A 72089-nucleotide genomic window follows, 5' to 3' on the forward strand; every position below is an offset into this window, starting at 1 on the left:
TTCAAAGTCACGTGCAAGCACTTTCTTTAATCTGCAAATCTCAACTAAGTCATCACCAGTCAAAATTATATCATCTACATATACAATTAACACGGCTAATTTCCCTTCAATAGAATGTTTGTAAAACATTGTATGATCTGCCTGACTTTGGGAGTAGCCGTGTCCCTTTATAACATTACCAAAGCGTTCAAACCATGCTCTAGGAGACTGTTTGAGCCCATACAAAGACTTATGTAGTTTACACACTTTACTGCTGCCATGATTTCCCTTAAAACCTGGTAGTAAATCCATAAAGACTTCTTCTTCTAGCTCCTCATTCAGAAAAGCATTTTTAACATCTAACTGGTATAGATTCCAATCAAAATGTACAGCCAATGAGATAAGGACCCGGATGGAATTTATCTTTGCAACGGGGGCAAAGGTTTCTTGATAATCAATTCCATAGGTTTGAGTGAACCCTTTTGCTACAAGCCTTGCCTTATATCTCTCAACACTCCCATCAACATTACATTTAAGTGTAAACACCCACTTACAACCCACAGTTTTCTTTTCTTTTGGTAAATCCACAATCTCCCACGTACCATTCTTCTTTAGAGCATTCATTTCCTCTAAAACTGCTAACTTCCAATCTGGGTGGTCTAGGGCTTCTTTTATGGTTTTAGGAATTGGTATTTGAGAGATTTTTGTGGTAAAAGCTCTTTGTTTATTGGACAACTTTTCATAGGAAACATATCTAGCAATGGGGTGCTTAGTACAGGTTCGGGTTGCTTTCCTATGTGCTATGGGTAAGTCAAGATCAAGAAAAAAAGTGCTGGAATGTTTAGGAGAAGAAATGTTACCTGAATTTTCTGAGGAATCAGTGCTTGGAGGCGACGATTGAGGCTGTACCGAGTTTATGGGAGGGTCTTTACTGCTGTGATGATACTTTCGAGTATAAACACGAAGCTCTAGTGGTGGAATTTTATCTTGTAGTATTTCTCCCCCTGTCTCTGGTACATTAACACTTGGTTCCTGTAGTTCAAGGTTTCCTAGGTTTTCATTAGAAATATCAGTTTTTTGAGTTTGAGTTGAAGTGCCCAGATCAGGTAAAAACAGATTAGGTATAGGTGTAGAAGTATGCCAAAAATGATCTTCACTATTTTCTTTCTCCTCCTGAAGAGAATTTTGGCCAAAAAAAGGTTGATTTTCGAGAAATATAACATCCATACTGACATGGAATTTCTTTGTTTGAGGATTGAAACATTTGTAACCTTTTTTATTAGGAGCATAGCCCAAGAAAACACATTTTTCAGATCTAGGATCCAATTTAGATCTAAAATGGTTAGGAACATGAACAAATACAGTGCACCCAAAGACTCTTAACTGAATATTGGAGGTAATCCTACTAAAAGGATATATAAGTGTGAAGTATTCTAAAGGTGATTGATACTTTAAAACACAGGTAGGCATCCTATTAATCAAATAACATGCTGTTAAAACAGCATCACCCCACAAATATTTAGGAACATGCATAGAGAGCATGATAGCCCGACTAACTTCAAGTAAATGGCGGTTTTTTCGTTCTGCAATTCCATTTTGTTGTGGAGTATCACGACAAGTGGATGTGTGAATTATACCCTTTTCCTTACAAAACACCTCTAGATAATTATTAAAATATTCAGTACCATTATCTGTATGGAGTAGGCTTATTTTTGTTTGAAATTGATTTTCAACCATGTTATAAAAATCTTTGAATAACCCCTCAACTTCAGATTTTTCTCTCATTAAATAAACCCAACAAAGCCGAGTATGATCATCTATGAATGTTACAAACCATTTTTTTCCAGTTAAAGTGTTGATTTTTGAAGGTCCCCAAACATCACTATGAATTAAATAAAAAGGTTTTGAGGCACGATAAGTATGTGCTTTATATGAAACTCGATGACTTTTAGATAAAAAACAACTTTCACACTGAAAAGCAGTACAATCAACATTTTTAAATAAATCTGGAAACAAATATTTCAAATAAGGAAAGCTAGGGTGTCCTAGTCTAAGGTGCCAAAGCATTATTTGATCCCTAGCAGAGTTTGAACTAATACTACTGCTCAAACCTTGAGCTTGTTTATTCCTTGATAAGTAGTCATCAAAATAGTAAAGACCTTCTCGCAAACTAGCACTGCCAATCATCGTCCCCAAGTCCCTGTCCTGAAATTCACAATGGGAGTCAAAAAAGACAGCACAACAATTAGAATCTTTGGTTAATTTACTGACAGATAACAGATTGCAAGAAAGTTTAGGGACATGTAGCACATTTTTAAGCTCAATGGTTCCAGAGATTTTTATTGATCCTTTTCCAGCTATGGAAGATAAGCTTCCATCAGCAACTCTTACCTTTTTGTTACCAGGGCAAGGATAATAGGAATCAAATAAACTAGAAATGCTAGTCATATGATCAGAAGCACCCGAATCAATAATCCATGGTGCAGTAGTTGAGTGGCTAAATAGAGCATTAATAATACTACCTGTTTGGGCTAGTGAACCTCTAGGAGTACTAGGTGGAGGATTAGAAGTCAGCAGCTTTATGAGATGGTCAATTTGCTCCTTGCTGAGATTTTTTTCCAGATTCTCCACTTCATTGGCAGACGCACGGCTATGCTTGCTGTTTTTCCAGTCTGCAGGCTTTCCGTGGAGTTTCCAGCAAGCCTCCCGAGTATGGCGTGGTTTATTACAGTAATCACACCATACTCGAGATTTTTGTTGCTGTTGAGTGATGGAGCGGGTAGCATTAGCATCTGCTGTAATAAGGGCAGATTTTTCCACAGAGACAATGGAGTTCTTTTTTCCCAACATAACACCTCGACGACTTTCTTCTCTCCTTACTTTAGAGAAAACATCCTCAAGAGTAGGAAGTGGCTTTCTCCCAATAATTCTTCCTCTTACCTCATCAAATTCAACATTGAGCCCAGCCAGGAACTTGAAGATTCGCTCATTATTGACAGTTTGTTTGTGGTGTTTAAAATCTTCCATGCTCTCCCACTCGTAGTCGTTGAATAAGTCCAGATCTTGCCACAATCTCTTTAGAGTATTGAAGTATTTTGTTATACTATAATCTCCTTGACGGATATCTCCAAGAGCAAGCTGCAACTCATAGATCTGGGACTGATTTCCATAGTCAGAGTACATCTGACTCACATTATCCCAGAGTTCTTTTGCAGTAGAGTAGCACATATAATTTGCCCCAATGTCTTCATCCATGGAGTTGACTAACCATGCCATAATCATGGAGTTTTCAGCATCCCAAACACCATAAGAGGGATCAGATATTTCAGGAGCCTTAACATCTCCAGTAAGATAACCAATCTTCCCTCTTCCCCTAATATACATTCTAACCGACTGAGACCATCTTTGAAAATTTCCTTCATTCAGCCGGATAGTTGTAATCTGGACAGAATGAGATTCAGAATGGGAAATTTTTGGTTCTAGTCTTTTTGAGGTGACTGTGGTTTCAGAAGATTGGTCAGACATGGTAGGGAAGAGATCAGAAAGAAAGGGAGCCTAGCTCTGATACCATGTGAAAATAGGTAGAGAAAAAGTTTATGGAATAATTCTCTATTTCATTTCTTCATGAGACTGTACACAGTCTTAATATAGGGATACAAGAGACTAAGAAAGGAAAGAAAAAATTAAAGCAGAATATTACACACTGATTTCTAGGAAGCAATAACTCTATATTTACACCAAATATACACCAAATATACACCTAAATATATAAGGAAAACCAAATCAATTTGATTTGGTCAACCTTTCAACACTATACTAGGTGACAAAAGACATTAAGTTAACAAGCACTATAGCACTTATGGTGCCCAGATTCAACAATGATTCATTGCATTGAAAATCATAAAGTTTATTTTTAGCAAGCAACTCTCACTTTTCAACATATATAGGTGCACCGATTCAAGCAAGCAGGAGAAGCATATAAGTGAAGCTTGCATGTGACCTTAATGAAGCAATCAGCTGGCTGCTTTTAATTTACTAAGCCACTTGTGGCTTTAGTTTGTGGCTTAAGCTAGCAATTTGTCCATCATATTATAGATTTACAGTTTTTGGCAGGAACTTTACTGAATAGGTCTAATTAACAACATCAAACATTGTGCTATACTTCAATCGAATAAACATAAACAATATACATTAACATTCCCTTGTTTTGCATTGTCGAAAGAAATATGTGGAAATTATAAATTCAGCAATACAAAATTAATAGTCATTGGCTAAAACATACGAAGTCATAATTACACAGCCTAACAAATTAACTAGAAAACCATATTAAGAAAACACAAGATGGTCTAACAAACTAGAAAATCATATGAAAAACACAAGAGAGCATTAATTTGGCCAAGGTATATGACTCAGACTCTCAATTTAGAGCTTCATAGTAATTGATTACCTATTGTTCTTTATTTTCTCCAATTGATTTCCACCTTAGTACAAGATGACTCTAAAAATTTCATTTGCTTGAACTCATTCATTCGAATCTTATGCGACATCAACCTATAACTTACAAATCAAATAGGTCTATGCAAATATTCACTTCAATAATTAACAGCAAATTATTTATTGCTTTAAAGAGCAAAAATAGAAACTTTTCTGATCTATAAGCATCTATCCCAAGAGCAAGCAACTTTTCTAAATTGTTTTCAACTAAACAAACTACAAAATTTATGATCTATAGCCTCACAGACAAGCAAGTTTGTCATAAATAAAGGGTAACTCTGTATATAAACAAATAATTAATTACTCAAGAGACATGTTGAAATAGTGCATAATATCCAAAGTTATTGCATAACCAAGTTTGAGTCAAGGTTCGCTTACAGGAAACCAAAGTTAGAATATTATAATAATAATTTAGAGTAGTTCAACAAACTAGTGTAATCAATTCAATAATCTTCTCAAGGCAGCAATCAAGATGTACTAAAAGCACAAAATCAAAACCAAAATTGAACTTATAATTCGTAGACTATGCCATATGCCATCTTAATACAAATAAAATAAACAAATAAGGAAATCAAGCTCTCAGTCATAGAACATAAATAATAACCTCATGGTAGTTGCATTTAACTTCCTTGTAGTTGATTGGAATGCTTGCATTACTACAAATTGTTTGATTGTGTTCAAAACAAACTAGGAGCATTACAGAGTAAAAATAAAATACAATTGCTAACCTTAAGGATCTTCACTTTGAAATTGACCACATTGAGGTTTTATTAAAAATACGAATAAAATTGCTAAAAAAAATCAACTAAAGTGGCAAAGAAGTAACTAAATTTCTTGCTTCTAACAAGATAACCAGAACCTTTTAGGTCTGTCAACAAAACACATGAATGTTAAATTAAGTACGACAATTTAATCCAACATAAATTGACATAAAGCAAAAGAGAGAGAGAGAGAGAGAGAGAGAGAACAATTATATTGATATACTTACCCTATAGCAAGAATTAGTTACAAAAGAAACTTAACCATGTCCAGTAACTTTAACTTTCTTCAAGCAACTCCTTTTCATATCTTAATTAACTTCTGTGTTTGATTGTCTTCAAGGTTAAGCTTTAACTAAAATTGAAAGTGTGTTAATCAAATATTTGAGAAAATACCCAAGGCAAATGCACAAATCCAGAGAACATGAAACAAAATTTCATAATAATACACCAAAACCTAAAATTTGGGACTGCATTAAATTTAACGAGTAAAAATAGAGAAGTTATGAGGAAAATACTTTCATTTGAGAAAGAATTATGAAACTGCAAGGAATTAAAAGATCAAAGACAAAATGTTATAGACGATTTGCATAAATTAAGAGAAAATTAGGATTTTTTATAAGTCTCGTGTTGATTATAGAAGGAAATGAAAGGAAAATTGAGAAAAAAAAAAGCTAAAGTACTTTCACTTACCTCTTCGAAATCAGATGGTTCCACGATCTTAGTGAAGGTGTGGGGTCAGTGAGATTAATTTGCGATAATTTGTTTATGAAGGACAAAAAAGAAGAACAAAATGAGTCTAGAAGATTGAATTACAAACAACCATTTATGCACCATTCGCATGTACAACCTTTCCTTGTGCGGCTGACGACCATGAACGAAGTCGAGGCAGCGACGACAGAGATGACAACAGTGGGAACAAGGAAGCAAATTGAGAACGGCTAGAAGCTACAGCATCGACACACTTGAACCAAAGTGACAGCCGCAGTAGCTTGGGAGTGGGAGTTTCTTAGCTTAGGGTTAGAGAAACTAGACCGTGGGCATGGGCGTGGGCGTAGTTTAGCGGCGGCGGGCGCAGCGGTGTGGACGTGGTGTGTTTGTGTAAGTGTATGTATTGTTCTCTCTCACCCACGATAGAGATTAGAGAAGAAGAAGTCACGAATGAGAAAGGGGAATTAGGGATTGCGTTCTGGGTTTTTTGTCTCTGATATTTCTTTTCTTTTATATCTTTGTTCTTTGTTCTTTAAACTTCCAAATATATTTATAAGTTAATTTTGTGGGTTTAAGTGGTTTGTGGAGTTTTAGAAGTCGCAAGTTCGAGTTGGAATTAAAACAAACAATAATAACAATTTTTTTTTTACCTTTGATACTTCAGTATCAGTGATTTTTTATATTTAATTTACTGATACTACTAGTATCAGTAATTTGTAATACTTATTTGTCAAAAGCGGAAAATGGTGCATATGTACGCAATTGTTGACACTTTTTATAAAGTGTCACTGAACAAGTGTTAGTAAAAGTCATTTTTGTAGTAGTGTAAGTCTATTTCTCCAATGGCTATTAAGCTTGTTCATAGTCATAAAATCTACTATCATATAAATATAAATGTGCTTATTGTCTAAATCTTCTCTAACCTGACTAAGTATTCCTATTACTATTATACCATATAAATCTCTACCTGCTAGACTAATTAATGTTAATTATTCTCTCTACTACCGCTAATTTAGTTTTATATGTGTAAATATATAAACTAGGGGTGGGCAAAACCGGGTTCGGGTCAACTCGATTGGGTTTTCGGTTGTTCGGGTTAGACAAGAATCAATCCGAACTTAACTCGAATTAGTAACCCGACCCGATCCGACTCGAATATAATTCGAATCGGGTCAATAATTCGGGTTGAGTTCGGGTTGGATTTAAAATGGGACGGATTGAGTTCGGATCAAATCGGGTCAATTTGGGTCAAATTCGGTTAATGCAATTTTGAGCTTTTTTTTTCCTATTTTTGTAGTTTTTATGATAGTTTTAAGACATTTTTCTTAATTGTAGTCATTTTTACTAATTTTCAATTGAAACAAAGAAAAGAAAATGCTATTAAATCAAATGAATAAAGTTAAAATGCTAGAATATGATTATTTGCCAATTGGCTTGGAGGGTAGGATTATGACTATTATTTACTCAACCAACAAAGTCCAAACTTAATAAAAATTAATACAAACTTACAAAGTCCAAAGCACAATTTCGAAATATTAGTCTTTGAAAGTTTGAAACACAAACTCACAAACTCACAAAATTTAAACATAATTAAATTGTTTAGAAACACAAATCACAAAGTTCAAAGTTCAAATATTAAAACTAAATAGGCTTTCTTGGTTCCTCCATGGCTCCATGCAAGCACTTTGACAACTTATAAATTCAAAATTTTGAACTCCAAGTTCAAGTGCCGATTGCCTAGAGAAAGATTGAAGAAATGTACAATAAATATTTTCTTTAAGCCACGTTGCAAATGAACAACTCAATTCATATAAAAAATTGAGCAAATAAACCAAATTTATAAGATTACACATCAATCACAAACACAAATAAATAAATCCAATTCATATCTTTAAATGAGCTAAAGGGGTGTTACAATCTTTCTAATTTCTATTATATCATTATAAATTTATAATTACAAATAAATATATATGTTTACCAAATTTTTCAACACACACACACACTTGATTATATATATAATTAAGTCAATCATGCTTATTTTATGGCATTCATCACCAAATCAAGTTAATAATAATAATAGACAATAATAACATTCTATCAACTTCAACTTGTCTAACTAAAACAATTACAAATTAGACCTAAAATTTAAAACTATAACAACTATAATTATAGTTTAAATTACAACCAAATACTAATAGTACTATAATATCAAATTATGAATAATAATATATATTAAAAGTTACCTTTTAAACATCCATAACACCAATGTTGGCGCTCATCGCTTCCCCTGTTAAAGCTTGCGATCTTATAAGCTTTATAAAAAACAATTAGTAACTCAAGTACATGACTGCATGTAGATGTTCTATATAAAGTTATAATGCATTTTAAATATATTATGTATATACTGTATGATAAAAAATTAAAAATATTATTTTCTTATAATTCCATATGAAACATTTGCTCCTAAATATCTTCTTAGAGGTTGTAGACGGGATTGGCAAAAAGTTTAGACTGCAGCCAATTTTCAGTGCATATCAACGCATCAACCATAGCCGGGGTTAAAGAACTCTTATACTCATCAATAATACGATGCCCGGTGCTAAATGCAGACTCAGATGCCATTGTGGAAACAAGCACAACGAGGACATCTCTTGCAATTTTCTCCATAATTGGATACCTTGATCCATCCACCTTTCACCAAAGCAAAACATTAAGTTTAAGATTGCTGGGATCTTCAACTGGGTCCTTCAAGTACCTTTCCACCTCAGATACTACTTTTCTACTCTCATTCTGAACAGAAACCTTCCTGGCATATCCAAGGAAAGGGCAAGCAACTCAAAAAACGTCATCATAAAACTCATTCAACAAGTCCTTCACTGCTTTGGTCATTTGTTCAACCATTAAATTATCATTGCAAAAAATGATCTAAAAAATATGTTTAGCAAAATCCATTTTCGCTCATGGATTAAGAATAGAGGCAACAATCAACATTTTGTTTATCTTTCTTATGGACTCCCAATACTTATTAAAATTTTCTCTCATACTATAAGCCATAGAGGACACCAAAGAATCTGTACTTTCTTGCAGTGCAGTCAATGAACTCTCAATTAAGTCAATAATATTATAACAAAGATTAGAAGTCACACTCAAAGAGGCAGAAAATAACAATGTGGCGTCATAAAATACTTTCAAAAACTTCACAATTCGTTCAGCACTCTCCCAATCCTCCGGTCCAAGTGGGCCCACCCTTCTAACATTATTTTCTTTCTCAGCAAAGTATGCCTCATAAGGTTTATCCACTTCTACCATTCTATCAAATGCCGTTTGAAATTTCAGCGCAATCATCAACATCAAATAAGTGGAATTCCACCTGGTAGGACAATCGAAAACAACAATTTCTTTTGGACAATTCACCTGCTCAGCACATTGTTTAAATGTTCGCAGCCTCGTGCTGGAGGATCTCACGTACTTCACAACATTCCGAATAACAGTAACACTAGCATGCAACTCTCCCAATCCTGAAATAACAATCAAATTCAAAATATGTGCACAACAACGCACATGCATATATTGTCCCGCCAACACAAGTGCATCATCATTCCTCCAAGCAAGCAACTGCATAGTGATATAACCAACAGTAATATCATTTGCAGTGGTATTATCAACAGTTATTGCAAACAATCTCTATCCCCCAATCCTATAAGCAAGCCACAATCTTTTTACCAATCGACTTCCCTCTATGATCTTCGATTGCGCTAAAACTAATAATCCTCCTATTCAAACATCAATTACTATCAATAAAATGAGTTGTAATCACCAGGTAGCTCATGTTTTGAACAGAAGTCCATAAATCGGTTGTAAGAGACACCCGCTGCTTGTTGTTGCAAATCAAACTCTTCAACATTGCCTTTTTCCTCAAAAAATAACTCCATAACATCTCTATCAATAGTTCTTCGAGATGGCATAACGAACTGCGGGATAGCTACACTGCAGAAATGCCTAAATCCTTTGTTGTATACAAAACTGAGCGGCAACTCACCCATAATAATCATTTTAGTCACTGTCCTTCGACACGGGTCTTGACTCCATCCTTTACCCAAAACCAAATTACTTGCATTTTCTTCGCCGCCCTCAGCTGTCAAATTTTGTTGACTTCCACTTTGTTGTGCCCGAAATGTCTTGTATGATTCGCATGTCTTTATATGCCTTGTCATATTTGTAATCCCATCAAGCCTTGAATGACATTGATATTGTCTACCACAATAGTTGCACTTTCATTTGTTTGGAGTATCTTCAAGTAAAGTGAAATGATTCCACACTTCCGATCTTTTTTTCATTGGCGGTCTTCTTCGCTTTGCCTTTTCTTTTCCTCTTTGAGTTCATTTCATTTCATTTGTACACTTTGTTCTTCATCGTCACTCATCGAATTCGATCTTGAATGTCCAAGCATCTGAATATACAAAATAATAATTAATAATCATTAATTCAAAAATCAAAACATAGAAATATTATTAACATAATCTAATTAGTAATTTCAATTCAAATTGTTCATACTCCATAAATAAAAAGCAAGAAATTCATGATTAATTAATTAATTTATAATATCCAATTATACATTCCCCATAATAATATGATATTATTTGCCTATCCATGTCTTAATTCTTATTATAAATCCTTTAATTTCAAGCCCAAATTACTTGTACTTAACGACTTAACGGATGATTAACATACAATAAAATATTAATTGAATTAGTTAATTTTTTTAAGGTTGAATTGAAGGCTTGAAGTGCACATAACCATATAACACATTATAATTATAAAATATATATAACACTAACATAAAACTTAATTTTAATATTTAATCTACCTAATGTCCTAATTTTTTATTCATAAAAAAATTAATTATTAACTGTTATTAACAATTATTAACAATGATCAATTAACACTATTTCAGTTATTAATAATTGACAAATTTTTGTTATTTATTAACAATTAATAAAAATTTATTCATAACAAAATCATAAATACACTAATTTTCTTGATTTTATTACTAACATTTAAAAACACATAATTACAACAATCAAATAATAACCATTAACCAATTACATAATAAATATTAAATAACTAATAATTAAGCATATATAACTATTAAACTATATATATATACCATGAAAGATTGAATTTGAAATTATGAAACTTCAAATCTTCAAAAACGGGTTTGGGTCACAAAGCCGCAACACAAAGGAGAAAGCTCGGGTTGGGTTGAGTTGGGTTGGAGGCTTCAGCCACGGCAGCAGATGGCAGCAGCTCACGCACAGATCACGACAGCAGATGGCAGCAGATCGCGACAATAGATGGCCTGTTGGGTGTCGGTTTCGGCAGCATATTGAAGAGGGTTCATAGTCAGACTTCAGGCCTTTGGTTTCTGCAGCACTCACAGCAGATTGGTTATGTTCCGTGTGTTGTTTGTGTGTTTCACAGTGTGTGACTGTGTGTGAATTGTTGTGAGTACTTGTGAGTTGTGAGCTGTGAGGGTTTACCCTTTGCCGTCTGCGTCTGGTGTGCAATGTGCGTGTGTATTGTGTAATGTGTAAAGTGTAAACTGTAAAGTAAAGCGTAAAGTGTAATGTGTAAGTGAGTTTTTTTTTTTGGAAGACCCGATCGGATATTCGGATTGGGTCGGGTTTAACTCGACTTGTTCACAACCCGATCGAGTTGACACTTCCTCATCCGATTGGGCTGCAATGGAAACCCGATCCGACCCGAACCCCACCTTTTTCGGGTCAGGTATTTGCCCACCCCTAATATAAACTATTATATATTTTTGACACTAATCCTTCATTATATAATCGATTAATCTTTTCTTTATAATTTGTTCAAAGCCTCTTTCTAATAATTTATCAAGATCTTATTCATCTATTGTATCTTCAATTCTTTTTATAATTTCTTTACCTTTACTAGAAAACGATAATGATCATCTAATTCTTTCTACTATAATTAATGATCATCTAATTCTTTCTCTAATTTCCTAGGTTTTAAGGCCCGTCCATTCAAATTTAATTTTTCAACTCTATTTGTTAATATATCTAATTCCTTGTCTAAATTATCCAATGAGTTACTGAGCTCTAAATGTGATACCGTTTCTTTATTTTCTTCTAAAAGTTTGAAAGCTACTATCTAGTTTAATGATTCTATTGTCTGAGTCTTCTAATTTGTTACTAACTTTGACTAATAATTTTATAATAGTGTTTGCCTGAACTTGCTTTATATTATTTTTGCCTAAACTTGCTTTATATTATTACTTTCTTTACTAAATTCTTTATAACTATATCCTATTGGATTAATATTCGGTAAATCTCTTTCTAATTCTGCTAATGATCCTATTAATTGCTTTTCTAAACTCATTGACTTACTGTTAATTTTATTGAGTCTAATTGTATTTGTAATTCTCTTTGTGTAAATTTAATATTTTCAATTTCAACTTTTAAATTTTCTACAAAATTTTTAATTTCTAATTCTATTGGATTATGCATTTTTGTATCTAATAACTGGATTAGTTCTAATATTTCTTTCTTGCTATAGAATCTTTTAATCTCGTCATTAAAACTAGCTGATAATTCTTTAATATAATCTAAATTTCTTCTTAATGTATTGATATTGCTAGTTTCAAAAGAATTTTCCTAGTCCTACTACTGGTTCTTTTAGTTTTTCTAAATTGACTTCCAGGTGTTGTCCTAAATTAATTAATAAATCTACTATGAAGTTTTGTTGACTATTACTAGTATATGTAATATATTTAATTGATTTTCTAGGTGTTCTACATTACGACTAATTTTTATTCTCTATCAAATTCAATTTTAGTTTTCTATGATTGCTAATTTTTAAATCTAAATATTCTAATCTCTGAAAATTCATAAACTAATGTTTTAAATCTTTTGGTCTATTTCTAATTTTTAAAGCTAAATTTTCATAATTATCTAATAATTTTATCTCTCTACTATATATACCATCTATAATAGATAACCTTGAAAAAGAATAATTCCTAAAAGTTATGTTTCTTTCTATTGTATGAGCTAAAAGAGATGTGTAGTCTATTGAAAGCTTTATATTTCCTAATATTTCTTTTGATAGATTGTCTAATTATGAATGTTTTCTACTAATTCTTGCAATTTCAGTTTCTACAATAGTTAAAAGTACATTCTAATACTTTTATATAGGGATTGTTTTGTAACCAAGTATCATAATCTTTTTCTAAAACAACGAATAGATTTTTATAAAATTTATCAATTGTGAAAATATATCATACTTGTAACTATTTATATAAAAAATATTTAAAACAAGAACAAAAGAGATGCTCTGGTAGCAAAGAAGAGAAAAGCGAAATTGATTTCTTTATGTAAAGACCCTACCAAATGTTTACATTTGAAAGTTGAAACGACTGCCTTAGGCAAATTTCTCAAAGAAAAACACAACAAAATAACATAGTAAGAGACCAGTGTTTCCACTTTACCCCGGACTTGGCCACGTGCACTAACTCATCCAGAGAGAATGAAAACAACGGCCATCCAACCAAAAATACCAAGCAGCAAGCTGTGTGCCCCCAGAGACTTTAACCTAACCAATGACTACAGAATGGGTTAGGGTTACACTTGAAAGTAGCACAGAAAAATTCGAACATCAAGCAGAACTGGATCGGCAGCGAGGATATATTTTATGAAAGATTTTCTTCTCATCATCAATGGGGATTTCATCTGATAAACAGGAGCAGCAGCAGCAGCAGCAGCACCTGCATCAATATATTTCCCAACAAAGGCAGGGGTCATAATCAGACCTACGGGGGTCAGAATACAGCCTTCATGTTCACATCCCAGCAGTGATTATCAAAGATTTGCAGCAAGTCGTGCCTCCTGCTCACCATCAAAAGGAAAAATCTTGGGAGAAAAAATTAACGAGCGAAAGCAAACCCAAGTTAACAGAGATGTTTGTTACTTATAGGAAACGAATGTACATACAATTTCTTGTTTAAACTATTTTTAAGGATCCTTTCAAAAGAAAATATTTTCTAGACTTTAAAAATTAAAACAAAAATAAAAATAAAAACGTGAGGATGAAGACCTGAACGGTGTACTAATAACCATTACTATCTCTTTATCAGGTTTGTCAGTAATATTTGATGCGACAAAAGTCTCACGAAAAGTAAAAAAGAAAAACAGAAAATAAGATCCGAAAAGGAAAAAAACTTGCAACAATACGACAAGAATGAACTTAATTGAAAGTGTAATACGGCAACAATAGAGCTCTAAAGAAAAGCTAGCCACAAAAAGCAGTATCTGCAACCTAGCATAAACATACACAGGGCTTCATTTAATGCTAGCTTAGTACAGAAGAACAAACAAAAAGCAAAAAAAGTAAATAAATAAATAAGATAAAATCAATGCGTCTTGACTACTCCTGAATGCCTACGCACAAGGCTGATAGTTTATGTGGACGTTTCGAGCCAATGTCAGTCACAGGTGAGAATCTATTGAGTTGCAGCATAATTTTGGTTCGGAGGAGCAAGCTTCTGTAATGGGGGCAAGAAATCATGAAAACCCAAGGTGAAACGTATCTGTCATCCTTCATTAGCAACAACTGGGTTTGACTGCCTTAAGCTCTCACAACCAGGGCAGTTGTGCAAACTTTCATGAATGTAAATATCACACTCTAGGCAAAAGTGTTTTTTGCATTTTGGGCAAGCAACACAAAGGCCAGCTTTGTTTCCTGCATTAAAAAGAAACAGATAATGAGAACAAGAAAGGAGTTGGCAGTGCATGCCTACAAGAGCTCAAGTTCTTTATTTCTCAAATTTTCTTTCCTTTTTCTCATTTTCACCTAGAAGACGGTAAAAGCAGCTAGGTTTAAGCTGATATAAGAACCCTTATACTGCTTCTAAATAAACAGGTATGCACAACTCACCAAAAAACACAAATGGCTAACTAGTCAAACAAACTTTTCGCAGAGCAAAGAACAAAACAGCTACACAATAAATAAGCATAAAATACACCAGCCAAGAAAAGTTTCTTCAAAATTCTGTATTTTGACATCAAACCAGGAATGAGGTATCAGCATCTAACATCCGTCTTTGTAGGATAGACTCTTGTCCTCTTGAGCTTATTCATGATTGATAGTTTCTCGTTTATTTGTTGTGTGCTTATTTGAAGTGGTAAGGTTTGATCTATGACCTTCATTACCTCCAGCCCTTTAATGATAGTTTCTCTCTTTCTCTCGCTCTTAATGGGAAACTGAACCTTAACTGTTTGGGCTAATAGTAACATTTCTACGCTGGTGGCCTAGAAAGGAAGGTGATGACAAATCTATTCTCTGATATTGGTTTCAAAATATGACAGGCAGCCATTTACATAAGGTGCTTTCATTCATTGCCTCTCACAATCTGTAAATAATATTTATGGTAGTCTGTAAAAGAATATTATTTATGGTAGTCCGTGAAAGAATATTTATGGTAGTCTGGAGTCAGAGCACCATATAACTAAATCTTTGTCTCACTTCTATATAGTTAATCTACCATCACCATATTTCATGCACTTACGTAAGTACATTATAAAGTTTCCTGTAAGATAAGTGGGCAGACATGTTTTGGCTGCCCCATTACATCTTGCCTCAAGGTACCAAACTGTCTGGGGCTCTCGGCTCAACTTGTGATGACACTGAAATATTATGTTTCATTGGAAGTCCACCACATGTGAGAAAACAGTTACATGCTTCCTCTATTGTGCTGTTTCCAATTCCCTTATTCATTGACTAGCCCTTGCTCAGCTCTTTCCTTGCACCACTTTAGTAGTAATGGAAACTTGACCATAAAAAATAACAAATATAATTCACCTCCATGTATAATTTATCAAGAATGGTGTATTAAAGTATTATTGAAAAATAATAAACAAAAAGCCGCTTGGGACTTGCAAAGCTTTCCACGTAATCACTTACCGGAAGCGAGAAGACTTTGTTGGCAACCAAAACAAGTTGATCGCGATATGTTATGTAGATCATTTAGACGTGATGGGGTGGCCTCATCGAATGGTGCAATTGGAAAGAGATGATGGTATGACCTTGCCAAATGAGGCGAAGAAACAAGTTGCAATCCACAAATACAACATTCAGTGGGTAGCTCACAAACACGAGCTTTGCATCTTGGACAGGTGTATCCCACACCAATCTTAACTTCTTTATGACATGAACATATTGAAATAGAGCCCTCCCCTGCTCTTTGTGGGAAACCCATCTTGATCAAACTGGCAATTGCAAATTCAGCTATAGCTGGAGGTGGGGGTGCATGCTCCAGTATCAACTCCTTGAAGTGGGACTGCAGAGTCACATGAGAATATAAAACAAAATATAATCACAAGAATACTTTTCTTTTACCTGTTAACAGGTAAGAAGTGTCGTTACATCAAGGAAAATAGAAGGACATAATAGAAATTAGACCACATCTCTCTTTCTCATTATGTAGGAGACAAGAGTCCCTAAATGGTAATTCCTTGCAAATATGACATAATTTATGCCAAATAGTCAAATTTCTAAGTGGATAAAAAATTAAAGCATTAAAAATCCATTTAGTCTCTTAACACCAATTAGAATGTTGAGCTCACCTCATCCAATGCGACAGAGTAGGTTCCACCAGTTTCTTGGCAGAGATGTTTGCATATGAACATTTCCGCAGAGAGACCAATAACCGAACACCTAATTTTAGACTCCTTGCATTTCTGAATGGTCTCCATTATATCTCCCGGATCACAAGTACTGAGAGCAGAATATAAGATTAGAACTTCACGATGACCATATGATGGAATTTGATTGAGAAGCCCGTGTACAAGATCTAAGGCGTTCTGTATCGAGGAATCACCTGAGCATCCCAACTTACCCATCAAAGCTTTTATATGAGACTCGGGGCTTCCACCGAGATCAGTTAAACAATTAGCAACCCCATCCTTCACGGTCACCAAACCAATTTGACTAAGGGGATTCTGGTCAAAAAACTCCCTGACAAAAGCCTCAACTTGTTTTGCAACAACAACCATTCTACTTGGCCGAAAATCCATCTCTGCAGCTGCCTAAATACATAATAGAAGCCAAGCACCCAACCCAAAAAAAAAAAAAAAAAAGGAGTTAAAATTCTTACAAAGAATAAGAACAAACAAAAGCTCACATCATGTCTTCCATTAAACACTGAATCTTTACCCTTTCGCAAAAAACCCACAATTGTAAAAAATTCAAACTTTAATCCATTATACATCTCAAAATTTTAGCTTGAATGAAATTATACATACATACATACATATGTGTATGTGTGTGTGTGTGTGTGTGTAAAGCATACCCGAGAGAGATCGATGACAATGTAGAGATAACGAATAAGACCCTTTTGGATGCGAGCAGTGGCGACTGTTAAAGAACGACCACGGAGGCGACGGCGATATTGTGCATGGTAAATGGCAGAGTTGTCAATGGGTCGAAGAAACCCTGACTCGTCTTCTTGTAAAGCTTCCCATGATCTGTCATCTGCGTAGCTTCTTTCCCACGCTTCAAGCCCCCCATTTAAGTTTTCCTCTTCATCGTCTTCTTCCTCTGCTTCTCCATTCAATCGACTTCTCTCTGAATTCTTCATTTTTCTTTTCTTTTTGTTTTTCTTTTAATTCACTGAATACAACCAAATATTGCAATTATCGTTCGGTAGGTGTCTGTGTCTCTATCTCAGTGCAGCATGTTAATATATAATGTAGGGAATGAGTTTCAATTCGAAGCTTTGTTTTGATTTCTTTTTTAAATAAGAAAAAATCTAAATTATTTTTCCCAAAGAAAATGGTAAATAAAAATAATAAATTCCGAAAAATAAAAACTTATTTACTAGCTACTCGAGCAGCTCGAATGGACGAGTGAATATACTTTGTCCTACAGTACCTTGAGTTTGAGTAAGAGTTATGATGGAGTGCAGCATTGTATTCAAACCTTGAAAAAATTTACAAAATGCATACACTCTTTTTAAGATTTAGAACAATCAATAATGCAGTTTGCAAAAAATACTTAGTTGGCTTTAAGCTGATTATTATAATAAGCCACAACCACCTAAAACTGTCCTAATGTAAAACTTTTATGTACGGTTTATTGAAAAGTAATACCTTTCGCTGATTTCAGATCCAACAGTCATGCAGTCTTCAATGTCATAATAGATATTTATGTAGTGTCATAATAATACTATTTACGTAGAAATAACAAAAATCTAGGTTAAACTAGATTATCTGATTATTAAATTGATTGGTATGTTTTAGATTAATTTGCGATTTAATGAGTCCATGAATTAATCAGAAACACTATGCAGATCAACAATAACAACTTAACAACTTGTAAAGTACTGGCAAATCTTTACAATTTTTTCTAAATAAATATTACTTCAACACAGAAATATACAAAAACATTTGCTAAAAACATTCATAATTTTAAAATAGCGACCATAGTAACAGATTCTCAATCAATGAAACTAATAACTCAGATAAGATTCAACCACAAAAAAAAAAAAAGGAACAATAACAACGTATTCACATCGATCTACGCAACATCTTCGCAACATTACTACAAATTTTGGTTGAACTACACTAGAATAAACACAAAACAACAACATCTAGATCATACTGTAATTAAATACATCTTATAAACCAATCATGAACCATGAATACATTGATCTAAGGAACCAAATTGCTACATATTTATAATATTAGACTGAGCGTAGCTAAAATAAATACAAATCGAAGGAGTTTAGATCATATTATACATTCAATAAACTTATGAATCATCATGAACTATATGTGGATCAAAACAGCAATAGAATACATACCATATATGATAGCATATGAATCAATCGAATTTCTAAGGAAACAAACAGATCAGATCGTCAAAACGCCTAAAAAGGAAATACAGACCATCAGAAGTTATTAATCAGATATGATTTCAAATCAGCAAATACAGTCAATCAAACAAACATGCAAAGTATGAGATGCAAAATGATAGGTCAAGCTGAGGAATAGATTTTTTTTTATAAGAAACTCAAAAATGTACTAATGAATAAGATGTAAAAACAGATAGTGGACCAGCTGTCCACTCAGAAAACCAAGACTAGCACTATTTGTGCTATACAAAAGTAGACCCAAACACCCGATATAAGGCTAGAATCAGTTATAATTCCCTATCTCAAAACACCGTCCAATTTAGATGTATGAAGAAAAAGGATGAATCTTGAAGCTCCTTAAAGACAGCTGAGGAATATATCGCTTACTTTCGAAGAAAGAATTAAAACCTAGCCGCAAAGCAAGGAAGAAGGGATGGAGTGCAAAGAGGGATGAGAGAAAGGGTATGCTTGGTATTTCATAGAGGCTAGTCACATGATCAACTAGACCTAGATTTGATACTTTCACCATTTCTTCATTTGTCAATTTACCTAAATACCCTTATATTAATTTACTGAGTAAATAAAAATTCGCCGAAAATCCATTACTATATTATGCAAAAGCCACGCTGTAACTGCATAGTCACTGGTGGCAAGGACCAAAAGCGGTAGTAGAACTCAAATGTGCAAACATAATTCAAATAGAGTGTCATAGAGTGACAAATCTATTGATGCTAATTTTACATTGAATGAAGACCATATAAATGTCTTACACTGGGATGTTACAGGAAAGAAATTTATAAAGCAAGAAAACAATCATCTCCAAGTGAGTCTCAATTGTTGTATATATAAAGATATTTGGGACTGTCAAAAAATGCTCTCACACGGGACTTCAATTAGGTCACAGGTTGGGATAAAAGATACTACCCTTAAATTCATACCACCACTCTAAAATGTTTGAGCAAGTAAATTTTTCCAAATCTATCCAACATAAAGAATTTAACTCATAACTGATAGTTTCTATTCTCATAGCTCTGTTCTCAGGAGTGTTAAAAATCATAAGGAGATAAGAATCTGAAATCTTGTAGCTGATAAATAACCATTCACCCCCACTGCTAAACTACAAAAGCTCCCTGAGGTCTAAAGATGACAGTGGTCACCCATATCTAGCATCCAGCATCTCACTCATATATATCATCCTTCTCATTTATTTTTTCCACAAGAAACACAGTTTCTAAAACCATAAAAACTACATTCCACATTATCCTCATAATTTCTTTTTTATTTTATTTTAAATTTGACATCCTTTTATTCTTCAACACAGAACAAAAAGACAATTACTGTACCAAAGAAACCCAAAAAGACCGTTAAGCTGAAAAATAAAGAAGTTCTCTCAAAGACGAAAAATCTTCAAAGTAGGGGTGGGCAAATCGAGTTTCAGTTCGGGCGGTTCGGGTTTCGATTGGGTTGCAACCCGTTTGGGTGGGAGTATTCAACCCAATTGGGTTCAAAAAGCGAACCCAAACCAGACCGAACCAAGCGTTTTGGATCAGTCCGGTTTGAAAATTCGGGTCTGTATTTTGGTTTGGGTACAATTCAAGTTACAACAATTCAATTTCCAGAAATTCACCAAGCAGCCACCTAAAATTCCAAAAACTCAAATCCCAGCCCAGATCAATGAATGAAAAACAAATATCAACTACCAAGCATCCTCAGCATTTCAACAAGTCTTTTTAAAGTTAACAAAAAAAAAAAAACAAGTACTCAGTTAAATAAAGCTATTGAGTTACATCTCCAAATAACAAACATGATTGATAATCCATGTCCATCATCACATTTCCAAAGGACAAACATATAAGATTAATAAATCCATCTCCATCACCATCAACACTCAAGACAACAGTTCCAAATAAGCAACAATTAAGAATTAACCACCAACACTCAAGCACAACGGCCAAAAAATGAAGAAGCAAATGAAAGACATTCTGAATGTGTTTGATTGAGATCAAGATTTAATTAAGCACTATTAGTCGAGAAAATACCACATAGTTTTGATGGGGCAGTGCGCAAACTCCATTAATGGCCAATTGGGCAGAGTGAAGATTAGTGATAATTAAGGACCACAACACGATTTAATTAAGCTCTACGCAAGGGCTAATTATAACCTTTGTTGACTTTTTTACACTCTCTAATCTCTAGATGAGCTTAATCGAGATGTAATTTTAGACAGTTATACTTCTTCTTGTTCATAGCTACGACATGAACTATCATTTATTTTCAATTTCAAGTGCCTGACTGCCTGTAATGCCCGATTGTTTATTTTTCAATTTCAGTCTCTAGACGTCCTTCCCATGCTCGATTGAATCGCAAAATAAAAGCAGCCATTATACAAATATACATATGTATTTAATTATCAATCGAAATACAAAAATACGGCCATGTCCCATCATCACCATTTGGAATCACAAACATATGTATAACCTTATGTCCTTACCTTGTGTCGCTGACGATGGCAAACGAAGAAGGAAGCAGCGACGGCAGCAACTGGATTGGAAGCAAACAGCACAAGGTGACAGCAACTGGAAGCCTCGAACTAGGAAGCAAACAGGCTCAAGGAACGTGAGTGAGTGTGTCTCTGCTCCGTGCTGTGGTTGTGGAGCGCGAAGAAAACAAGTCCTCTCAAAAATGAAAAAATCTTCAAAATATCCCAAACACCAAAACCACCAAAAAAAATGAGTGAAATTTTTTAAAATGTTTCATAACATTCTAAAACCGTAGATACAAACTAAACCCTAAAAAATAAACGTATTATAAACAACGATTAAAATACCCATGCAGAAGAAATAAATAAATAAATAAGCATTGAATAGCCAAAAAAAATGACAACAAAGGCTGAATGCTTAAGCCTTGCTCACCCTTTAGGCTGAAAAAGTACTTTCTGACCCACTGAGTCAGTGAATCGTTCTCTCCTCTCGAGATCCCTGGTGCTCTCACAGTCGCAGGCTCGCAGTGAAGGGAAAAGACACGTGTGCATTGTGTTGCGAGTCTCGTGGTTTAAAAACTAAAATCCAACAGCCGCAGGGCACCTCAACAGTGTATTTATTTTACTTTTTCAGAGATATTACCCATATATTGGCAAATAATATATATATATATATTTTTTGGGTCCAATTTAGTACATAGGTTTTTTCATTTTTAGGTTTGAACCGGTTCTATTTAAGTTATGCCTTAGAACGAAAGACACTTCCGAATCAGCTTCGTCCAACAACTAACAATGAAGCACAATCTTTCAAATTAATTATCAACAAGCTTATAAATTGAGTGGGCGTTACTGATTCGTGAAGCACCACTTCCCATCCGACTTGCATGTGTTAAGCATGCCGCAAACTAAATAATTATAGAAGAGTTGATTGGGTAGTACTTGGTGTTCATTAATATTGTTAAGCACCAATTCGTCGCTTCCATCTATTTATTAAGTATTTCAACAATTTTTTTTTTTTAATTACATGAGACAATTTTTTTTTTAGTTACAATATCTTATATAGTACTGTCTAAATTTTTATATATCACAACTCAAATTTTTACGCACTGTGATGTTCAAAATATGTCAACTTTTACCTTTTTTAAAAAAATATTGTCTTCACTCAAATTTTAAGAAAGAATTAAACTCTCACAATATTTTTGTGCGGGTTCACACCACTACTATCATACTTGTAAGAAAGTGACTCTAACTACTCAACCTTATTTAAAAAATATTTAAATTGACTAAAAAAGTACAATAACTTTTATTTGTACAGTTAAATTTGGTTCAAGTGATTGAGATGATGATCATATTGATTGGGTTGGTTATAAGGTTTAAGTAAACTCAATACTGTTATAAACAAAGTTTAGGCGTCAACTTAGTAATCTAAATTATGTTGCAATTGCGAAAATTTACTAAATAAACGGTTGAATAAATAGTAAATGACATAATAATATCGTTGAGTAAGGTAGTTTTTTTTTTTTTTTGGGATATGAAATTTGAATGGGTTTGAATTTGACAGAAGTCTGAATAAGTTCAAAAAATATATCTGAATGATATATTTGTTTTTCTTTTTTTTCAATATTTGAATCTAAGTGTTAAGTTGTTTGTTTTTCAAAAATAAAACATTTGAAATATAATATTTTGACATATATAATCTCATATATATTGACAATACTTATATTTTATTGGTTAAACACAAAAAAAAAAATTGATAATGTTTACCTTATCAAAGCATGAAAATAAAATATATATCTAACACATGTTTTTTTTTTTAACATTAATATATGACACTTAAAATGTTATTGTTAGTATATTATATTGATATTTTTTTCTTGTTAATTACATAAGCGAATCAAGAAATGTTTAATAATTTGAATTAAAATTAGTGTATTGAATAAAATTCAAAATCTATCATAAAAATAGTAAATATAAATACAAAGAGATAGACCTATTATTAAGCACTCTCCTAAAGTTTTATTACGTTTAAACTTCTCATTCATAAAAAAAAAAAAAAAAAAAGAGTTGAACACACACATATAACCAAAAAAAGGGGATAAATAAAAATTAATAAAAAAATAATTTATATAATAAGAAGTAAATTTATTTAATAAGGTTATTAATGAGAGAGAATATTAAAATTCTATTCACTTATTTTACCATTAAGATAAAAGTCATATTCTTATAATATTTGAATTTTTCCATTTAGAACTAAACATCTTATAATCAGACATAAGCGATAAAAAACAAACATATTAAAATCTATAAATGTCTGAAAATAAGTAAAATTTAAACTTCAGATAAAAAAAAAACTGTAAGTCAGTGTGGATAATAAAGACCCATCTTCCTTATTTGCTAATTGTTTTGTTCTTTTTTATGAACTACTTTAATTTGCCTCTCACTTATAACGGCAACCTTCAATTTATTTCCAAAAATGTGAAAATATCAATTTATTTCTATCTATTGTTAAGGATATTAAAAAACAAAATTATCAATACACCCCTGTTTACCATTATATTTTAAATGAAAATGAGGATAAATTGAGATTTTCCACCCCTTTTACCATTATACTTTAAACGAAAATGAGTATAAATTGAGATTTTCTTAATTTTTGAGGATTATTAGAATGAAACGAAGTTTACCCAACATGCATTGAAGTTTACCCAACTTTTAATTGGTAATAGATGGAACTTTCCGCATGGCCAAAGCAACAAATGCTTCATTGCTTAATGATATAGTTTGAGCTAAACACGAACAATAGGAAATAAGCAATCACTACGATCATAAATACTTATACATTCATCAAATGCTAGAAGTGGAATTGAAAGTATTGAAAGGGTTGGCGCAATAGGTCTTTGTAAAGAAATCTTTTTCATTTCATTTTATGATAAAAGAGAAAACAAGCCATTAGGCTACAAAGGGAGAGCTCGATTATACATGCGTATACAGTGATACCGTCGACAGTATCAGACACAACGATTTGGGTTTGTTTTTAGTGTACTAAAGAGGCGTGTTAGACTAATCAGATTGTATTCCATATGTGATTCTGTATACAAATTCTGTATGGTAAACCCTATCACCGGTTAGGCTGACATAAAGTTGATTACAAAAATGAATCTCGGATTAAGCGTGCTAATACCCGGGAAGATAATCGACTGATCACCTCAGGAAAGATTGTGGAGATGCCTGGCAACACGGGAAGCAGCTCTCGAAGTGCCTGAGCAACATCTACACCCTGAGGAGGGCCACCGTAGAAAGAGAGTGAATGAAATGAAATGAAAATTATATAGCCGTCATAAGTGAGGAAAATAAGTAGCTGTGCAATTAATAATATTAATTTCATTTCATGTTACTTGTTGCCATCATGAAATTAACGCTATGACACTACAGAAAAAGACAAAAGACAGAGTGAGTGAGTTGAGAACCAACAAAGAGAAGATTATTCCCTCAACCTCCTTCAATACATCCTTTCCAAAGAAAACACTATAGATGGAGAGAGTGCGGTCATAATAAGCTTTCTCCAAATCAATGAAGAAGAGATCATTCTTGAATTTCGTTCATTAGAAAACCAAGGAACTGATCCAACAAACCTCCCAGTGTGGAGCTAAAATGACTATGCTATAAGGTACCCTTGTTATCTTCAAAATTTTAAACAGTTCTATAATTTTAGGCTCACTCAGAAATTTTATCTCCACCAAAAGAACTGGATTAAACGAAACAATTCAGCAGATAGATTCCACTAGGAATTTTAACAAGAGAACTGCCTGAAAAAAGAAACTCCTGAAGAGGTTGTCCCACCATCATGCATAACTTTAACAGGAAGCTAAGTCATAGAATGAAAAAGTTTATATGCATACTAAATTATAAACAGATGTAACTCTATTATTCAAGACTGAAAGAGAAGCCTACTCTCCACTGTATTATTTAGTGCAAACTTTAAAGTACCTGATTTGATGTCCTTGATACTGAACTTCCCGCAGTTAAGAACGCAACAATTTTTTGTACATTGTTCAATATAACTTTGTCCTCCTCAGTTACGGTGGGTAGAAGTGCAGCAGGCTTAAAGGGTCCAAAAGAAGGAACCATGCTAAAAACTGGGGCAACATTTCCAACTCCCAGAACAGCCATTATTTGTACCAACTGTTCCCTTGTAACTGCATCAATGCCCTTTACAATCTGATTCAATTGCCAAATGCAACAATTAGATATTTGAATGAACAATCATGAAGCACAAAAATGTGAATGTTTAAGAGGGAAGAAGACGCATGGTAGCATGAAAAATCAGGGTTGGATCTTGAATTACCTCATCCAGAAGAAATTCTCGAAAAAGGCTCCCTTTATCAGACAACAGAAAGGCTAAAGCTGCCCTCGTTTGAATTTGCTGTGTTGGTTGAGATCCACTTGACGAAAGTACAGGAAAGATATAACCTGTTTGGCTTTGCAAAATACCAAGCTCGGCCATATGCCCATTTAAGCCCTCTCCACCACCACTTTTGGCTGCAGTTATGAAATTTTCAAAGGCTTGCATGATATCAATGAATCTCTCAGCATCAAAAACACCAGACTTCCCATATATTGTGTATCGCAAGGCATTCCTCAAACGAGGAGCTTCATCAGTCAAAAGTCTCTGATGGTATTGGGAATATAAGAAAACATATCAAACTTCAGTTTGAACCATGTGCAATGTTCTTTAAAAGACTAAATCATTGTAACGCAAAAAGCCGGACAGTCAAACTGTAAATGGCCAACTGACATCATGGTCGTGGAATAGTTTTCACAAAATCATGCAGCCTAACTAATGGGATGCAAAAGTTATATAATTGACCTTCAGCATTCATACACTTCCAGGGTTCTAGATAGACTAATGTTTCATAATGGTCTAAAGCCTCAACATAATAATTAACTAAAATTGCCGAAACTTGTCAGACGAAGAATTTGGGACTTCAGTATATTTAATCTTTTAGTTGCAATGATTAAAGTATTGAGAACTTCGTAAACAATATCTCCGCTTAAGCTTTTTCTTACCCCAGTGAGATGAATAAAAACTCGTTGAATTCAAAAGTCAAGTTTCTGTCCAACTCTCAGTCTGGGCATTGAAATAATGACTTGTGATCACCATTTTAAAATCTATTAACATCTTTTGCCAAGTATATACTTGTCATTTTAAAAGCCAAAGTATGCAGTATTCACTAAAACCCATTAATTGAAGAGTTGACACGTGCATATCTGTGTAATTATTATTCACAAAAATGTCTAAAAATTTTCGTACACATCCACTAATATTCATACCTGGGCTATATATGGATAGGCTTCATCCACAATGGCAAAATCAGAATTCCCTACCAAAGCAATGCCTTCTAGAACTCCTACTGCCCTAATTATGAGAGCAAAATAAGGCGGTATCCTAAAGGGATAATCAAATGTTATTTGGGCCAAATCTGCTGCCAGCTCCTGAAAGTTAAAGTTTTTGGCTCCTCCACCTTCAAGTGCCTGATCAAATACCTTAGCCAAGACTGGCAAGATGGGCTCCAAATTAACCCCCTCAGGAATGAAATCAAGTTTGACAAAATCTTTGACTATAGCTTCATAGTCCCGATGAATAAGGTGAGCGATTGCTTCGATCATTCCATATTTCTGATCATCAGTCAATTTTGTGACCAGACCTGTCACATCAAAAGTGTACCTTAGCATATAGTATTTTGGCTCTTGATGTCCTGCAGAGAGTATCCTATTGTGCAATTTGTCATTTGCTTGAAACTACAAGCCAATATAGTATCAAGAAGCCAACTGAAGATTTTTCATTATTACTGAAATATAAACAACAAAGACCTGTACATTTGCAATTTGATTCCTGCAATCTGGACACCTAAGATTTGATAATGAGTTCATAAACATTGTACAGTATGGATGCCTACTCACAGTCACACGTTGGAAAGCAAAGTATATCCTATTATAATCATGTTCATGGACATTGTATATTATTATGCAAAATTGCATCAAATTCATCAGGTTACGGTTGTTGTATTTCAACAAAATATGCTTCTCTTGTTTATCATATATGCGCCAACTTTTACTAGTCCTATTATCTCCATTAGATTATACTTTGGAATTATTTGTTTCAGCTTGGGTTTCCTGACATCAACATTCAATCATGTTCATGCCATTTCAAAGGAATGAAAGAAAGACCTAAACCAATTATTTGATGGTAAATCCTGAGTATTCTTTTTGCACTTTGTAACCAACAGTCAAGGAACTATTGGATTGCAAAAAGACTGGAACCAAAGTACTAATCGTGGAAACCACTATAAATACACTTTTATATTAGAAAATACAGAGCTGAATGTTGACATTACATTTAGATAACAGCAATAATCAATTTGTTCATAGAACTGAAGAACCTGTTAGAAAAATAGAAGGAACTTAATCTGTGACAATAGTTACTTGACACTTTTATGACTTATGAGAAGCAAAGACATGAAAAAAAAAAAATTGCGTGGCTCAAACGGAAGAAAGATGAAGTGCTTCTTTATAAAATTTCAAAAACAAAAAATAAAACATAAAAATAACACAAGTAAACTATTAGATTAAGAATATAAAAAGATGATCTTTCACAATAAACACTTATGGAGTAGACTGTTACCGAAGTCAAGTATAGCCAGCTTGCCATCTGGGGTGCGAATTAAATTTCCAGGATGTGGGTCAGCATGGAAAAATCCAGTGTCAAGCAACTGTAATAAAAGTTTTAAGAAAGAGAAAGAGAGAGAGAGAGAGAGAGAGAGAGAGAAGATAATTAGGAGTCTTCCAATCTAAACTAATTAATTACATTTTGGAAAAAAATAATAATAAAACTAACAATAATGATGATCAAAATAACAAAAAAAGACACCCAAAAAAAAAAAGGAGGAAGCTCAGTGCTTCCTGAACACCCACCTCATTGGTAGCATAGCATATGCAAGATGCAATTATATGTTGTAAAACATGAAATGAATCAAAGAAGTGATCATAGAAGACAGTCATTGTTTATATTTCCAAACATATGGTATGGCCACCACTACAATATTGTGAACAGTAATTGTTATTTCCTCAGCATGTATCATTAATCTCTCTAATTGTTGTTGTTGTTGTACGAAGACTGGACTTCCAATTGAACAGTGAATACCCATGAAAAATTTCAATGATGGACAAAGATTATCACAGATACCTGTTGACGTATGGGAAGAAATCAGGAAACTACTGAGAAATCTATGTGCATGTCATCTTAGCAATTGAATTGAAACAGAAAAAAGAGAACAAAACAAACATAAAAAATAGGGAAAAAAAATTAAATAAGTACAAAAGAATCTATCCTCAGTAAGCTAGCATAGACATGCCAGCGCAATTCACACATGCAGATATTACCTGCTTCAGGTAGCATATGACCCCAACATTAACCAGCTCTCCAACATCACTTTCCGTACTTTGTGACAACTTTTCTCCTTCAATCCACCCTGTAGTAAGAACCTTTCTTGAAGTATACTTTTCATAGGTCTTCGGTATAACCACCTGGTATATGGAGCTTTTAGTAACAATCTTCCATTATATTTTTGTTATCACAGTCCAGTCTATGCAGACAAAACACAGAGGTATATTAGAAGCATGTGCTATCATAAAAATATTTTCAATTCCAGTTCTAGATATATGCATTCCATCTCCACATTGAGGTACAAGTGATACTCCATGGTTGAGAATAAACAGTTGTGGGATCAACCACAGTATTCAAGCTTTAGTTGTAATGCATAGACAGTTTTCATTTCTCTGATTGTACTTTTATGGCTTTCAAGAACATACAACGGATATGTCAATTTCTGATGACCAATTCAGCCCTTTACAATATTCTTGAGTTCAAAAGCTGGAAAAGCAGCATGATATTCACTGTGTAGTCTAGTAGGCTGACTCATAAGCCAGTACCAACTCCACTTGCTTGACATTTAAACAGAAACTTGGTAGGGTGCGAATGTAATGGTTCAGATTTCAAAATGAATGTTTTAAAAATATTTTGGACCAAGGGAGAACATCACACAAGTGAAGTCACCTTCCATTCCAAGCATTGGGTCCCAATTTTTTTGATGTACACACCAAATCTAAATTGAGATTATAGACGTGTAAAGCCAAGAAATTTGTATTAACCAGAGCCCTGCAATTAAGTAAAGGAAGTTTGTTGCAGGAGAGCAGGGAGTCATTCAACAAGACACCCTTTTCAGATCAGAGTTAATTATAGGAAATTGAAGACTTTGTGGCCACATGTATTTATAACTGTTGCTTCACTCATAATTTTATACACTAAATTGCATCTTCCAGATCTTTTTGTTATAAAATTATCAGAACAAGGTTAAAGATGAAAACCAAATAGCAGTCAAAACTCAAAAGCCAAACAACAGTCTTCAAGACATAATAAAGCTACACCAGTGAAAGTCATCAAATTCACCTGTGGAAGATCCGTTTTCATCATTTCTGCAAACAGTGTCCCATTTTCACCCTCATTAACATAATCTAACTCCTCAAAAAAACGAGCAGCCCATTCATCAACCAATCCAACAACATCTATGGAGACCTTAAAGAGAAAATAAAGGAGTAAGAAGGAAGTGATGCAAAATATCATTACTGCCACTGTAGAATAAGCATGCCCTCTTGAAAAAGAAAGGCTAAATTCTACTATTTTCACACACACACAAACACACACAATAAAAAAAAAAAAAAACCTGAGGAAACTTCCGCAGAGCCAGTCCCAGGTTGCGTATAATGAACAAATCGACTGTCACTGTCTCAAGAACAAAAGGTCTCTGCACTTTGACAGCCACCAAATCCCCATTTTCTTTCAGCCGGCCCTTATATACTTGTCCTAGTGATGCTGATATAAACCACACGAGTAAATATTTTACGCCATAGACTTTCTGAAATTACTAAACAAAGGCACCCTTTCTTCATTCAGAGAACTGAAAATCTGATCATATTGTGATTAATTATAACTGAGCCTACCTGCAGCAATTGGAGAAGAAGAGAGTTCTGAATAGATTTCTTGCCAAGGCTGACCAAGCTCCTCCTTAATAAGAGCCATTGCTACATCATCAGGAAATGAAGGAACCTTCACATCATCAACCACAGATATCAATTATATGTAGCAGCAAAAGCTAATGGATGCTGACATGATCAAGCAAGAAGGCACTTTACCATTCTATTTTCTGTCTTTCCATAAATTGTTTGCAATGCTTTTTTTTTTAAAAAAAAAATTCATTATATTGTTGAGGGCTTTAAGAGTTCTTAAGTATCTTAAATGCATTATGATACAATAAACACAGTCACTTAAGGAGCAATAAATGAGGACTGACAAAATTATATTAAAAAAATATTCTAGTATAGGTCAGGGAAAATGTAATGATTCCTATTTAAAGAAAGGGAAACGAAAGAAACATACAGAAATGCCAAGTACTTTACCTTGTCACAAAGCTTTTGCAGCTCAACCATTGCAACAGGTGACAATATATCTGGTCGAATACTCAGAGCTTGCCCAAGTTTTATATATGCTGGACCCAAGGAGGTAACAATGTCTCTTAATTCAATTGCTCTAGCAACTTCATTCTGATTCAGAGAAAACAAATTAGATTGCAAATAATAGGTGCACTTAACCAATTGAACATGAACCACATTCAAAATGCACATGCATGCTTCATAGGAAAATGCTAACTCAAATTTTCAATAACAAAAAAATTACTGATAATAGCCCACATCCTCTATCTGCAGAGAGAATTTCGAAAGTAGGAACTTGGAACAATTAGCATATCACTAACACACAGTATCAGGAAATTCAAACTACAAGAGCTGGTATACCCCAACACTAACATACACAATTTCTTGGGGCAAATGTAATTCAGAATACAAGAACGAAACTAGCTCATTAAGACTTTACCTCTTTGATCTTCTTGGTAACAATATCCCAAGCAATACGTGAGAGAAAACCCCCGGCTACAGAGAGTAACTGGACAATCCGTGTAGCAACAGCGCGTGGACGCTTGCCCCAATATGCAGTAATGCTTGCAGGGTCATATACCAAGGGCAAAAACTCGCTGCTTTCATCAACCTGTGAAGGGGAAAAATTACATTAAAAAAAAAAAATCACAACCATTACCAAGGTTTTGCAAAGACAGTAAATATAATAAAATGTGGTGTTCATAAGGTTACCTCGACAAGGCGAAGTTTAACACTGTCATCAGCAAACTGAGAATCCCTCAAATTCTGGCCCCTCAATCCTTTCATTAAAATTGACAGCTGTTCATTTTCTTCCATTTGTGCCCTCACTCTTTTAATCTCCTGTGAAACCTCACCCATCCTCTGCAGTTCACAATAAATAAAACACAATCAATAACCTAATATTATTGTAATATATATATATTTTTGGCAATTTAGATGAAATAAAAGTGATTTGAAAATCTACCATGGAAGCTCCGTTGACCGGTTTCAAAGGAGGCGATGATCTTGAGCTTCCATTGACAGTTTTGGACGGCGAGGAGGAACTGGCCGGTCCGGTTCCGGTCTGCTTCGGTTTCGGTTCAGAGGCGACCGCGAACACCTTTCTGGTCCGCCTGCGGACCGAAACTCTGTTCTTCCGGAACGAGCTGGCGGGAAACCGGGCGGGCTCGATTCCGCAGTAGACGAGCCGGGGTGACGCGTCCATTAGCGGAACCGTATAGTGAAAAGACTGCGAATCAAAGAGTGATCTCACTGAGTTGAGTGTGAGCTCTGTGGCAGAGAGAATCAGAATCAGTGGACCAGTAATTTTCAAGACTTGGAATTTCTGTTGAAGATTCGTTTAACTTCTCGTTACGTTCAGAGTTGTTTTGTTTGTTTTTGTGTGCAGCACTAGTGGCTGGTCATTATAGGAACACGTGGCACAAGGCGGAGCGTTTGAAGTTTTTAGCGGGTGAAATAATGATTGTTACTTTTTTTATATTTACTTTTTCGTTTTATTAATTTAGTTATTTTTTATCTGCTGGATTAGTGGACTAGGCGCATGTGCAACCACTGGTTCATGTTTTTAATGAATTTATCGTGGAGAAGGCGAATGGTGTGAGTCAGGGCGACCGGTCACAGTCACAGGTGGAGGACAACGTGGTTCGGATTTTCGGGCAGTGATGTATGGAAAAACCGGGCAAGGGCACCGGGGCAGCACTGTGCGCTGGCTGGGACGAGTTGTAGCCGTCCAAAATTTGAAATTTTTTTTTTTAATTTTATTCATATAAATATCGTTAATACTAATTTTACAGCTTTATTATTGTTATGTTTGCAAGCCTGTCACACTAATAATTTATCAATTTTTCATTTCATATAAAATTTAGAATATAAATTTAATACAAAACCTATTAACTCACCGTATTCAGGAAAAAGCATTTTTATTTCTCACCTTTGATTTTTCTTTTTTTTTTTAATTAAAAATCTTGTCCCACATCATTTTAAATTAAATGATTCAAATAATTATAAGAGTATAAAAATAAAAATTGTAATCAAATCTCAAATTTATTTTTTAACCCCTTACTTCTCAAGATTTAAACTTAGATGACCAGTAAAATAAAATTGTATGAAAACCACTTGGCAATACACTTAGAATTCACTTTACTTAATTAATTATTTTTACATAATTACAACACAAATAAATTGAACAAGAAACTATAATCAATTTCTAATCTATTTAAATTTCTACCATCTTCCCTTAGAAAAAAAGATTTCTAGCATACTTCATATTTAGTAATATACAACATTAGTTAAAAAAAAAAATTACCCACTAAAAATGAAAACTCAGCTTCACTCCTAAAACCAAGTTTGAAGTTTGGATCTTTTACGCGGTAATTAGAGTATCACCAAAAAAACTCTTCTAATTTAACTTTTTAAATTTTATTTCCTTACCTATGTGGCAAATAGAAGAGTAAAAAAATAAGTTATCTACCAAAATATTTTTCAAATAAATATAAGTTTATGTTATTTTAATCAACATTTTTTCTTTATCAAAATGATGGCGATTAAAACACTTTTCTCTCTTTAAGATAATGAGATAAAAATAATATAATATTAAATTAAAAACTTTAAAATACTCTGCAAATAATATTTTTCAAAAAAGATAATGCTTATCTCTCTTCAATATTAAAGAGAGAGAAAAACAATCTCATTTGAGGACCCATCTACGTTGCAGATTCTGTAAGTAACAACCTGTGAGTTTGACATGATGATATATGTGTGCGTGGCACGTGGACGTCAGATGGAATGGGAGATTATATATGAAACTTGCCATTCTGGTTTTTTTCCAGTGACAAAATGAAATCCTCCCAGTTGCTGACCGATAACCCGTCACTCAATTTGGACCATGGGTGCTATTTTCAAATATATTAGGTTGATGGGTCATGTTTTGACAGTCCAAATATTTGCGGTTTGATATTGCAAATATGTGGGTGGTTCCAGGATTTCAATTTTGTATTTGCACTTTGATATAGCAAGAGAGCCGACGTTGCATCTCCTGCAACAGCATGGTTTGAAAATACCCATCCAATTTTTTTTGCCATCGAAACGATGTGTGGTCCAATTTCAACAATCGATGCTGCCTAGAAGGTAGGCTCCTCGATCCTCACATCCGATCGACAATGGTTGGTCGTCGATATTGATGTCCAGTTAGGCGCTGGTCAGGTTCGTAAGATAAAGATTAAATACTAGGGTTTTGAAATTTAGGTATAGGCATCTCGGTACAAAGGAAATATTGAATTAATATTTTTTTTCAGTTAGATATGTTTTTACCGAATAGAATTGTATTCTTTTGGGACTAGGTTTGGATAATTAATTAGTTTGATTAATTAGAATCATAGTCCCAACGCTTGCCTGTATACACTAATTAATCCTTTTGATGGTCAATTTCACTGTTCACATGAACCTCCTGACTACTGTTGTCTGACCATATCATTTTCTCTGCTACTGCAATCTTGAAAGATTGCTTACTCATCTTTGATTTGTATTTTCAAAAAATTTATAGAGCATGGTACTTAGGGGACGTATAGAAAGTTAACGTTATTGACATTTAACGTTATTGGCATTTGGTTAATAGATCATAGTCTTGTATTTGTTTGTTTAAGTTAAGTTAGCGTTAATGTAAATCAACCATATGGTTTAGAAGTTGGAAGCCAATACTTTGGTAAACAGACAAATCGGTAAATTAAGTTTATGACAATTATTGTGGTAGACAAATCGTGTCGTTTTATGTGTTGTTCGACGGCAGGATTTGGGGGGGGGGGGGAAAGATAACAAGTCTGTTTTATTCATACTTGTGCATTTTGATTGGGGTTTTCTTGAAGATCGAGAGAATTAAATACACTAATGGAACGAATTAATATAATTTAAATTTAATTAGGCCTACTATTTTTTTTTTCATGTTTGTCTCATGTTCTTGTAATTTACAGTGAATATTGTTAAATTTGTGGTCGAGTAGAGTACGTTGTTGAAGTTTTTACAAAGATGCATAGAAAGAACAAGTATGCATAAACTTTTATAAAGGCTGGTAGTTAAGGTCTGTTGGCGGTTTTCGTTTCATCTACCCGTATAAATACAACTGCTATCTGTCATAACAAATTAGGTTTGTTATTACGAATCTACTATTATTTATTTTAGAACAATTATGTTGTTTTGCTGATGCATTGTGAACAAAGTGGTTTTCCCTTGTAGTAGCCTGTACTTTGTAAATACTTCAACTATGAGGTAATGATCAGCTAGACGAGTGCAGTAAATTGTAGGTTCCTGAGTTATGATATAAAATTTTTGTTTATGTGAAGGTGAATGTGAATGTGAATTAACTAAAAAGTATTATTGTTTTTGGTAATTATTTACTAATGGCACTCATTTTCATCTTCGTTGAGGTTGTAATTTTAAAGTAATATGGATTGACAAAGATGTCGGATAATAGAAATTGATTTGAGTCTAAGGGTTCAACACATGCGACGAAAAAATGCGTAAAGGTTAAAGGACGAAATTGTAAGGGAGGACAAATGAAAATAGTAATTGTTGGATTGGTTAAAATGAGAGTTATTGTGGGCCGAATGAGTTACGAAATGAAAATATTTGGGTCGTTGAAAGGTGAATGCTGAGTTATATTAAGAGTGGAGTGCTAGGAAAATGATTGTTAAAAGGCGAACATGAAACAACGTGGCAATGAAGATCCGTGGTGTTATAATGCATTGATTCCTATCAAACCTAAGATTTTACACACTGTGACTCTCAGCAAATGGGGGGAAATGGAGTAATTATATAGTTGTGCAAAGTGAAGAAAAAGACAAACGAAAAACGATGTAAATCTTAGACATTCACACGTGGTTTAATTTTCTTCCATTTAAAAAATGCTAGTCACAAAATAATGTAATGACCCAACTCCAAGAGGATAATGAAGAAAGAAAAATTACAGGGAAAAAGTGTATGAAGTTACTAATTTAAGTTAAATCATCCTGCACATTTCATCATCCATTTTATTGAGAAGCATTGAATGGAAGTAAGAAATGAATCAGAAAAAGCAAACGCTTTTCACAGTTTATAATAACTGGCCGGTCATACACAAGTGCTTAAAGTTGAGTGATGAAGTTATTTGTGGCTAGTATTGGTCAAAACATTATTCATTTATAAGTATGTAACAATCTGTTGGATTGGAACTGGTGTGGACTTGAAATTCCATTTAACTCCTTACGGTTCTTAACTGTAATGGATTAGGGCATGAGTTTCAATTATATTTATCATTTCTTATGAGGGCATCTCCCATTAACAAAAGCTACTATCTTGCTTTTAAATGGATTCTTATTTTAAAAAATGGGTACTTCTCTTACTGGACAATTAAAGTTAGCAAATATTAGGTGAACAATATTACGTATTTCGCTGACATCATCTTATTTGCTCACCACTCCTGGCATTTTTGGCGTACAATGCTAGTCACAAAAATAATGTTAGTCAATACAATAATTCAATGACCTAACTCCAAGAGGATAATGAAGAAAGAAAAATTGCAGGGAAAAAGTGTATGAAGTTACTAATTTGAGTTAAGTAATCTTGCACATTTCATCATCCATTTTGTTGAGAAGCACCGAATGGAAGTAAGAAATGAATCAGAAAAAGTAAACGTTTTTCACAGTTTATAATGACTGGCCGGTCATACACACGTGCTTAAAGCTGAGTGATGAAGTTATTTGTGGCTAGCATTGGTCAAAGCATTATTCATTTATAAGCATGTAACAATCTGTTGGAGTGGAACTGGTGTCAACTTGAAATTTCATTTAACTCCTTACGATTCTTAACTGTAATGGATTAGGACATGAGTTTCAATGATATTTATCATTTCTTATGAGGGCATTTGCCACTAACAAAAGTCAATATGTTACTTTTAAATAGATCATTATTTGAATAAATGGGTACTTTCCTTGCTGGCTGGTTAAAGTGAGCAAATATTAGGTGAGCAACATTACATATTACGCCGACATCATCTTACTTGCTCGCCACTCCTGGCATCTTTGGTGTACAATACTAGTCACAAAAATAATGCTAGCTACAAAAATAATACAATGACCCAACTCCAAAAGGATAATGAAGGAAAAAAAATTACAGTATGAAGTTGCCAATTTGAGTTAAGTCATTCCGTACATGTCATCATCTATTTTGTTGGGAAGCACCAAATGAACGTAAGAAATGCACCGGAAAAACCAAACGTTTTTCACAGTTTATAATGATTGGCCGGTTATACACACATGTTTAAAGTTGAGTGATGAAATTATTTGCGACTAGCATTGGTCAAAGCATTATTCAATTATAAGTATGTAACAATCTGTTGGATTAGAACTGGTGTGAACTTGAAATTTCATTTAACTTCTTACGGTTCTTAACTGTAATGGATTAGGGCTTGAGTTTCAATGACATTTATCATTTCTTATGAGGGCATCTGCCACTAACAAAAGCTAATAACTTAGTTTTAAATGGATCATTATTTGAAAAAATGGGTACTTCCCTTACTGGTCAATTAAAGTGAGCAATATTACGTATTTCCCCGACACATCTTATTTGCTCACCACTCCTAGCATCTTTGGTGTACAATGCTAGTATAAAAAATAATGCTAATTACAAAAATAATACAATGACCAAACTCCAAAAGAATAATGAAGGAAAACAATTGCAGTATGAAGTTGCCAATTTGAGTTAAGTCATTTTATACATGTCATCATCCATTTTGTTGGGAAGCACTAAATGGAAGTAAGAAATGTACCAGAAAAACCAAACGATTTTCACAGTTTATAATGATTGGCCGATTATACACACGTGCTTAAAGTTGAGTGATGAAGTTATTTGCGGCTAGCATTGGTCAAATCATTATTCAATTATAAGTATGTAACAATCTGTTAGATTGAAATTGGTGTGAAATTGAAATTTCATTTAACTTCTTATGGTTCTTAATTGTAATGGATTAAGGTTTGAGTTTCAATGATATTTATCATTTCTTAAGAGGGCATCTCCCACTAACAAAAGTTAATATTTTAGTTTTAAATGGATCATTTTTAAAAAAAATGGATACTTCCCTTACTGGTCAGTTAAAGTGAGCAAATATTAGGTGAGTAATATTACATATTTCCCCGAGATCTTAGACATTCACACGTGGTTTAATTTTCTTCCATTTAAAAAATGCTAGTCACAAAATAATGTAATGACCCAACTCCAAGAGGATAATGAAGAAAGAAAAATTACAGGGAAAAAGTGTATGAAGTTACTAATTTAAGTTAAATCATCCTGCACATTTCATCATCCATTTTATTGAGAAGCATTGAATGGAAGTAAGAAATGAATCAGAAAAAGCAAACGCTTTTCACAGTTTATAATAACTGGCCGGTCATACACAAGTGCTTAAAGTTGAGTGATGAAGTTATTTGTGGCTAGTATTGGTCAAAACATTATTCATTTATAAGTATGTAACAATCTGTTGGATTGGAACTGGTGTGGACTTGAAATTCCATTTAACTCCTTACGGTTCTTAACTGTAATGGATTAGGGCATGAGTTTCAATTATATTTATCATTTCTTATGAGGGCATCTCCCATTAACAAAAGCTACTATCTTGCTTTTAAATGGATTCTTATTTTAAAAAATGGGTACTTCTCTTACTGGACAATTAAAGTTAGCAAATATTAGGTGAACAATATTACGTATTTCGCTGACATCATCTTATTTGCTCACCACTCCTGGCATTTTTGGCGTACAATGCTAGTCACAAAAATAATGTTAGTCAATACAATAATTCAATGACCCAACTCCAAGAGAATAATGACTGAACAAAAAATTAAAGACGATAAGTGTATGATGTTACCAATTTGAGTTAAGTCACTTGCACACGTCATCATCTATTTTGTTTGGAAGCACCGAATGGAAGTGAAAAATGAACACGAAAAACCAAACGTTTTTCAAAGTTTATAATGACTGGCCGGTCATACACACGTGCTTAAAGCTGAGTGATAAAGTTATTTTTGGCTAGCATTGGTCAAAGCATTATTCATTGATAAGCATGTAACAATATGTTGGTGTGAAACTGATGTGAACTTGAAATTCCATTTAACTCCATACGGTTCTTAGCTGTAATGGATTAGGGCATGAATTTTAATGATATTTATCATTTTTTATGAGGGCATCTGCCACTAACAAAAGTCAATCAGTTACTTTTAAATGGATTCTTATTTAAAGAAACGGGTACTTCCCTTGCTGGCCAATTAAAGTTAACAAATATTAGGTGAGCAATATTACTTATTTCGCTGACATCATCTTACTTGCTCACCACTCCTGGCATATTTAGCGTACAATGCTAGTCACAAAAATAATGTTAGTCAACACAATAATTCAATGACCCAACTTCAAGAGAATAATGAAGAAAAAAAATTACAGGGAAAAAGTGTATAAAGCTACTAATTTGAGTTAAGTCATCATGCACATGTCATCATCCATTTTGTTGGGAAACACCGAATGGAAGTAAGAAATGAACAGGAAACACCAAACGTTTTTCACAGTTTATATTGACTGGCCGGTTATACACACATTCTTAAAGTTGAGTGATGAAGTTATTTTTTGCTAGCATTAGTCAAAGCATTATTCATTTATAAGCATGTAACAATATGTTTGAGTGGAACTGGTGTGAATTTAAAATTTCATTTAATTCTTTATGGTTCTTAATTGTAATAGATTAAGGCATGAGTTTTAATGATATTTATCATTTCTTATGAGGGCATCTGCCACTAACAAAAGTCAATCTGTTACTTTTAAAAGGATCCTTATTTAAAGAAACGGGTACTTCCCTTATTGGATAGTTAAAGTTAGTAAATATTAGGTGAGCAATATTATGTATTTCGCAGACATCATCTTACTTGCTCACCACTCCTCGCTTATTTAGCGTACAACACTAGTCACAAAAATAATGTTAGTCAACATAATAATGCAATGATTCAACTCCAAGAGAATAATAACTGAAAAAAATTAAAGACGAATAGTGTATTAAGTTACCAATTTGAGTTAAATCATCCTGCACACGTCATCATCTATTTTGTTGGGAAGCACCGAATGGAAGTGAGATATGAATCGGAAAAACCAAATGTTTTTCACAGTTTATAATGACTGGCCGGTTATACACAAGTGCTTAAAGTTGAGTGATAAAGTTATTTGTGGCTAGCATTGGTCAAAACATTACTCATTTATAAGAATATAACAATCTGTTGGAGTGGAACTGGTGTGAACTTCAAATTCCATTTAACTCCTTACGGTTCTTAACTGTAATGGATTAGTGCTTTTATTTCAATCATATTTATCATTTCTTATTAGTGCATCTGCCACTAACAAAAGTCAATCTGTTACTTTTAAATGAATCCTTATTTAAAGAAACGGGCACTTCCCTTATTGGATAGTTAAAGTTAGCCAATATTAGGTGGGCAATATTACGTATTTCGCTGACATTATCTTACTTGCTCACCACTCCTAGCATACTTAGCGTACAACGCTAGTCACAAAAATAATCTTAGTCAACATAATAATGTAATGACCCAACTCCAAGAGAATAATGACTGAAGAAAAATTGAAGACGAATAGAGTATGAAGTTACCAATTTGAGTTAAGTCATCATGCACACGTCATCATCTATTTTGTTGGGAAACACTGAATGAAAGTGAGATATGAATAGGAAAAACCAAACGTTTTTCACAGTTTATAATGACTGGCCAGTTATACACACGTGCTTAAAGCTGAGTGATGAAGTTATTTGTGGCTAGCATTGGTCAAAGCATTACTCATTTATAAGCTTATAACAATCTGTTAGAGTGGAATTGGTGTGAACTTGAAATTTCATTTAACTCCTTACGGTTCTTAACTGTAGTGGATTAGAACATGAGTTTCAATGATATTTACCATTTCTTATTAGTGCATCTGCCACTAACAAAAGTCAATCTGTTACTTTTAAAAGGATCCTTATTTAAAGAAACGTGTACTTCCCTTGCTGGATAGTTAAAGTTAGCAAATATTATGTGAGCAATATTATGTATTTCGCCGACATCATCTTACTTGCTCACCACTCCTCGCTTATCTAGCGTACAACGCTAGTAACAAAAATAATGTTAGTCAACATAATAATGCAATGATCCAACTCCAAGAGAATATTGACTGAAGAAAAATTGAAGACGAAAAGTGTATGAAGTTACCAATATGAGTTAAGTCGTCTTGCACATGTCATCATATATTTTGTTGGGAAGCACCAAATGGAAATGAGATATGAACAGGAAAAACCAAACGTTTTTCACAGTTTATAATGACTGGCCGGTTATACACATGTGCTTAAAGTTGAGTGATGAAGTTATTTGTGGCTAGCATTGGTCAAAGCATTACTCATTTATAAGCATGTAACAATCTGTTGGAGTGGAACTAGTGTGAACTTCAAATTCCATTTAACTCCTTACTGTTCTTCACTGTAATAAATTAGTGCATGAGTTTCAATGATATTTATCATTTCTGATGAAAGCATCTGCCACTAACAAAACTCAATCTATTACTTTTAAATGGATCCTTATTTAAAGAAGCGGGTAATTCCCTTGCTGGCCGGTTAAACTTAGCAAATATTAGGTGAGCAATATTACGTACTTCGCCAACATAATCTTACTTGCTCCCCACTTCTGGCATTTTTAGCGCACAACGCTAGTCACCAAAATAATGTTAGTCAACATAATAATGCAATGATCAACCTCCAAGAGAATAATGACTGAAGAAAAATTGAAGATGAAAAGTGTATAAAGTTACAAATTTGAGTTAAGTCATCATTCACACGTCATCATGCACACGTCATCATCTGCCACTAACAAAAGTCAATCTGTTACTTTTAAATGGATCCTTATTTAAAGAAATGGGTACTTCTCTTACTGGCCGGTTAAAGTTAGCAAATATTATGTGAGAAATATTACGTATTTCGCCGACATCATCTTACTTACTCACCACTCCTGGCATCTTTAGCGTACACGCTAGTCACAAAAATAATATTAGTCATCATAATAATTCAATGACCCAACTCCAAGAGAATAATTACTGAAGAAAAATTGAAGATGAAAAGTGTATGACTGGCCGGTTATACACACGTGCTTAAAGCTGAGTGATGAAGTTATTTGTAGATAACATTGGTCAAAGCATTATTCATTTATAAGCATGTAACAATCTGTTAGAGTGGAATGGGTGTGAACTTAAAATTCCATTTAACTCCTTACGACTCTTAACTGTAATAGATTAGGGCATGAGTTTCAATGATATTTATCATTTCTCGTTAGGGCATCTCCCACTAACAAAAGTCAATTTGTTACTTTTAAATGGATCATTATTTAAAGAAACGGGTACATCTCTTACTAGCCGGTTAAAGTGAGTATATATTAGGTAAGCAATATTACTTATTTGGTCGTCATCATTTTACTTGATCACCACTCCTGGCATCTTTGGTGTACAATGATAGCGTCAAAAATAATGTTAGTCAACATAATAATGCAATGACCCAACTCCAAGAGGATAATAAAGAACGAAAAATTACAGGGAAAAAATGTATGAAGTTACTAATTTGAGTTAACTCATCTTGAATATTTCATCATCTGCCACTAACAAAAGACAATCTGTTACTTTTATATGGATCCTTATTTAAAGAAACGGGTACTTCCCTTACTGGGCTGTTAAAGTTAGCAAATATTAGGTGAACAATATTACGTATTTCACCGATATCATCTTACTTGCTCACAACTCATGGCATCTTTAGCGTACACGCTAATCACAAAAATAATATTAGTCAACATAATAATTCAATGACCCAACTCCAAAAGAATAATGACTGAAGAAAAATTGAAGTCGAAAATTGTATGAAGTTGCCATTACCAATATGAGTTAAGTCGTCCTACACACGTCATAATCTATTTTGTTGGGAAGCACCAAATGGAAGTGAGATATGAACAGGAAAAACCAAACGTTTTTCACAGTTTATAATGACTGGCCGGTTATACACACGTGCTTAAAGCTGAGTGATGAAGTTATTTGTGGATAACATTGGTCAAAGCATTATTCATTTATAAGCATGTAACAATCTGTTAGAGTGGAACTGGTGTGAACTTGAAATTCCATTTAACTCCTTACGACTCTTAACTGTAATAAATTAGGGCATGAGTTTCAATGATCTTTATCATTTCTCATGGGGGCATCTCCCACTAACAAAAGTCAATTTGTTACTTTTAAATGGATCATTATTTAAAGAAACGGGTACATCCCTTACTGGTCGGTTAAAGTGAGTAAATATTAGGTGAACAAAATTACCTATTTGGTCGTCATCATCTTACTTGTTCACCACTCCTGGCATCTTTGGCGTACAATGATAGCGTCAAAAATAATGTTAGTCAACATAATAATGCAATGACCCAACTCCAAGAGGATAATGAAGAACGAAAAATTACAAGGAAAAAATGTATGAAGTTACTAATTTGAGTTAAGTCATCCTGAATATGTCATCATCTGCCACTAGCAAAAGACAATCTGTTAATTTTATATGGATCCTTATTTAAAGAAACGGGTACTTCCCTTACTGGGCGGTTAAAGTTAGTAAATATTAGGTGAACAATATTACGTATTTCGCCGATATCATCTTACTTGCTCACCACTTATGGCATCTTTAGCGTACAATGCTAGTCACAAAAATAATGTTAGTCAACATAATAATTCAATGACCCAACTCCAAGAGAATAATTACTGAAGAAAAATTGAAGACGAAAAGTGTATGAAGTTACCATTACCAATATGAGTTAAGTCGTCCTACACACGTCATAATCTATTTTATTGGGAAGCACCGAATGGAAGTGAGACATGAACAGGAAAAACCAAACGTTTTTCACAGTTTATAATGACTGGCCGGTTATACACACGTGCTTAAAGCTGAGTGATGAAGTTATTTGTGGATAACATTGGTCAAAGCATTATTCATTTATAAGCATGTAACAATTTGTTAGAGTGGAACTGGTGTGAACTTGAAATTCCATTTAACTCCTTACGGCTCTTAACTGTAATAAATTAGGGCATGAGTTTCAATGATCTTTATCATTTCTCATGGGGGCATCTCCCATTAACAAAAGTCAATTTGTTACTTTTAAATGGATCATTATTTAAAGAAACGGGTACATCCCTTACTGGCCGGTTAAAGTGAGTAAATATTAGGTGAACAAAATTACCTATTTGGTCGTCATCATCTTACTTGTTCACCACTCCTGGCATCTTTGGCGTACAATGATAGCGTCAAAAATAATGTTAGTCAACATAATAATGCAATGACCCAACTCAAAGAGAATAATGAAAAACGAAAAATTACAAGGAAAAAATGTATGAAGTTACTAATTTGAGTTAAGTCATCCTGAATATGTTATCATCTGCCACTAACAAAAGACAATCTGTTACTTTTATATGGATCCTTATTTAAAGAAACAGGTACTTCCCTTACTGGGCGGTTAAAGTTAGCAACTATTAGGTGAACAATATTACGTATTTCGCCGATATCATCTTACTTGCTCACCACTCCTGGCATCTTTAGCGTACAACGCTAATCACAAAAATAATGTTAGTCAACATAATAATGCAATGACCCAACTCCAAGAGAATAATGACTGAAGAAAAATTGAAGACGAAAAGTGTATGAAGTTACCAATTTGAGTTAAGTCATCATGCACACGTCATCATCTATTTTGATGGGAAGCACCGAATGGAAGTAAGAAATGAACAGGAAAAACCAAACTTTTTTCACAGTTTATAATGACTGGCCGGTTATACACACGTGCTTAAAGTTGAGTAATGAAGTTATTTGTGGCTAATATTTGTCAAAGCATTATTCATTTATAAGTATGTAACAATTTATTGGATTGTAACTGGTGTGAACTTAAAATTCTATTTAACTCCTTACTGTGGTTAACTGTAATGGATTAGGGCATGAATTTCAATGATATTTATAATTTCTTATGAAGGCATCTCTCACTAACAAAAGCTACTCTCTTGATTTTAAATGGATTCTTATTTAAAAAAATGGGTACTTCCCTTGTTGGATAGTTAAAGTTAGTAAATATTAGGTGAACAATATTACATATTTCACCGACATCATCTTACTTGCTCACCACTCCTGACATCTTGGCGTACAACGCTAGTTACAAAAATAATGTTAGTCAACATAATAATGCAATGACCCAACTCTAAGAGAATAATGACTGAAGAAAAATTGAAGGTGAAAAGTGTATGAAGTTACAAATTTTAGTTAAGTCATCCTGCACATGTCATCATCCATTTTGTTGGGAAACACCGAATGGAAGTAAGAAATGAACAGGAAAAACCAAACGCTTTTCACAGTTTATAATGATTGGCCGGTTATACACACGTTCTTAAAGCTGAGTGATGAAGTTATTTGTGGATAGCATTGGTCAAAGCATTATTCATTTATAAGCATGTAACAATCTGTTGGAGTGGAACTGGTGTGAACTTAAAATTTTATTTAACTCCTTACGGTTCTTAACTATAATGCATTAGGGCATGAGTTTCAGTGATATTTATCATTTCTTATGAGGGCATTTCCCATTAACAAAAGCTACTCTCTTGCTTTTAAATGAGTTCTTATTTAAAAAAATGTGTACTTCCTTTACTAGTCAGTTAAAGTTAGCAAATATTAGGTGAACAATATTATGTATTTTGCCGACATCATCTCACTTGCTCACCATTCCTAGCATCTTTGGCGTGCAACGCTAGTCACAAAAATAATGTTAGTTAACATAATAATGCAATGACCCAACTATAAGAGAATAATAAATGAAGAAAAAATTAAAGGCGAAAAGTGTATGAAGTTACCAATTTGAGTTAAGTCATCCTACAAATGTTATCATCCATTTTGTTGGGAAGCACCAAATGGAAGTAAGAAATGAACAGGAAAAACCAAACATTTTTCACAATTTATAATGACTGGCCGGTCATACACACGTGCTTAAAGCTGAGTGATGAAGTTATTTGTGGCTAGCATTGGTCAAAGCATTAATCATTTATAAGTATGTAACAATATGTTGGATTGGAACTAGTGTGAACTTGAAATTCTATTTAACTCTTTACGATTCTTAACTGTAATGGATTAGGGCATGAGTTTCAATGATATTTATCATTTCTTATCAAGGCATCTCCCACTAACAAAAGTCAATCCGCTACTTTTAAATGGATTCTTATTTAAAGAAACGGGTACTTCCCTTGCTGGCTATCTGAAACTCATAGTTTGATTAAATATTAATATGCTATCATGTTTATCTGATATATAAAAACTCTATCACAAATCTATCATGGCTTTATGATGTATGAAAATTATGTCACGTGTCTATCATATTCTTGTAATAAATGACTAATTTTCTAATATCTATCACAAAAATTCTGTCATGGTAGCTCATTTTGCTAGTAGTGAGAAATACTGCAAGCCTTCTTTTTATTAAAACATACATTATAATTCATAAATTTCATAAAATGACATAAATTCATAGTAATTTAGTATATCAAAAGCATAGTTAATCATAAAAGCAAATGGTATAGCATATATGCAGAAAATAAGAAGTTAGCTCATGTCACATAGTGTTACCTATACTCCCGGTGACCCGGCCAGAAACAGAATTAGAATCAGAATATCATGTGCACACTCAAAACAAAAACTCAATACTAGTCCAGAACATATATGTATACAGAATCAGAATAACTATGGACAATGAGCCAAAACATTCAAATTAATTTTTCATATGTAATGATTTGTATGTGGCACTTCACGACGCTCTGGCTCTCGAGAGGTGACCCCCCTATAATCTCAAGAGGTGGGTTCGTATAATCATAAATAATATCAAATCGTACATGGGCACAAAACATTTGTATCAAATTCACAAATGTCCATAACAATAATTTAGGCTTGCAAAATATTTTATAGAAAAAATCGTAAAAGGTAATCATGTAATAAAATTAATTACATATTTAAAAGCATTTATAATAGTTTGTAAAAAAATAAAAATAACATAATTTTCATATTTGAAAACATTTACATAAACTAATTTTGTTATAAAAATCAATTAATCTTTTAAGTAGTATAAAAACATTTATACTTATAATAATATAAAAAATAATCATACATATTCAGTACATTATGAATGAAGTTACTTACCTCGATAAAAGAATTGATCTAACACACCTCTAAGCCTCTAAGAGCCTCAAACTCCTCCAACACCTTAAACAAATACAAGATACAATTATTACGAACTTATTTTAAGAACTTGATTTTCGAGTTCGTACTCGTATAAGTCTAATTCTCAGAATTTTAATTCTTAATCTAAAAATCATAATGACACAATATTTTACATAACTGTTCTAAACCTTCATATGTATCTCATGTAAAATTTTCAAGAAGATCTGATACCAAAAACATTTTCAAAACTATTTGTTTCTTGACAGATTCGAAATTGTTTCATAGTGTCTTAACTAAACAGAACATGTTCCGAGATTTTTATAAAATCATAAATAAATAAAAAACTTATGACATTAAAACTAGGAATACTAGACACATATACAAATCTTTTTTAAAAAATTTCGGAATTTTTTTAATTCGTTTGGTACTACAAATAATTTTGTGAAATTTGTCATTCTACTGAAGTTGTAGTTTTACAGTGCAATAGTATCTGTTTTGAAAATACATATACAATTGAAAACAAATCAAATATCATGAAAAAAAAATTCAATAAGCCCTACAAGTCTAGTTTTTAGAAAAATAAGGTTCTTAGGAAGAATCATTCATCAAACATATGTTTAATTTCGAGATATTGATACTATCTAAAATTGTCTAGTGTGTTTATTGTATTAACGATTGATTAATAAGACTCAACAATAAATCAAAGCCTTAAACAGAACTTTAACACATCCTAAATCATGCATAATGGTCTGTAACAATCTAAAACAATGTCAATAAAACCCTTAATAGAGTGATAGGAAAACTTGTGGAGAATAAAGAGAGTAAAACTTACCAACTGTTAAGATTTTCTTCTAAGTAAAGAATCCTAGGGTATGAGTAAGAGAATAATGAACAGCAGAGAAAAATAGAAGAAAACGTTGTGGACTTAGGGTTATGGAATAAGGAAAAGTATGAATTTATAAAGAGTTTTGAAATAAACCTTATTAAATTTGGAAAAGTAAGTCTTTTCTAAAATTATCCCATGAATAGTCTTATTAATAAGGGAAGGAAATTTCTTCACGTAAGAGTCCTTCTCCTCTCATAATTCTTTTTTTTTTTCCTTCAAAAGCAAAGTTTTTGGTGTTACACTAATGTTGCCTTTCTTAATGCTGACCATGACAAACTTTTAATAGATGCTTAAAGGTAGATAGGAGCCTCTATTGATGTATTAGTTGATTAGAATACATCTTGATTTGTCTGTCAAAAGTAAAAATTTTGCTGGAATGAATTAATATTTAGTGTGCTGTGTTTGTGTTTTACTTAAATTGAGATTGCTTCTTTTGCTATATATGTTATAAAGTGTGGCTGTCAGGATATTCAGCCTTTGGTTTATTTGTTTGCTTGTGATATTTTGGTGCAAAATCTACTAGCTAATGTTTAAGTTTGCTTATTATGAAAATTTATGGGAAGCATTGGCTTAGTTTTTATATCCTAACTTTAAGTTGGTAAACTGACCTTTGTTTAGGATTATACAATATTTGTTATTTATGTATATATATTTGTGTTATATTGTTTGAATAGAGTCTGAGATGAGAAAAATTCTTTCATTTTAGTTTTTTAAGTTTAGTACCTTAGTTTTTATATTCTAACTTTAAGTTAGTAAGCTGAGCTTTGTTTAGGATTATACAATGTTTATTATTTATGTATATATATTTGTGTTATATTTTTTTAATAGAGTTTGAGATGAGAAAATTTCTTTCATTTTAGTTTTTTAAGTTTAGTACAAGTATATATTGTCAAAATATTATATATGCATATTAAACTTAAGCATAATATAATCAGGCATAATACACTACTTTATTAAATTCACAAAAAACTAGATCAAGAGGGTTGACGTCACATATATTACAAAGTTGAATATTAATAACATCACATTTAGGATCATAAATATCTTCACAGTAGTAGAATCTTTAGCTAGCTTTAGTGACTTCTTTAGCATATCTTTAGCTCCTCCACCTTATTTTGAAGTGCATTTAATAGCTTATGATCGATAACTTTTGTCACACCCCTTTCAAAAACAGCTCCATTGTTGAAGTCAGTCCTCTCTAGCACCCATCACATGAAATATTCACATCTTTCCTTCTTGGCACAATGGTAATACAACATGTGTGGATTGTCATAAGATTCATAAACCCTCAAATCAGCTCTCATACCACATTTACATATTCTATTCGAGTACCTAATAAGCTTGCCATTGACACAATTCCTCCAACTTGGATGGTAGAATGTGTTTGATTTGCTTGAAGTGCTTGATCTTTGAGATTCCATGGATACTTAGTGCTTGATCTTTGTGCTTAGGAAATTAATGGTTGATGATTCTGTCGAAATTGAGTTGGATGATGAATCAGAATGGTAGGATAATTTTTACAATGAATGAGCTTTGTTTTAAGTGTCTGGTTGTGATGCAAATGTCAAGCAAACCACTTGTTGATATTGATATTGAGATGATGAATATATAGCCAACATCACTACCAATGTAGCTATTTGGATTCAACATTAATATTGGCAACATTTTTAGTATTTTTAAAGCTTTTTTTTTTTGTTAAATTTTGATTTCTGAATCAACAAAGACAAATTGATTTTTGTTGAGGATAGTATGATCATTTCGTATTATTTATACACTCAAGAAGCTATTACCCAGCAAATCTCCCTTAACTTTGATTATAATGGTTCAAGGGTATTTTGGTAGTTTATTCAACAAACTAACGAGCATTTAAATAGTTTAATAATAGTAGGGAAGGAAAGTGGAAGTATGGTAATACTTTATATAAAAGTGGAGATAGCCAAACCTCTAGAGAGGAAAGTGGAAATTACCCCACTTTATAGATGGGAATACCCACGAGTCCACGACAAGCTCTTGTGTATCAATCAAATGGCCATGTGCACCAGTCCCCCTTATCTATCTAATGCAAGCAATGAATGAGGGGCACTTGCCTAATACAGGCAAAGGCACCTGATTCTTATTAAGGTGACTATATTACAGTCCATCACTTATATAAGTAAACCCAATTTACCTTTCTATTTAATCTCCAAGTTAGCCAAGGAAATATCACCAAGGTCCACTAATAAAACCCGTAATTGAAAAGGAATCTCCAATTAATGAGTTCCATGCAATCAAATTGACCAAATCCACTCAAGGGCCATAATATATAAACTAAAGCCTAAGTTTAGGGTTTGGGATCTTCTATCTCTCCTCTTAGAGGCACTTTTTCTCTATTTTGAATATTATTTTCTTTATGTTGGGGTGAATGATCTAAATTTTCTCTCTCTAAACTCTTCATGTCTTAAATCTTTGAAGTTCTCACAACCATTCACCTTGCAAAGCTCCTTTTCCACAACCTTTGTTAAAGGGATCATCCTCTGTGCACCTTTCTTAACCTTCATCTCTAGATGGGACATCAATTATTTTCTCACTCTTCCATTAAATACTCACTTTCTCTAGGGCAACCATTACCAAGTCCTCTATAAGTTCATCTTTTTACAAAGCGATCCCTATGAATGAGTGAGAAAGCATCCTCTATAGATTCAAAGAAGCCAGAAACCTAAAGAAGCTCATTTTTTAAGTGTGTATATATATATATATATATATAAGAAAACTATTGTAACAATATATTTCATATAGTGGATGGCTTAGTGAGTTGCTCTCTTAGATGTAGGCCAAAGGTAAAACCACGTAAATCTCGTGTTCTTTATATTTACATCTTAGTTAGCGCTTATTTGTAGTATAGAAACTTGATTTTTTTCAGAGCCTTCCCGAAGTTGGCTCCCAGAGTGACCTTATGGGGTGACCTTGAGAAATCCCCTAAGGAATATCTTTTTATATCTCTAACTACACGATGAGAATCATTTAAGTCTCTTTAAGAGTGCCCTTAAAAGCATTTTTTAGGGCAACCCCAAAGCATTGGATTAGCATAGCACCTGATTGATCAAGGATCCTTATTTTAGCTTCCTTCACTCATGATTCATCTTCGTCTCCTTTAATATTTTTTATCCGCTTTGAGACGACAAAAAGTGAGCCAAAACAAGTTTATATTCCAAATAACATGTAACCAACCAATGGCTACCATATGTTTAATAATAGTTTGACTTTGTATTATTATTAATGGATTATTTTACAATATCAAAAAATAAATAGCACATCATATACCACGTCATTAAAGATACAAAGTTATAATCTTTATATCCCAATCTTACAAGTATATTATTAGTAATTTTAATAATTGCACGTATCAATCTTAAATTGTCAAACATGTAAAGCAAAACGGTGCACACTAGATTTGACGTTGATGATTTTCACTAAATTTTCATTAAGCATTCTTACGAAGCTTTTAAGCCCAACTCCATCTGAGAATAGACTAATTATTTCATGAAAAGAAATAATGAATCAATTTTATTCAAGATTTTTTTCTCTATTTTATTTTAAGATTTATACCAATCCGCTGTCAAATAATTGGTTATTAAATTATAATTACTATGAATGAACTATATAATTTAATTTGTCGACTATCATTATCAATTATTGGGTGATAAAATCTTGATCTTCAATTTTTACTAATTTTCAAATTAATAAATCTTGTTTCTAATTTTATCAAATAGGTCCCTTACTAGTGACTGCTCACGAATCAAGTTATGTCAATTTGGCACATATTCACATCTAATACACCATTTTCAGTATTAAATTTTTTTAATCCAACCCAGTAAAAAGCTAATAAAATTAGAAGAGATTGAGGAAAAAGAATTAAATTCTGTATTCGATCAGAGAAGGAGTCAGAAATTAAAAAAATAATAATAATAAATACAAAAATTATATCTTTCATTCATTGTATATATGATTCTGTCAACACCATTTGTAATTACTTGGAGTGCATTTCCGTGCGTTAATATCATTGTAAGTTAATAAAACCCTAACTATCAAAGCGTTGTAAATTAAAGCCCCAGTTGAGCAAACAATCAAAAGCCATTAAGCCAACATGCTTGTTAGAATAGAATAGATGTAAAATAAACCCGATAAAGTTAAAAATCGAAGTGAAATTGCTTAACGTGAGTCTTTGGGCCAGTTTGAGATTGCAGAGGCTGATGAAATAAATTGTTTATACTGTGCAGATGAAATAAGTTGCTGATTAAAAAAGTAGTTGGTGTCTAGTAAAGTATATGTTTTTGGTAAATTTTATTACGAAAGTGTTATTTTATTATATAATGACCAAAATATATATAAGTTTTAATTGCTTTTAATTTTTAGAGTATGTTTAATAAATTGTTTAGACATGTCTTTTTTTCTTAAATATGTAATATAGATTAAACTTTAAAAGCCATAATTATGAAATTAGAATATGAACTTACTATATCAAAACTAGAGAGAACATATGTGATTATGACAGTAATATGATATCTGATTATTTATATATAATGGTTTATGGATAAGCGAGATACAATTGTCTTTTTATTAAAATATAGGGTTATAATAAGAATTTTAAAAAAGTGTGGTATCTTATTCAATAAGCTGCTTATGAAAAGTAACCTCCTATCTGTTTTTAAAAGCTACTGACAAAATGAAAAAAATTATGAAACAAGTTGCTTTCACAAAATTTATCAAACACTACTTTTATCAAAAATTATAAAATAAGCATTTTATTAAATTTCAACGGCACTCCTAAACTGGTCATTTGCCTATTTGGCCAAAATAACGAGAGTGCACGCAAACAATAAAAAAAACCACGGCATTTGATTTAGTCAAAAAATTTATCTTTTGTTTAGGACTTTTAAGTCAATTTTTCGTCTTTTATTTGAGCCAACTTTTTGTTCTAAGACCTTACTTTAACTTAAAAAATTCTATGGTGCCGTGGGGTTTTAATTTTCAATTATTGAGCTGTTCAATTAATTTTAAGGGATAAAGAATAAAATAATAAAATTAAGGAGGTAAATTAAAGATTACGGTCACAATACAATTACTTGGAAATATAAAGTTGAGTATTTTTTTTAATTAAGTGGAGCCAATTTATCTAATTGTCTCATTCTACTTCCATCCCTAAATACGGTAGGATTATTTGAACACATTAATTTTCTATTAAGATTTTTTATAAAAATATATTTTATTAAATTAATTATTTAACCTTGTTAAGTTGCTACCACTCACCTTCATCTCCTCATTTTTTTTTACCAATGTTTATTGTTAAAAGAAATAAGTATTGCTGTTAACAAATAAAATAAGTACTAAAATTAATAAATTGATCCCTTTTGTAATCTAACAAAGGTGAAGGAACAGAATGATAAAAGATAAAATGAGGGTTAATTACCTTTTAGTAAAGAAAGAATAAAGAAAATTGAAAAAAAGAAGAAGCTAGTTACCTTTTAAAAATTTTACGTGAAATTTAGGATGAAAGTGGTTGATAAAGAGGAGTTTTATGATTTTCGAGAATTTTAAAAATACTGATTTTCAATTTGATAATTATTTTATTAAAAAAAAATGTGGGTGCATCAGAAATTAATGGTTTAAAATAACTAATACATCAAGTAAATCCATTAGGAGTTTTATTTTAGGACCTAATTTATAGATATAGAAAAATCATGTCACTTTTGTAAAAACACGAAAACTTAGTTATTAAATCCAATTATTGAGTTCTAATTTAGTGCATGCTGATTATTTAAGGGACTCATTACTATATTATATATTTTTCTAAGTTATCAAAAAAGTAAAATTTTTATTTTCTAAAAATATAATGTTTATAATGACCAAAAAATTAATATAGTACCATACAATGCAGCACCCAACACAGTGTAATTATAAGTAATATAATACAATATAATACTAAATATTATACAATATTAATATAATATAATGTTAATGTAATATAATAAAATATAATGCACTTATATTAAAATAATGTAATATAATATAATACACTAATACGAATAGAACTATAGGCCTCGTAACACAACATTAATTTTCCTAATCATTATCCCAACGTTAATTATTTGTAATAACCGTAAATTAATTTTTACTTTTATTTATTAGTATTTTGGAGTTAACCAAAAATTAAATACCCAAATCTCATCAGCTTAACAAACACCAAATGAATATGGTGTAGCGTCCACTTGATTTAACCAAAAAAAAAAAGAAAATTAAAATCTCAACACCAATAGCCAACAGAATCAGAATACGATGGATGGCACGTCTGCTAAATACGAAGCCGCAACGTGTGCAAAACTCATACGTGGCACGAGAGTCTGTGCCCTATGAAAAGTGAAACTCCAACGAACACTGAACCTGGCTCACATTCCGCCCGGGTTCATTCTTCCCTCGCATCTCCCGCAAGAAGTTATATGGTATGATGTATCTCCTCTCTCCTCCACCCTCTCTGTCTCTCTTTCTCTCTCTCTCTCTCTCTCTCTCAGAGCTCAAAATCCAAACTTTCTCTAGCTACATCCATCCTTTCCCGAGAAACAAACAAGTCTTAGAAAAGAATTTACAGGAAAGAAAAATATGAGTCAGACAAGAGACCAGCCTTACCACGTCGTTCACAAACTCCCTCCCGGCGACAGCCCCTATGTTCGCGCCAAACACGTCCAGGTACATACATACATACATACATATACGTACATGATACATGAATGCATTCACATGTATGTATGTATATCAATAAATCATGATCATATTATTCGCACATGATCCAACTCTCAGATGTACATTAACTAATTTGTAATTTTGCGTTCTTTTTAATTTATCAATATATACTTTATTTATTTTTATTTTTTGGCGGGTAGAGACTAGAGAGGATCATGGAGTGTGAACGAGTGAAGCCATACATAAATGTATTTTTGGCGTTTGTTTTGTTGTAATTACGGAAAGACCCCTGAGTTGAAGCAGTATTTACTCGATAGTTTTTGTTTGTTTCTATGTTGATCGATCTTATTAATAAAGTCTGCTCATCTTATTGTAATCATTATTTTCAAGAATTAAAATCTGGATAATATTTTTTTTTTTTGCAGTCCCGTGATTAATTTATATCCTGATTAATTAATATTTGCGTAATTATTAAATTTTTCTCTGTCCCAATGCTATGAATTCGTCGAGGCTATCCTTAAGTTACTATATTGGATATGTGTCATTCAATGCATTTTGTAACATTCAAGTATTATAAAATAAATGGGATGATTGGCTAGTGCACGTTTAGATATAGAAAATCTTAGTGCTCAATAAATTCTGATACGGTAATTATTTAAAATACTAAAATTAGAAAAATTAATAAATAAATGGGTGAATCTTGGCTAAATTGATTCCTGCGTTTCATAGTTAAATCATTTTCATCAAAATATGCCCTTTTAAGAAATAAAATATGTTATTATTTGAGCGGATTAATATTTATTATTATTATTATTATTATTTTGAGTTTTTATATTGATGTATTTGTTCCCTATTCAAATTCAGCTAGTTGAGAAAGATCCAGAGGCGGCTATAGTTTTATTCTGGAAAGCGATAAATGCTGGAGATAGAGTAGATAGTGCCCTTAAAGACATGGCGGTGGTTTTGAAACAGCAAGATAGAGCAGACGAAGCAGTTGAAGCTATAAAGTCCTTTAGGCATCTCTGTTCCAAGCAAGCACAGGAATCACTAGACAATGTCCTCATTGACTTATACAAGGTACTTGTTGGAGTGGAACAAAGTATATACTAGCAGGTGTATTTTATCTGCACTGCATTTCCAAGCAAATTTAGGAATGTTTCGACACAATTTGCATAGTTTAAAGTTATTACGTGTATTATCTCTTGGTTTTATTAGATAGATAGATAGATACTCGCTGTTTCGTAATTAAGGGATTCTGTCATTTTTCAAATTTAGAACATCTATACAAGTCCAAACCAGTTGTCCTGCTTTGGTTGTTTTTAATTTATTTGTAGTAATTACGATATTTTTTGCAGAAATGTGGAAGACTTGATGAGCAGATAGAGCTGCTGAAGCAGAAGCTTCGGATGATTTATCATGGAGAGGCCTTCAATGGGAAGCCTACCAAGACGGCACGCTCGCATGGAAAAAAGTTCCAAGTGACCGTCAAGCAGGAGACCTCCAGGATACTGGTACTAAACTTGCTCTTTGTACAATTTCTTGGCTATGATATTTTCTGCCAGTTTAGTATTTTAAGGAACTTGCCTGAACATGAAAAGCTTAGGATTTGAAGGGGCATTGCACTGTTAATTCCACATTGTTTTGGAAGTGAAATGGGCTTGTTATCCTTCACTTTCCACTAAACATACAAGTGGCCTTTAACTCAGTCTGATTCTGTTCTCATGTTATGCAAAAAAAATTCAAGGGTAGTAGTGAAACTTGGCCAATAGCAGTTGTAGTTGTTACGTTGTCATTACTATTACCTGACTGTGCGGACATGTAACTCAGGGAAACTTGGGTTGGGCCTACATGCAAAAAGGAAATTACACCTCAGCAGAAGTAGTATATCGTAAAGCTCAGCTGATTGACCCTGATGCAAACAAGGCCTGCAACTTGAGCCATTGCCTGATTAAGCAAGCTAGATATACAGAAGCACGGTCAGTTCTCGAAGATGTGTTACTGGGTAAACTTTCTGGATCTACTGAAACCAAGACTATAAATCGTGTTAAGGAGCTCTTGCAAGAGCTAGAGCCTTGGCAATCCATACCACCATCTTTAACAACAAAGAAATCAAGTTTAGAAGATGCATTTTTGGAGGGCCTCGATGATCTGATGAACCAATGGACTCCTTATAGATCAAGAAGACTTCCTATCTTCGAAGAAATCTCACCTTTCAGAGATCAATTAGCCTGTTGATCTTGTTGTGTTAGTTTCTCCGGCGTTTTGAGTTTTCATTGCTTGTGAGCCTGAAAATAGACGGTTGCTTAGGAATAGGATTACCTTAGGGATCAAGAAACACTTGAAATATAATATAACTTTGTACACTGTATAATCTTTTTGTTTTGAAAATAATACTAATCTCCTAAATGAAAAATGATATGCACCCCATCGATAAATCCCGTTTCAATCTTATTAAGGCAAATTATTATAATAATTTTGTCATTAATTTAAATTTTAAGGGTACCTATTAAACTATTTGACCATTTTACTTGCTGGTGCGTGGGGTTGTGGAATTGGGGCTCCATTACTCAATAGTCAAGTGGCCAATGTTTTGACACTTTTGACAGAAAAACATGGATGAGACAATTATTACATCTAACTCAATTTCTTCAAATTAGTAATTTACACAATTTACTGTTTTCAAACCCATTTTATTATAGAACTTCTTGATAAACAAATGCACCAAGAAAAGGGAATAGGTTGAGTTACTGATAGTCTTACAACATATGTCATCCTTTTGATTATCCTTTTCCACCTGTGGGACTTAGGACATAACATATTATGTCAATTCTATATTGGCAAGTCTATTCATGAAGATATTATGTCAATAATGTAACACTCTACTGATAGATATTGAGTATAGGAAATATTGAATTCTAGTAGACTCTATTGTCTTCAACTCACACTCAAAGCAGAAGCATGGTACTCAGGCTTCTTGTAAGTACCTTTCATTTTGTTTACATACCGTACTGCATCTTTATATCAGCATCAATCTGTATCTAAAACTAGAATATTTCTGTATGTTACTACTTGTATATGTAATCAGTTTCCTGAAAAGGCCTGGAGCTGATACAATCTTGAATAGACTCCCTGAGATTCTGCCACTAGAGTTGAGTGAGAGCCCATTTCAACAACTTCACCCTTGTCCATCACAACAATGACATCAGAGTTTATCACAGTGGCTAGCCTGTGTGCAACTGTAATCTGTGTTGTCCTGGAAGCTAATTCGCCACAGCTGCTGCTTTTGGGATTAAGTGCTTCCAGTGCACTGACTATCACTCTTTCAGACTCAGCATCCAACGCACTTGTTGCTTCATCCAGGAGCATGATTGCAGGCCTCTTTAGCAGAGTTCTAGCGATGGCTATTCTTTGCTTTTGCCCACCAGAAAGTTGGCAGCCTTTCTCCCCAACAACTGTGTCATAACCACGAGGCAAACTACTTATGAAGTCATGTATATTGGCTTTTTTCGATACTTCGACAATTTCAGCTTCAGAGGCTGCTTCATTCCCATAACAGATATTGTTTCTAATTGAACAACTAAAAAGAAGTGGCTCTTGTTGCACCAATCCTATTTGTGACCTCAGCCTTCTCAAATTATATTCTTTTATGTCCTTTCCATCAATCAGAATTCTTCCTTCATTCGGATCATAGAATCTGAGTAGAAGGGCCAAGACAGACGACTTGCCAGCTCCACTTGGTCCAACAAGAGCCACTTTCAATCCAGGTTCCATTTGTAAACTGAAGTTGTTCAAAACAGTCACTTCTGGTCTTGATGGGTAGTTGAATTTGACATTTTGAAATTCAATTCTCCCTTTAATCCTCCCTGACTCAGAACTCTCTGGTGCATCTGGTTCGATTTCAGTTTTCCTGTCAAGGATTTCAAATGCAGGAGCCAGAACAGTTATGGCAGAGATGACGGTGGGGATCAGTGTCCACAATTCAGTTATTGAAGGTACTGTGAGAGAGAAAATCTGATATGCTCTTATGCCATCCCTAAATGTAGCTTGTTTTTTATCAATCAAAACTGCTGTGTACCACAGAGCAACAGCATGTGCTATATTCCACAGGCAAAGGGAGAAGCCTTGAATGACACCATACTTAATACTTTCTTTCCTGCTACTTCTCTTGGTTTTTTCTAGAGAAATTTTAGCTTTCTGGAGTATATTCTCTTCATGGCAAAAGGATGCGACAGTTCTTATTTTGGAAGCAGACTCAGAAGTAAGGGAGATAAATTCAGTATGTGCAGCAGCAGAATCACCCGAAAATCCTTGTGCAGACTTGGCTTGAATTAGTCCACCTATGAAATGGCAAGGCATCACAGCCCAAGCTACCAGAGCCATTCTCCAATCGACAACTAAGCTTACTATTGTTGCAATCAGTATTGAGGAGATGCATTGCACGATTACAGACATACGATCAGAAATTATGGCTTTGACCATGGAGGTATCACTTACAATCCGCAAAGTAAGTGAACCAGCATCATTCTGAGGTTTCTCAAACCAAGCTATTTCATTACGCAGGACACCTGGAACATTTTTATGAATTGCATCTGTTAATGTGTTCTTTTGCAGTTTCTGATGAGACCATATGCATATGACAAAATATTATCAGCCTAAAGCTGTCATGTATCGAGACCAATAAAAAGAAGATGGTAATAACTAGCAGTGGATACCTGTATATAGAGTTCTTCTGAGGTTTGTCATAGCCTTCTCTCCAACCACTCCAAAGAAGTAATGCTGCAAGGTGTGAGTGAATAGTGAAAACAATCCCACTAAAGAGAAGGCCAATGAATACCATCCAACTTCTTGCTTTGCTTGAGGGTCATAGTATGCTACACCAATCGTTATGATGAAGAACCCGAATAAAGGCTTTGAAATTCCAGAGAAAGCTGCGGCAACTGTACCCACAACAAGCCTTAGAAGTTCTCTTTCATTCAAGCAGAACCAAATTCTGAAGAATATAGTTGTTCTTTTCCCTTTCACTTCTTCCTGCCTAGTAGATGCACTCAGCTCTCTTTTTGACTCTTCAGGTTCTTCTAGTTGCTCAACAACTGAAATTTGTTGTTCAGTACTTGTAGATTCTACGGTGGAAGCTTTAGTCCTGTTGTGCATTTCACAGTTTAAGCAAGTTATAATTGTTTTCTGTTGAGCATGACTTCAAATGAAACCAGAATAAACTTTTTTGTAACTAACCTCGAATCATCAATTGGTCTGAGGTTCTGCATGGTAAATAATCTGTTGTAGAAGTCACTGGTTTGTAGCAAGGTATGATGGGTTCCTGTTTCAGTGACTTGACCATCTTCAACTACCGCAATCATATCTGCATTAACGATAGTTGACATCCTGTGTGCAATCAAAATGACTGTTCTTCCCTGCATTGCCCTCTCAAGGGCCTCTTGAACCAGCTTCTCTGACTCTGAATCAAGTGCACTTGTGGCCTCGTCAAGTAAAAGGATAGGAGGATTCTTCACAATGGCCCTTGCTATAGCAATCCTCTGCTTTTGTCCTCCTGATAACTGGACTCCCCTTTGCCCTAACTGGATTTATTAAAGCATAATACAAAATCAACCTACACACATTTAGTAACAATCCAGAATTCAAATTAAAATATACATACCTCAGTTGAGTACTGATCTGGAAGTTGTGATATGAAAGAGTGTGCATTTGCCATCATTGATGCATTATAAATTTGTTCATCATCGGCATCCATGTTTCCTACTTTGATGTTATCCATGAGGGAGCCAGCGAAGAGTGATGGTTCTTGAGAAACTGCACCAATGTTCTTTCTCAGGGACTTTAAATCAAGATCCTTGATGTTATGGCTGTCAATAAGAATATCACCTGGAGTATATCCATTTCATTAGACTTTGGAAGATATCCAATTTCATTATGTACATTTTGCTTGTCGTATGAATAAAATATTTAACATAAAAAATGTCACCGATTTACAAGGAATTGAAGATTTTAGCATACCGTTGGAGGGATCATAAAACCTTGCAACTAAAGATATGACCGTGCTCTTTCCACAGCCACTGCTACCAACTAAAGCCACCATTTTTCCTGCTGGAATTGAAAGGGAAAACCCTTTAAGGATCAATTGGTCTGGCCTTGATGGATACGCAAAGCATACGTCTCTTATGTCAATGTTGCCATCAATTTTTTCAAGTTCCTTCCCCTTTGATGAGTAACTAATTCTTGGCTTTCTTTGAATCACCTGAAAAATCTCAAATCCAGCTGCCTTTGCTTGATTGAAAACTTGCATGTCAGGTGCAGCATAAGTGAGTGCTCTGCAATTTTAGAGAAGCCACATTGTGAGTTGATTCTATTAAACATTAAAACTGGCTCTGATGCCATGTTTAAGTTACCGTTTGACCTAAAAGCTTAATGAACAGTCAAATGGTGATTGTTTCTTGGAATCCAAGTTAACAAAAATTGTTTTTCTTACATGGCACCAAAGAGAATGCTCATGACAGCAGCAAGCACTTCTCCTCCAGTTGATCTCTTGGCAGTGACAACTACAGCTCCAACCCATATGATGAGAGCCCAACAACAGAATGTCACAGACTGAAACATTCCTAATCCAACTCCTTTTATAAGTGCTTCTCCTCTGCTTATTATAATCTGCTTGTCCATACAGTCAGAGAATGACTTTATTTCACTTCTCTCCCCAACAAATGCAAATACTGTCTTGATTTGAGATATTGTCTGTGGCATGCAAACCATGCAGCAGCAGGTGTTAGCAGGACTCGAATCTCAAACTTGTTTTATCATTTGAAATATAAAAATATCTTACCAATTGAACTAACTAATAATAGATATATTGTGCTCAAAACGAGCACAAATGGAAATTTTTGGATTTGAATTAACATAAGATGACACGAATATAATCGAGTCAAATTTGCGTCACTCCTTTACTAATAGTCGGGTTAGGATTTGAGTTCCCAATATGTCAACCAGTTCATGACATAATTAACTATTCGATTAATCATATCTTCTTATAGTGATATCTCGATTGTGATTCAAATTACTATGCTATATTTGTCATACTTTAGAAAAATATATATATATTTAGCTATACTTTGAATCACAAATATTTTAGAAAAATGTATCGGAAAACTTATAATACAACTGAAACTTTAGAAAAAGGTATTAAAAATGTGTTATATAGTTGACAAGATTATGATAGGTTTAATAATCGTGTCAAGTAGTGCTTAAAAATCTCAGAACAATTAATAAACAGGTCTAATATGTGTAGGTCCGAATTACCAAATAACCAGCTGTAAACTTTGCGAATGGATTTGCATTATCACCTGTTCTATCATAGATGTAGCTTCAGAGAGGTAGAGCAGCTTAGTAGCAGAAACAGCATTCATTCTTTTGGTGTAAGTAGCTCCTATTACAAGAATCATGGGGACTACCAAAAAAATGAGGAGTGAAACTTCCCAACAGCATATCACTGCTATGAGTACTCCAGAAAAGAATGTTGCAAAGCTTGAGAGGAAATGCCCCAACTGCATGTAAGAGACATATATGATAGAACTTATTTCTCACATATTGTGGACTAATATAAATCATTCTAATTATTTTTATGTAAATTAATATGTGACTTATATCAAATATGAGGGAACAATTTTGATAGACTTGTTTATTAAGTGATCAAATATTATGTTGCTGAATCTAATTTTGTCACACCTTACATAGTAGTATATAATGGAGAAGTACAACTTTTACTTGTGTATTTTAGTTCATAATGAAATGGGTAATTTTGTATTAACACATGAGGTATCTCTACACTCAGTCACAATATTTGAGTGACGTCATCCCATTGAGAGTTCACTGTTTATAGAACTAACACTCAGGCAAGAGTGTAGAGCACTATCTCTCTTTTTCTCCCTCTCTCATTTTGCTAACTGGGTGTAGATTGTTTAACAATTAGGAAGGCAGCAAGTTGCAAGGGTTTGTATCAAGTTAGAGACAGCCTGTAGAAGCTCCATAACAAGCTCGAAAGCTTAGAGTCATGGAATTAAGGTAAATCTTGAATTTCACCCTATATACATGAGTTTGCTAGAAAATGCAAAGATCAAGGGTATAAAGCTTAAATTTATTTCAGCAATATACGTATATTAATAAACAATAATTGTATTAATTACTTACCAGCACCAAATTGGGATATTATAATATTATTATTTGTTCACGCATGTATTTATATTAATATACGGTTAAGATTTAATTACTGATATATTTTTATCAACAACTCCCGATTATAGTTTCTAAAACGTTAGCACGAAAATCAGACTAGTGAGGAGGAAGGCTAATTGCATGTATACCTTCTCCCCAATAGCATCTCGGATGACGCTCATGTGGTTACTGACTCCAGTAATAACTTTACCAGTTGATAGATCAGTGTCGAATGCTCCTACCTCCTGATTAAGAACTGCTCTTAGATATGCTATTCTCAGTCGCGTCACTTGTCTTTCGCTTGCATACATCCAGCAACCAATCTCTGTATATTGTAATTTTAAGGACATTAATATAACTTAATACATATCTTCTATCCATGAAGCAAGCTTTTCATTTTAATTTCCATGGGAAAATGACACTTTTCTCCTACAGTTTTTTCCTTTTACTACTTACCTCCCCGATTTTCATGAGTACCCTGTTACCCTTTGGATGCCAAGACAAGATGAGTTTGGCTGCGACCATTTTGACATAAAGTAACGAAATAGAGTATAATCTTAGAAAAATTAATAATCTCGATTAAACAAAAGTTTTTACCGGTCCCAATTTGGGCTAATGTGATGAACTAATAGTTCGATAAATTTATATTATAGTAAATTTTTTTTTTTAGAAAATCCTATTTTCCTATCCACTTATTATAGAAATTAATAACTACCTAATCTGAAAATAAATCTACATGTTATGTCATGTGACTTCTGTAAGTAAATATGTTCTTGTTTTGTTCACTGCTTCTTGATATTAATTTGAAATTGGATCTCATCTTTGAATCTTTCAATAATGCGAAATTCCAGTTTGCATTTTCATTTTTGTAACAACGGCTAGAAGGGCTCCATTTGTCACCGTTAATACAGAAAAATAAAAAAGTTTATAATAATCTAATTACTAAATACTAAATCAAAGTGAATAAATACTATACAAGTGATCATATTTTTAAAAAAAATTAATATTTTATTTATTTATGGATATCTTAATATTTATTAAATTAAAAGATTTTTTTATGGTTCCAATATTATTAATTTATTGAAATTTTACTGTATTATGAAAACTGTAAGTGGCAGGAGGTAAAAGCTGAAAAAGCTTAAAAGGAAAAGTGTCAATCTCCTTAGCTTTCAGTGTTAAGGCAAACAAATAAGCGCAAGGTATGTGATAAGCCTACCGAGTATTCCAGCCGGAAATGTAGCGAAGGCCATGTACCACACATATGGAACAACCTGAAGAGAAACATTTAATAAGCCCTTTGTGTAAATTCTCGTTGCACTTTGTTAATTATAAATTTGTTTTCATAAAGAATATCGACTTAAAAATGGCTAATTAATATATGTTGTGACATTAATTTTTATGATAAAGTTCGTAAATTATAATCTGTTTGGTATTGTGATGCTGTGCAAAATATATATATATATATATATATATATATATATATATAATCTAGTTATGAAACAAAAGTTTACTGTGTTTGGTAAGTAGATGTAACTTCAAATAATATTTTTTGACAAAAAAAAATCTTTATTTCGTCAAATAATTGTGAGATAAATTTTATTAACTAAAAAGCTACAAATACTAATGTTTAGCAATCACTTTACAATCATAAGTTCTGCTAAGTAGCAGTAACAAACAGAGTCCTAACAAACACAATGAACTTTTATTACAAGAAAAATATCAAACTATAAATAAAAATTGATTGTATTAAGTAAATATAATTTTTAAATAATATTTTTGACAAAATAAGTTGATATACAATAAATTTTTATAAAACAATTAATTGTAAGCTAAAATCACTTCAGTGTTGCAAGTACAAATACTTTACACTCAATTGCCAAATAGTATTACAACAATAACAAACAGACTCTTAGGTCCTTTTTTATATTGAGATACTATCACTTTTAAGTCACAGAGAAAAAAAATTTATAAATATAAAATAAAAATTAATAGTATTAATAAATCTGATTTTTAAATAATAATTTTGACAAAAATTATAAAGATATTATAGATTTTTCGTCGTATATTTATGTGATTAACTCAAGTTAGTTTTATTAAATATTTTTATACTGTAACTTTTTTGCCAAAACTTAATACTAAACAGGCCTTTCATATGCTTAACAAGTAGCGTAGTAAAGTGTAAAATATACCTTAAGCAGGGATTTAACCGTAGCCTTTCGGTCATGAATGTTGTTTCCAAAAGCTTCCAGTGCTTTCCCAAGCAACAAGTAGCCGATGGGTATAGCCATGCCATGCACAACAGCACCAAGAGTCCCCAGTGCCATTAGAGTCCAATCCAAAGCGTCCGCATAGCTCAAAAGCTTACCAAACGGCAACGTTTTTTCGACATCCTTCCCCTTCTTCTTCTTCATCCCTTCTTCATCCGCTTGATGCTCATTGTTCTTGTTCTTCTTCTCTTGATCATCAACCTGCATAAGCTCTTCTGGGTAAGCAGCCATAACCATAGAGCGGTGCTGTACTGGTACTGGGTCCTATGCTGAGGATCGATATGCATGCATAATAATAATTAATATTCAAGGCTTTGTTAACAACGTTTTGCTTTTTTATTTAGAAATTTATTATTGAAAAGAATATGTGAAGCATATGCTGAATATGTGAGATGGAAGTGAGCTATGTTTCTTTTTGGCTGCATGTTAGGGTCTCATTTTCATGCGTAAAAAAATAATATGATGCTGGCTCATATAGATATATACAGAACGATAATGCCTTATTAATTGCTTATAGTTAAATCCCCCGGATGCCGTCAACTTTTTAATTTATGAACTAAGTTACCATAAAGGAATTTGGTTTCCTTGTGATTTTATGCTGATCCTTTTACAGGGTTGTGATGGGTAGTTATTGAATAAAATTATCAATGGTGCTAGTATTTTTTTTTTTTAATTCCTGATTAAAAACTCACAATTGTAATAACTCAACCATACACTATTATATATAACCCACATGTGCCCAAAATTTAAAAAAAAAATCAACAAATCTCGTATCAACAAGAGATCCAAATTAAACGAGCCAATAGAAATTATCTTCACTCTCCTAACTGGGAAGCTTAATTATTTGCCGGAGTTAACAACCTAATCACTATCTGCATGCAATGGTATCTATCTATTCGTAATCTATTGAAGAACCGTTAATAATAACATATAAATAAATACGGCACAGCTAGCTAGCTAGATATACACAACATTCTTTATATGATCGAGCGTTTTGCTTTTGTTTACAACCGTATTGTCTAGACTAGTAGAGGTATGGATACTAGATTCATAATAAATTAATAATACAGCTTGGTAACATGACGATAATGCTGGGGTGGCTACGATATTTTATATGTAGGTATTTTATATCAGACTTGAAATTCAATATATTAAACCTGTAACTTGAACCTTTTGATTTAAAACCTTAAAATATTGAACTTGCAATTAATCTGTGCATACGTAGTGGTTATTGGTGCGAAGAGTCCCCTTTTAATTAGAGGATCCATCGTCGAAAGGTTTTGCCTGGTGTAAATAGAAAATCTTTACCAATTTGAAAAAATATAGATCATATTAAAGAGATATGTTGAGACTGATTCAATCAAGAACAATCATATTAGTAATGCCAAGACCTGATTGTAGAGATAATAACTTTTGGGTAGTTTGGTCCATATATAGGCTTTTATATAGTATCAAAGCCAAATTTGAGTATAAGTATGTCAACACGCTACCTTATCAGATAATAATGATTAGGGTAAAAAAAAAACTAACTTCTACATTAACTAAGAATTGATCTTGAATTATGTATATAAAGTTTAAACAATTCTCAACTCTTAAGTTAATGTTTTGGTATAAGGTAGAACTTTAAATTCTCTATGCTTTAATAAAAGAATTAATGGACATTTAACATTATTTAAAAAAAAAAAAGAACAAAACTGATAATTAACAGAATATTATTAACCTGACGGGGGATTTTAGGATTTTAGAACATGACATAAGAATTGATTATTTTCACCTAACAAAAGGTGTGGGTTTTAGACGTTTTCTCCTAAATTTGGAGAATAAATTAAAATGTTTTCAGTATATTTTTCTTGTGTAATCCAAATAAATATATGAAAAATTGGTATTTTCTGGAACGTGCAAATAGTACTCTATTGCCTTGTTTCCGATTCATATGTTATCTAAGAATCTATGTAACATGTTACTAGAAAATTTGGAGTGTTATTCCAAGAAAAGATAACGCACTCTTTTATAATTAAAAACAATGAACGATAGGTACCTGACAATTCTATGATTCAATGTAATTATATTAAATTGATTTTAAAAAGTAAAATAAAATAAAATAAAAATTGATTGAATGTGACTCTTCGGTGGACATGATGCTTTCTCTAGTATGACCTTTTTGTTCCTTCTAGGGAGCTTTATATTCGTTGGATTTGTCTGTGTGGGGGGAAAAAGCAAAAAAGGTAGTAGAACGACACGTGTCAATGAACGAAATAATTTCAGTATAATTCGAGATATTCAGTATAATTCGAGGTACATCGCATAATTTCAGCACAATTCGAGGTACCCTGTATAACTCCAGTATAATTTGAGGTACTCCGCATAATTCGAGGTACCCCACATAACTCAAGAGTAACTCGAGGTACCCCACATATCTCTAGTATAATTCGAGGTACCCCACATAACTCGAGGTACCTCGTATAACTTAAGGTACCCAACAAATCAAATTCAGGAAAATCTTTTGAAAAAGTTCGCCATGAGAAATGTCTCCATCGCTTGAAGGATAATATTTGATTTTGTTAGAATTAAATATCAAAACATCATACTGAAATGTAGTGACAGTCCCCTGCCACCTCTACCAAAAGTAAAGGACACTATCCTAGCCATCTTATCAGATAGCCCCTGCTGAGGTACCCTGAACCACTCTCCAGCACGCCACGCACTCAAAATGATAAGATACGCCACAAATGCCTTCTTAATTCCCAAGCATGCACATAACAACCCAAAAATAAAAAAAAAATGTAAAGGGACGCAAAAAGGCTAAAAAGGGCTAGCCAATAGCCAGAAAAATATGTCACATGGCAGCTGAGGTACTCCATATATAAAGATGTCCAGGTCTTATTCTCCATCATATTATTCATTCACTCATGAACACTCACACTCCACAAAATAAGTTTTCTTCAACCTTAAACTTCGATTTATAGAGGGTTGGCAAGCTCTCTTTACTATAAAAAAAAAAAGTGAGTTACTAACTTGAGCGTCGGAGAGTGAACACCGGGATACCCCGACTTCACCTCTAACCTCTATTTCATTATTTTGCAGGCGTAGAAGCTCATTTCAAATGATTCTTTTCCTTGATACAAACCCCTCGCCGCCACCACCAACTCCCTCAACCCTTCTTCCCCCCTCCAAATTTAAAAATATCGCACTCAACAATGTAGTGAGGTACCCCGCTTTCCTAAAAAATAAATTTATTGTTCTAGATAGGTTTTCTATTTTTCTACCCTCCAAAATTTGTCTAAAACATTGTCGATTTGCAAATTATATTAGGATACAATTTTCAAATTTTTGCTCAATATTTGGTGTTAGGTGATATATAGGGTGATTGCAGACGTTCTATAAAAAGTAAAAATTGATCCTTCATAAATTTTGAGAACAGCCCTCTGTAGATATGCTGAATTCTCAAGTCATAGGCTAGTTGAGTTAACTTTAATTTTGCATTCTTTTACTGTTGGTTGGAGAAGTTTCCAAAAACAATTTTATGATAATTTTATAAGCATTTTATGAATGAATTTATACTTTTCTTTGGTTAACTAGTCATTCATTGGGAGTTTCGGACTTAAAACCATGTTTTAATGATAAATCCAATCAATCTTAAGTACTAATGGACATAAACACACAACCCATGGGTTTACCCAAACCTAAATCAAATAAAATGGTTTGGGTTGGGTAAATCATAAAAATGAGTTAAATTTGAGTTTTTATAAAATAAACTATTTTATTATGATTTGGGTATGGTTTACTCATAGGTCATGGACAATTTTTCAAAACTTAAGGTGATATGTCAGTGGAAAATAAATTAAAGAAAATAAATGAAAACAAATTAATTCTAGGGAAATTATCAGTCATATACCCTTAAATGACATTAATATCAAACGTGTTGTTGAGTGTTAGAAAATGCATATTTATAAAGGAGAAAACCGTCATTTTACATTTTAAGTCTTACTAACAACCCTTATTTTTATATATTTAACCTTCTTGTGATTTAATTACATGTGTTTTATTTTAATTAAGTATTTTATGTATTTTAGGGGCATTATAGTCATTTCACAATAAAGGAGAGATCAGACGGCAAAACAGACATCACTTTTGAACTTAGGACGGTCGAAAACCTTAGGAGGAGCATAAAAGGAAAAATGGCACTATTCACATGTACGGTACTATTCACGTGTATGGTACTGTATACGTTACTGTTCACGACACTGTTCACATAAACGGATGATGACGTGGCATTGACCGATGATGTGGCACGTGTTACAACACTTTTCAAGTGTATCACTCGTATATCCTAAGTTGACAAAACACTTCTGCCGTCCACCGATTCGTTAACTGCCGTTTGCGAGCGCTGACATCACAAGGGTAATTTAGTCTTTTTCTTAAAAACGACATGTCATCCCATTTACCTAGTAAAAAATGACATGTCATATGATATATTTTGATAAAAATGACATGTCATCCCATTTACCTCATTTTGAGTTTAAAGGGTAAAATAGTCATTTTGCTCAAATTCTGTTAAGTTCTTAACGGTAGTAAACGGAAAGGTGGACGCCAGAACTATTTTGTCAGCTTAGGGTATACGAGTGATATAAGTGAAAAGTGTTGTAGTATGTTTGATAACGGTGACATTTAAGGGTATACCGGTGATAATTTTCCTTAATACTATTATTTTCAATTCTAAAATCTTGTATGATCTTATCACAAATTGGTCAAGTATTGTTGTTGAAACTCTTGAACCAAGGCCCAAACGAGTTGTTGTTCCAACTTCTAGGGGTGCTCGCGGATCGGATTTTACGGATTGGACATCAATCCATATCCGATCCACGATTTTGCGGATTATGAATTTTCAATCCAATCTAATCCACGGATTAGTGAAATTCAATCCAAATCCAATCCATACATCTGCAGATCGGATGCGGATTTGACCCAATTCATATCCAATCCACCATTTTACTAATTGATTTGCAGACCGAAAATTTTTAATTTTATCCAATCCACGAACTAACTAAATAAAATTTTTTAATATAAAAATAATTTTATTACCGATCAAATTTAAAATTAAATAAGGTTTAAATAAATTAATTGTTTAAATAAAGTTAGAAAATATATTTAAAGTTTCAAAATATAATACACCAAAACGAAAAAATGCATTTATTTAGATCAGTACATGAAAATTAACTATTTAGAAATCTATATTTTTTTATTTAATTATTTTTTTATTTAATTATTTTTTTATTTTTTATTTTTTATTATTATCAGATAAGATATAATATAGTGTTAATGTAACTATATTTTAATTTATTTATTTACTAGTAAGTACTAATGCCATATTTGCAAGTTTTATTTTTTAATTAAATAAATACTTTTTTTTGCTGATTCGCGGATATTTGCGGATTTACAGAAGTAGATCCATATCCAATCCACCGATTGCAGATTATCAAATTTTTAATCCAATCCAATCCACCAATCTACGGATCGGAGTTTTACGGATATGATTTCTACGGATCAGACGGATTGAGCAGATGGGATTGAATTCTGAACACCCCTACCAACTTCTAAAAAGATAGCTCAGCAAAAGGTAGAAATTTTAGCATTCATTTCTATAAGATGTACGGAAGAATCCTATTTTATGTTAGATTTTGGTCATCTTTAGGTGAGAATTTCAAGCCAATTTTATTTGAGGCTGGACTACAAATTTGTTTTTATTTTTTTTTTATCTTGACATGTAGGCTGCATTATAAATTTGATTTGTTTTGATTTAATTTAATTTAATTTTATAATATGATCTGATCGTATAATTTTAACTGAATATGAAAGTTTATTATTAGAGTTTACGTTCTCATTTATTGAGAAATAATTATGTTCGTGATTAGACTTTATTTTAATTTTCTAGTATTCTTTAATTTAAGGATGAAGTTATTGCAAAATATATTATTTATAATTTTTTATCCACTATATTTTTTATATTTTAATATTAATTTAATAATTAATAACAATTAATAATTATTATAATTTTGAAATAATTAAATTTATCAAAATAAAAATATTTTGATTATAAAATTTAAACTAAACTCAAATAGGTTGGTTTAGGTTGGGTTAAAAATATTTCGATTGGTTTGGATTGGGCTCAAATTTTTGTGATTTGATTTAGATTGATTTAGAACCCAACCCAAATCAACTCATGTCCAACCCTAATTTTAAGTGAAGCAAATGTGTGTGTTTGTATGTATGTGTGTGTGTGTGTAATCTAGAGATTAATATGTTTGGGAGGTAGGATTAAGTATAGGATTGGACTAATTATTGGGACAAAATATTAATATCATGTTCGGCATGCTCACTTGGATCGAATTAATGGACTAAATTCAAATTTAATCCTAAATTCATGGGATTGTTAATCCTAATTTTTATGTGGGTTAAGTTAGGACAAGATAATGTCAAAAAAATATTTGTTCATTTATAACATGTTCCATAATTTATTACACCATTTTATTTATAACTTAAAAATTATTTATTTATTGTTTTTAATTAAGTAATTTATTTTTTATTCATGATTTACTTAAAATTTATTAATTAATTTATTATTTGAATAATTTTATTTATTTTATTTAATGAAATGATATCTCATTTGAAATAACCTATAATTTCAATAATTTATATTTCTTTATTATAATTATGACTACCCAATGACTACCCGTAAAGGATAAAGTGCTGGCCAAAGTGGTGACTCCATACGAGAGCAGGACTTGAACCCCTTACCTCTCTTAAGGAGTGAGAGTG

General features: G+C 33.0%; 4 protein-coding genes across 7 annotated transcripts; 1 reads left to right on the plus strand and 3 right to left on the minus strand.

Moving 5' to 3' along the window:
* Positions 1-14189: 14189 nt before the first annotated feature.
* On the minus strand, positions 14190-21995 carry LOC18032295 (general transcription factor IIH subunit 2). 4 transcript variants are annotated; one of them, XR_002904822.1, is made up of 7 exons: positions 21786-21995; positions 21365-21565; positions 17311-17630; positions 16586-17047; positions 15924-16299; positions 15537-15771; positions 14617-14702 (listed from the first exon to the last, which is right to left on the minus strand). XR_002904822.1 is itself a non-coding variant. In XM_006420552.2 (6 exons), the coding sequence occupies exons 3-6, from the start codon at positions 17596-17598 to the stop codon at positions 14554-14556; spliced, it is 1275 nt and encodes a 424-aa protein (XP_006420615.1). In that variant the 5' UTR covers positions 17599-17630; positions 21365-21565; positions 21786-21993; the 3' UTR covers positions 14190-14553. The 4 variants fall into 4 exon arrangements, 2 of the variants coding, with proteins under 2 accessions (XP_006420615.1, XP_024037336.1); XR_002904820.1 differs by having other exon boundaries at positions 15537-15789; XM_006420552.2 differs by lacking the exon at positions 15537-15771 and having other exon boundaries at positions 14190-14702; positions 21786-21993.
* Positions 21996-24287: 2292 nt separating this feature from the next.
* LOC18033496 (uncharacterized protein sll0005) lies at positions 24288-32273 on the minus strand. Its single transcript, XM_006420553.2, has 13 exons — positions 31860-32273; positions 31607-31756; positions 31335-31505; positions 30863-31006; positions 30407-30512; positions 30130-30278; positions 29856-29981; positions 28790-28933; positions 28032-28119; positions 26681-27054; positions 25695-26018; positions 25337-25567; positions 24288-24626 (listed from the first exon to the last, which is right to left on the minus strand). Exons 1-13 carry the CDS (start codon positions 32097-32099, stop codon positions 24495-24497), a joined length of 2379 nt encoding a protein of 792 aa, XP_006420616.1. The 5' UTR covers positions 32100-32273; the 3' UTR covers positions 24288-24494.
* A 22238-nt stretch (positions 32274-54511) lies between these two features.
* Positions 54512-57208, plus strand: LOC18032992 (protein SULFUR DEFICIENCY-INDUCED 2). The gene is made up of 4 exons (XM_024182392.1): positions 54512-54795; positions 55654-55866; positions 56145-56300; positions 56617-57208. The coding sequence occupies exons 1-4, from the start codon at positions 54709-54711 to the stop codon at positions 57022-57024; spliced, it is 864 nt and encodes a 287-aa protein (XP_024038160.1). The 5' UTR covers positions 54512-54708; the 3' UTR covers positions 57025-57208.
* A 509-nt stretch (positions 57209-57717) lies between these two features.
* LOC18033294 (ABC transporter B family member 19) lies at positions 57718-65504 on the minus strand. Its single transcript, XM_006420556.2, has 10 exons — positions 65196-65504; positions 64223-64277; positions 63156-63331; positions 62139-62339; positions 61274-61533; positions 60802-61115; positions 60446-60669; positions 60022-60365; positions 59502-59929; positions 57718-59354 (listed from the first exon to the last, which is right to left on the minus strand). Exons 1-10 carry the CDS (start codon positions 65502-65504, stop codon positions 57871-57873), a joined length of 3795 nt encoding a protein of 1264 aa, XP_006420619.1. The 3' UTR covers positions 57718-57870.
* Between the last annotated feature and the right edge of the window lie 6585 nt (positions 65505-72089).

This window comes from Citrus clementina, unplaced genomic scaffold, assembly GCF_000493195.1.
Source record: "Citrus clementina cultivar Clemenules unplaced genomic scaffold, Citrus_clementina_v1.0 scaffold_9, whole genome shotgun sequence".
Taxonomy (NCBI): Eukaryota; Viridiplantae; Streptophyta; class Magnoliopsida; order Sapindales; family Rutaceae; genus Citrus; species Citrus x clementina.

Excerpts from the sequence above, each read along its gene's own strand:
- LOC18032295 (XM_006420552.2), bottom strand. The coding sequence starts at position 17,598 with ATGAAGAATTCAGAGAGAAGTCGATTGAATGGAGAAGCAGAGGAAGAA. Across the intron at positions 17,048-17,310 it reads TTGTCATCGATCTCTCTCGG|GCAGCTGCAGAGATGGATTT; the intron begins GTATGCTTTACA and ends TTATGTATTTAG. Across the intron at positions 16,300-16,585 it reads ACTCTGTCGCATTGGATGAG|TCCCACTTCAAGGAGTTGAT; the intron begins GTGAGCTCAACA and ends GTGACTCTGCAG.
- LOC18033496 (XM_006420553.2), bottom strand. The coding sequence starts at position 32,099 with ATGGACGCGTCACCCCGGCTCGTCTACTGCGGAATCGAGCCCGCCCGG. Across the intron at positions 28,934-29,855 it reads TGAAAACGGATCTTCCACAG|GTGGTTATACCGAAGACCTA; the intron begins GTGAATTTGATG and ends TCCATATACCAG. Across the intron at positions 28,120-28,789 it reads TCATATGCTACCTGAAGCAG|TTGCTTGACACTGGATTTTT; the intron begins GTAATATCTGCA and ends CTTTTATTACAG.
- LOC18032992 (XM_024182392.1), top strand. The coding sequence starts at position 54,709 with ATGAGTCAGACAAGAGACCAGCCTTACCACGTCGTTCACAAACTCCCT. Across the intron at positions 55,867-56,144 it reads TCCTCATTGACTTATACAAG|AAATGTGGAAGACTTGATGA; the intron begins GTACTTGTTGGA and ends TATTTTTTGCAG. Across the intron at positions 56,301-56,616 it reads AGGAGACCTCCAGGATACTG|GGAAACTTGGGTTGGGCCTA; the intron begins GTACTAAACTTG and ends CATGTAACTCAG.
- LOC18033294 (XM_006420556.2), bottom strand. The coding sequence starts at position 65,504 with ATGGCTGCTTACCCAGAAGAGCTTATGCAGGTTGATGATCAAGAGAAG. Across the intron at positions 62,340-63,155 it reads GAGATGCTATTGGGGAGAAG|TTGGGGCATTTCCTCTCAAG; the intron begins GTATACATGCAA and ends TCTTACATGCAG. Across the intron at positions 60,670-60,801 it reads GTTTTATGATCCCTCCAACG|GTGATATTCTTATTGACAGC; the intron begins GTATGCTAAAAT and ends GATATACTCCAG.